This window comes from Helianthus annuus, chromosome 14, assembly GCF_002127325.2.
Source record: "Helianthus annuus cultivar XRQ/B chromosome 14, HanXRQr2.0-SUNRISE, whole genome shotgun sequence".
Taxonomy (NCBI): Eukaryota; Viridiplantae; Streptophyta; class Magnoliopsida; order Asterales; family Asteraceae; genus Helianthus; species Helianthus annuus.
This window is the reverse complement of record NC_035446.2, coordinates 111,102,933-111,175,021: the sequence shown is the minus strand read 5'-3', so window position 1 is coordinate 111,175,021 and position 72,089 is coordinate 111,102,933. Positions and strand designations below refer to the sequence as shown.

The 72,089-nt window shown below is 38.5% G+C and overlaps 3 protein-coding genes across 3 annotated transcripts; 2 read left to right on the top strand and 1 right to left on the bottom strand.

Annotated features, from left to right (window-relative positions):
* Window positions 1-14,153: 14,153 nt before the first annotated feature.
* On the top strand, window positions 14,154-17,940 carry LOC110908994. Its single transcript, XM_022153998.1, has 7 exons — window positions 14,154-14,538; window positions 15,455-15,846; window positions 15,934-15,964; window positions 16,790-16,863; window positions 16,952-17,142; window positions 17,256-17,336; window positions 17,659-17,940. Exons 1-7 carry the CDS (start codon window positions 14,367-14,369, stop codon window positions 17,693-17,695), a joined length of 978 nt encoding a protein of 325 aa, XP_022009690.1. The 5' UTR covers window positions 14,154-14,366; the 3' UTR covers window positions 17,696-17,940.
* Window positions 17,941-25,220: 7,280 nt separating this feature from the next.
* LOC110905747 (protein WUSCHEL) lies at window positions 25,221-27,100 on the bottom strand. Its single transcript, XM_022151273.2, has 3 exons — window positions 26,570-27,100; window positions 26,284-26,360; window positions 25,221-25,721 (listed from the first exon to the last, which is right to left on the bottom strand). Exons 1-3 carry the CDS (start codon window positions 27,009-27,011, stop codon window positions 25,359-25,361), a joined length of 882 nt encoding a protein of 293 aa, XP_022006965.1. The 5' UTR covers window positions 27,012-27,100; the 3' UTR covers window positions 25,221-25,358.
* Window positions 27,101-29,713: 2,613 nt separating this feature from the next.
* On the top strand, window positions 29,714-31,021 carry LOC110907146. The gene has a single exon (XM_022152169.1). The coding sequence runs from the start codon at window positions 29,714-29,716 to the stop codon at window positions 31,019-31,021; it is 1,308 nt and encodes a 435-aa protein (XP_022007861.1).
* The last annotated feature ends 41,068 nt before the right edge of the window (window positions 31,022-72,089 follow it).

Below are 72,089 nucleotides of genomic sequence, written 5' to 3'. Positions count from 1 at the left end.
AACAACACTTACTTAACTGAACCAAAATATTTGAGCAATATTTACAAAGGCTTGATAACACATAACTAATGTGTTTAGTTATAAAAGACATAGTTTCTTTGCGGAAGCTTCTTGTGTGAGTGTGTTCAGTTTTTTCGAAAGCTTGATCGTCATCCGTGGTTTCATAATAGTTACCTATAGTCAAAACACCAAAATTTCATTAGTTATGGTAGTTAAGACTTTCTTATATGTATTAACAAGACTAAACAGATCAACAGCAATAAAAATCGCAGTTAAATGAGTAGTCGCGCGCCGCGACAAGGAGAGCCAACGCTCTCGCGGGCCGCGAGGTTGGTCGCGTGACGCGGCAGGTACCACTGCCCGCCGTCGCGTGCCGCGACAGTACATCTTTGACAGCAAGATTGGTATTTAGGTCTGCATTTTTCCCAACAACACTTATTTTTACAAAAACGGGCATAACTTGTCCGTTATTGATCCGTTTCTTCCTACGTGACCGTAATTCTATCTTCTATAATATGAATTCAAAACACAACATCTGAATTCACGACATTCTTAAATTTATGCTCTCGGCTTTACAATTATTTCCAAATTATTTGACCCGTTCAGAATTATGAACAATAACTTGGTTTTTAACTCCCAACTTTCTATGAGATTAACACCTATAAACATATCAAATCGACGGGGTGTTATACATACAATTTGTGCGCTCATATTTGTATGTGTATGTTTATTCGACCCGTTCAACCTTAGTCACTTACATGAATTTAACATGAATCCTTTAATTTGAATTCGCCATCTTTTAGTCATACTCAAACCTGAGTTTATGACTTATATTCATCGTTAACTGTCTCTCGACTAACGACTATAATGTTTATTAATTAAAAATCCGGCATCATTTTTTACATCTTTAATCGTGCAACCTTTTCCGGTTTACATCAAGACATCCTATTGACCCGTTTAGTTCTCTTAGCGAAATTCATCGCTTCATTTCACCAAAGTTTCATTACTTTGGTTGTTTTAACCTACTTGGTTTACTTAACGACATCCGTCGCTTTTGTGACAACCCGAACTTTCAAGGTTCGCATTACTTGATTTCTTGACTCTAGCTTGTGTAGCTACGTTTCATATCATATAATAAAACTGAGTCTATGCTAGTCACACTTGGGATAATGTCAATAATGTCACAAATGGGGTGGTGTTTAGTGGCGGAATGTGAGGTAATTCATTTTAGAGGAAGTTTATGTAAAACCCGATCGCACACTGTTTCCTTAACCGCACATGTGGTGCACTTTCTCGGCCCAGTCCTTTTGGCATCCAAACGAAGCAAAGCCCAAGTGGGGTTCGGCCCACTTGGTTCAAAAAATACAATAAGGGATACATGGTCCGCTTATGTCTTGGAAAACACATAGAAACCATAGTAAACCCTACATGCTCTCGATGATCAAAGACAGGAACACCCTCTCAGATTCGAAGCTTATCTCTTGCTTAGCTAATCCACTATTCGGTCAGTGTGATCTCCCTTGTGTTAATCATGGATTGATTGTCTCTGGTTATATGTACATTTATTTGATTTACGGCGATAATAAGGTATATTGATGTTAGCGATCATGTGTTCAATGGTGGATTAGATCTCATGTTGATAGGACACCGAAATATGTATGATATACAATCTGTGATCTTGTTTGAGTGCCGATAATTAATGATTGAATTGGCGATTATATGATTAGATTAGGGTTCATATAATAGTGTTGTGATTTGAATAGGAATCATGGTTGTGAAACTGTTAGATAATAAAGACTAGGGTTCATGAATCCCAATCTTTGCAACTGTTGATTGATCTTGATAGATGTTGGTTGTTAAGATGGTTAGCAATGAAAGAGGTAGGTTGTTGGTTGTGTAACATGGATTAATAAAGTTGCATGAATGGAATTATATGCAATGATATGGTAACTTTTAAATTGCTTGTAAATCTAACTGTTTATTTGATAAATTGTTATTGTTTGAAAAGGAAAACCATGATGAAGGATACAATTAAGGTAGTAAAGAAAGAAACAGTTATGGGATTGGAGTGGGGCCCTAAAATCACAAACAATTACATGTTGACCAGGAAATTCCTTGGTCAACCGCACACTTATGTCACCTAAATCCCAAGTGCACACCATTCACGCAATTTAGTCAAACAAACCCACAATTGGTCGCACATTAGGGCATGAGCCATGCAAAGAATTTGGGCCACTCATGCATACAGTAAAGCCCAATTGCAGGTTCAGTTGGGCCACACAGTAAAGCCCAATTGCACACTCCTGACCGAGTCGCACACTCGGACACGGACCGTACACACGCTCACGTCACACATCCATACTCTGATCGCACACATGTTGAAAGTCGCACAAGTCATTGGGCCTTGGGTTTAGTGGGCCGATGGTGTTGGGTCGCACACATGATACTAGCCCACGAACACGAAACGGATCGCACACTTTGACCTTAGTTGCACATTACATGATTGGGCCAGCCATGTTTGTGTCAAGTTACACACTTAATGAACAATAGTTGAACTGTTACATGTTGTTGTGTTGTGGACCTGAATATGTATCACTGGATGAGAATTGTATGAGAAATATGGAACATGAAATATGACTACGTGTGTACAGATTGTTAGCATAGGTGTGATAATGTGCGAACTACTTGAATATAAAACTGATTTCTATTGGTAACCGTATTTGTTGGTGCACTTCATCTGTCGACTTCGTCTTGGATCGAGTCATATGATGTATTGTATAGATTAGGGCACAATATACGAGAAAATAGGCGAGTGTATGTTGGTAATGAGATAGTTTCGCTTATTTGGTCATTTGTAAAGGTTTCGCTTATACGGTCCATGATAGTTCCGCTTATACGTGCACAAGAGGTTCCGCTCTTGTGGACATGTACGTATAAGCGGAACCTTCAACCCTATATAAACCCTATAAGCGAACTCAGTTGGAACGTCGTCGAATACCATACCGAGGTGCTGCCGGTGTGACGTTTGAGCTGTAATCATTGTCAAATCAATAAAACAGTAGATTAAGTGAAGAACAAGCTATTTCTACCTACGTTTCTTGTTATTCCGCACCTGAAACATAGAAGAACGCCTCTGAACGACTCGTTCGGGTCAATTCTCGATCCTACAAGTGGTATCAGAGCTTGGGAGGAGGTTTTCTACAGAAATTAGCTGGATTTCATCATTGTTTCTTTCTTCTACACCTTCTATTTTCGATTCAGAAAGTTGTAACGGTCAGAATTGGATCAAAATTTCTCAGACTGCGTGCAATAGAACAAAGATAAACCCTGGACAGTTTCATGCCAAAATATGGACTAAAAATGGTTGAAATTATCTTCGAACTTGGTTCCGCTTATTTGGACATCTGATAGTTCCGCTTTTCTGTACATCATAGTTCCGCTTATTTGGTAAACAATCAGTAGTTCTGCTCCAAATTACTTGATAGTTCCGCTTCTGTGTCATCTTAAGAAAGGTTCCGCTTCAAAATCATCAGGGTTCCGCTTGAAAGGTTCCGCTTCAAGGGACATATTTGGAGTTTCGCTTATTAGTTCCGCTTATTGATACATTCAACAGTTTCGTTTATAAATACATCAGAAGGTTTCGCTTTTCTGAACATCTTGGTTTCGCTTCAAAGGTTGATTAAGGAATAGTTTCGCTTTTCTGGTCATCTGAGTTTCGCTTTTAGTGCACAGAACACTTAGTTTCGCTTATTTGTCACTGATATTGAAAAACGTGTCAAGTCATTATGGATACTGAGTTTTACAACGCGTTTGCAACATCGTCTACTCCAGCTGCGATTGCTCAGGCTATGAACTTAGAGAACGAGACGGGAAACACCCAAAAGCCCCCAAAATTAATGAGTATCGAAGAATACTACGGGTGGAAAGACAGATTCGAGAACTGGGTTCAGGCAAACCATCTTAGATCGTGGGAATGTATCTTGAAGAAATATGTGTTGCCTCGAACAGAATTGCAGACTACCAAAAATCTGTCGGAATTCACGGAGCAGGAACGGGCTATGTACAAAGCTGAGAAAATGATGATAAGTCTGCTTCAGCAAGCGATCAAAGAAGACATCTTTATCTTGCTACAGCACGACAAAACAGCAAAGTCAATCTAGGATGCTCTTAAAGTCAAATTTGAAGGAAGCGAGAACATGATAAAGAGCAAGAAAGCGTTGCTTAAGAAAGAGTTTGATATGTTCAGTAGTCTACCAGGTGAAGAAAGAAGCTGATTGAGAGATACTGCCACCTTGTACGATCAATGTCGATGTTAAGTATTGAAAAAGATCGTAAAGAGTGGGTAGACAAACTTGCTGATGCACTACCGCAGAAAGAGTGGGGAACATATTTGATGATATTAAAGAATACGGGCGTGTATGATAATCTAACGATTTCTCAGTTCATAGAAAAGATTGAAAGTCAGGATCTGGAACAGCAGAAGATTGCTAGGATGAACAGTCCGAGTGGTCAACATGATGTAAAGATGTATTACAAAGGTAATATTCCGGTTCCTGAATCTGAGAGAAGTCCGAAAATCCAAACTGCTTTTAGTGCTGGTGATTCAACGGAAAAAGCTGATCAGAGTTCAACCAAAAGCAGCAGCGGATTTTCATCATATCCAAGTGTCAATCCTAAAGAATCAAACACAAGCTTTCAGTCTCAAAGCACGAAAATTGGAAATGGCTACGTGATTCAGTGTAACATAGCTCTAAATCTTCCAGAAGGTCAAAGTTTCTCAGAAGACACTGCTAAAGACCACATGGCTCTTTTTGGTTCAGTGTTATTATCTTATGAGGGTCTAGTCGCTGGTCGGATTGGAAATCCCATGCTCACCAAAGAAGATTATGACCAAATAGACGCCGAAGAGATGGAATTAATGGATATCAAATGGTGTCTTGCAAGTGTTCTTCGACATGCTGAAAAGTTCAAAACAATCACCGGGAGAAATGACTTTCTTGATGCTCATGTATCTACTTTAGGTTTTGATAAATTTAAAGTTACTTGTTTTCGTTGCAGGGAGAAAGGCCATTTCAAACGGGAGTGCAAGGGTAGAGAAGCTAGTGGAGCTCAGAATCCGTTCGAAAAAGATGATTACTACCGAAAAGCCATTTATCAGCAGGTTGGTCAATCACAAGATTCACAGACGGCTCATGGAAGAAAGATTGAAGATTCTAAGAGAGCGTGTTTAGTGGACTTCAGCTGGGACAAATACATATCTCCTGACAGCAAAGCCTGTATAGTTAATCAAGATGATGAGAGACTACCTGAAGGTTTCAGCTGGGATATGTTCGTTGATGAAAAAGGAGAAATCAAAGCCTTCATTGCCAAGATTGTCAGAGAGCCAGACATGTTTGCAACATGGATGAAATCTATCGGAGTGAATGTGACGAGTGAGGATGAAAAATCTGTTACGTCTGATGAAAATTCAGAAAGTGTTGATGAACTTTCAGAAAATGTTGAGGAAAGTTTAGAGAGTTCAGATGAGAGTGTTGAAAATGTTGCTAGTTCTGAAAAAGAAGTTGTATTTGATCAAACACCATCTGATTCTAGTTTGTCGGATGCTGATTCTAAAAAGTCTGTACAGTTTGATCAGTCACCGGTTGATAGTAGCAGTGATGATGAGGAAGAGAAACATATAAATGTAGCAAAATCTCATCTTTCTCCTGAAAGTTTTCATTTTTATTTTGCAGATCGCTTGGAGAAACTGAAGGAGAAAAGAGCTGCTAAAGATCAACAAAAGAAATCTGAAGACGATGTTCAGAATGTTGAAAGTGTTGCTGAGAAGATTGCTAAAGATGAGAAAGTAATTGAAGCTGAGAAAGTGAAAGAAGAAGAAAAAGTGATTGAAGTAGTGAAAACAATCGAAATTGAGAAGATTGTTGAAGTTGTCAAGCCTTGCGAGAAGTGTTTGGAAGTTTGCAAGGGATGTGCAACAAAAGATGAGATAATTGCTGAGTATGAGAAGAAGAAGGAGCAGTTACTGTTCAACCTCAACTATGTGAAAGAATCTTATGATGTCTTGAACAAAACAGTAATGGTCTCCAAAAGACAAACTCAGAGAGAGAACAAGCATTAACGATGATGAATGCTGTGATGATGACAAAGCAGAAAGCCATCAACTTTTACATCGAAGAAAGTGCTAAGTGGAAGCAAGAGTTGGAGACAGAAAAGATTAAGAATGAGAGAATTAGACGTTTACTTCAAAGTTATTCTAGTTCTGATTATCTCATTGATCGTATTTACCTAACTGTTGCAGGAATGGAAGCTTTTCAAGACGAGAAGCAAAAGAAGAAGAAAGTTTGTGGTAAGAAACTGACTGTTAGCTATAACAAGTGTCCGCCTCCAATTTGGGAATGGTATTCTCCTAGAATACCAAACGAGGAGCAACTTGAGAAAGCAGTCAATATAAAGCTAAAAACCGATACAACTGACGTTTTACCAGATAACATTGATGTAACGTTTACCTCGTCTGATACTGATCATGAGTCTGAGTTAATAAAAAAGGTGGTCGATCAGGTGTTGGATACTGATGAGGAGTCCGAGTCAAAATCTAGGTCTGGTGGGTCAAATTCGTCAGTCAACAGTCAAAATTCGTTGGTTAAATGGTCTTACAGTAAAGAATTTTTGTTATCAAAAGCAAATTTGAATGATGAAACATTCGAAGTAGTTTATACTTTGAATGGTCCTGACAAATTATATTACAATAAAGAGTTTCCAATAATGAGTATTAAAACAGAATTGATTAACAAAACTTTCAAACTAATTGAAATTAATATTCCTGAATTGAAAGTTTTGAAAAATCTAAAAAATATACTTCAAGAGTTCAACAACGGTTAAACAAGAAAAAAGGTTACAATTCTGGTTCCGGTTTTCAAAAGAAACCTAACCAAAATCGTAGCTACAAAAAGAAAGGTCTTGGTTTTATTCCACCAGAAAATTATAAAAATGATAAAAATTCTAAAACAAAAACAGAATTTGTGTTAGGTGGAAGCTTAGATGAGGAACAGAAGAAACCATTTTGGAGACAGTCAAACCAAGAGTTTCTTGCTGAAAGGAAGAAGAATGGAACTGAAGTGTTTTATCAAAGAGAGACTCGTATCTGTTACAAGTGCAATGAAGCTGGTCACATTGCATGTAGTTGTTCAAAGAATGCAAAAACAAAACAGGGAGTTTCTCAGAAATTAAAAGAAAAAGTTGTTGATGTTGAATCACCAACCAATAGACTTAAAATTTTTGAAAACTCTACGTATGAGGTTGGTGAATGTTCGAAGAAAAATATGTATGAAAAGAAAGGAAAAGACAACCAAATGTGGGTTGTTAAGAAAGTTGTTGTGAATGTCGGCGATGAATCTGGTTCCACAAAGCCAAAAGAGCCACAAGGTGAGGTGAAAATTTCAGTGACTGATGATGAGTTTCCATCACTGCAATTTGAAGAAGTTAAAAAGAAAATTGGAAAAGTTGATATCTCGAAACAGTTTTATACTGAGAAAAATGAATTTGATGTCGAAAAAACATTTAATGGAAGTGTTAAGAAAATTTTTGGGAAAATGTTGAACGGGAAAGCAAAGGGGGTTAAAGATTTTTATGCGACCAAAAAGGCAACATACAACCCCACTGCGCAAGAGTTGAAAGCCATCAAGTCTGAGAAGACTTGGATGGAAGTCTGTTTCCCTTAAAAGTCTAAGGACTACGCCGGAGATCCCAAGTTTATATCGTGGATCATGAATCGGCATCATTCATGTTTTGATGATTGTGTATGAAAATTTTTGATAAGTGTTTGAATGTTTACAGGTTGAATGACTATGCCGGAGCTTCCAGGTTGGTAAGTGCGAAGCAGGAATAGGCACTTTGATGGGTAAAATGTAGATGATTCATTCCTACAATTGGAATTGATTGGTTATATCTACAAGTGGTTATTTTTACAAGTGGTACAGGTTGCTTAATTGCAAAACAGTGAATCAAGGACATTAAGTTGTATTTGATTAACTACATTGGATAAAACTGACAAGATGATGAACCATATCCCCATGCTTCACAAGTGGTAAACTTAAAAGTGGTAAAAACAAACTCATTTTCCGAAAAAATCATTTCGATTAAAACAAACTTAAGTGTTTTGAGATCTAAATGAGAAAATGGTTTGTTGAAAGGGGGAGTTCGGATTGTTTATGCCTAGTGAATGGCGAATTGAGGCGATTTGATATCAGTTGTCATGTTTCTGTACAGTTTGTTTTGAATTTTTTTTCTTCAAGTGGGTCAAGAGCTTAGATAGTTTTCAAATTTCTTTAATGTGTTTGCATTTTAGGGGGAGTAGATAATTTCAGAAAATCCAAAAACATTAGAAAATTTGAAAAAGCCAAAAACATGATAAAATTCAAAAATGAGTTTCGTTGTGAAAAAGAGGAAATGATAGTACATCAGTAGACTGTCACAACATGCTAAAGAAATGTAAAGATAAAATGTGATAAACAATCTCACTGAGGATGTGCCAGTAGGTTTTTACACACCTAGTAAATTGTGACGAGATATAAACTAAATTTCAAACTTGCTTGTTCTGTGGGTTAACACAAACTTGGATATATAGGTAACCCCTGAAATCTTGTTTGAAAGGTCCCTTATTCTGAGATACTAGGTCTTTATGCTCAGTGATATCTGGGGTATTATCCCGGGACTTCTGCTGTATGGAAGTACTGACCTAGTCCCCGGATAATGCTTTCCGCAAAAGCTTGAAACATAGCTTCGCCCTCAGCAAGCTGATGAAACAATAAAATTGATAGTCGCTGCTGTTGAAATAAAAAAGATCCTCTAAAGGGGACACACCGAAAAGTCGAAGCCGTCATCTCTCTGCGTATACGGAAGTATCGACCTGAGCTCTCACGGCCCTCGCATTTAACCCCTTTACAGATATCATTTGTGGTATACTCACCTGTAAGACTGAATATTGGGATCTGGATACGGGAATATATTCAAGTAGTGGGATACACGGATAAGTTTAAGTTCTTAAAACATTAATATCGTATCTCGGAACAGTTGAACTTTGTGTGAAAATTTCAGTGGACCGATATATTGACAATCTAAGTGAATTGTTTAGAACTTAAAATGTAACAAGCTTAACGGTGCTAGTGACATGTCTCATAAACTGATATGATTCTCTTACACGAACTCACAAAAATATTGCCTGTATATATTTCATTTCTGTTTCATTCTGTCTTTTCAAGTGGTGTCATTTACTTTCTTTTAGAAAATTCAAAAAGATTTTCAGTGTGTTTTAGCATAAAGTTTAGAAAATCCAAAAAGATTTTTGACAACTGATATTGGAAAGCTGAGTTTCAAAATTCCGAGTGCTAGACATGATGATCTTGTTGTGAGGGGGAGTGTGTATTGAACAATCAAATGTACTATGAAAATCAACAAGTGGTTCATTATGTGTGAATATTTTGAGGGAAAGTGTTGTTGATGCATGTGTTATGAGAGGAAGTTATCTGATTATATCAGACCGTTGGTGAATTAAATTTGTTAAATCTAGAAAATTTATTTCTGGGTTAAGTCTTTGCAGGTTAAGTTGTGTCAGAACGATCCAGAGACTCAAGCTAGAAGATAGCCAAGTTTTGATCTTGAAATTGAACAAAAGTCAGGTTGCGATACATGAGGATTTTGATTGATGAAAAGTCAGACAATGATCCTAATTCAGATTTTGCTGAAGAACAAAGGAATGCCAGCAAATCGAGAGGGGGAGTCTGAAGATAGAGAGAAAGAAAAGCCCAGAGACTGATCAAGACTGAAGATGTGAAGACACAGTATTGTCGTGACTCGATGGACGACTCCGTCAACATCTGAGGGGGAGTCTGTTGGTGCACTTCATCTGTCGACTTCGTCTTGGATCGAGTCATATGATGTATTGTATAGATTAGGGCACAATATACGAGAAAATAGGCGAGTGTATGTTGGTAGTGAGATAGTTTCGCTTATTTGGTCATTTGTAAAGGTTTCGCTTATACGGTCCATGATAGTTCCGCTTATACGTGCACAAGAGGTTCCGCTCTTGTGGATATGTACGTATAAGCGGAACCTTCAACCGTATATAAACCCTATAAGCGAACTCAGTTGGAACGTCGTCGAATTCCATACCGAGGTGCTGCCGGTGTGACGTTTGAGCTGTAATCATTGTCAAATCAATAAAACAGTAGATTAAGTGAAGAACAAGCTATTTCTACCTACGTTTTTTGTTATTCCGCACCTGAAACATAGAAGAACGCCTCTGAACGACTCGTTCGGGTCAATTCTCGATCCTACAGTATTAGGATTTGGTTGACCCACTGTAATCAAGTAACTAGTCTTACCGAGCAAGTATGAGGTGAGTTCACTTCTCTTGAGCTTGTGTCCCGGTGGGTGGGACAATCAAATGGGGTATTCCTGAGAGGAATAGGTCTTTTCTGGGTAAAAACTGAGATGTTGGATAATACACTCATTTCCTATCACCTTAAGTCCCATCTTCTACCGAATAGTTACCTGATAGGTAACGGGGTATTAGTTGATAGCGCTATTAGGCTTGGCAACCTCACACCGTACCTGAGAGGATGGGCGTAAACTAATGACCTTAATCATGACCAATGCTTAGATAGGGGGCATTGGGGACGGGCAAAACAATCTGGAGCCATCTTGTACGGTACTCGAGTTATTTTCAACATTATTTTCGGAATTGTTATTAAACTGGACTAATCACTTGGTAACTAAGCGTTTGGTAAAAACTATGAACTCACCAGCGTTGTCTGATACACTTGTTTGCATGCTCACAGGTTATAGATATGTGGAACGTGGAACTTGCTGTCTGGGAAGCTAGAGTGGTCATGGGTCGAGATACATGGAAACACGAGAGAAGTCTAATAAATGTCATACTCTAGGTTTACGAAATACGTAACTGATGATTTATGCTTCCGTTGAAAACGTTGAGTTATACTTTATGTAATGTAACACTTTGTTTTAATGAATGAAAGTTTTATTTAAAATCTTGTATGAGTTCAATGTGATTGGTGGCTAGATCCTGGTACGTCACATGCCTCGCAGGGGTTTCCGCTTGCGGTATTTTGGGGGTATGACAGCTTTATATTACCAAACAATCACCCTTTGGGTCCAATTGACCCGTTTAACTTTCCTAGCGACATTTGTCGCCTTATTTCACCAAAGTTTATTACTTTGGTTGTTTTGACCCATTTGGTTTCGTCGGCGACTTCTATCGCTTTCACACCACCAAACATGTATGATTCGGATCACTTTGACCCGTTTAAATCTTAAAGTGGAATCCACCACTTTCATGTTTTTATTTAGCACTATACACTAGTTATTCCAACCGATTAATACATACGGAATCCTCCGTTTCAGTAATACCCAAGCTTCATAACGATTTAATCATTATTCAAATAACTAAACATAAGATAATAATGATAATCTACGAAGCGCATAACCACGTACCTTTCAAAGCTTTCCTTTTAAGCGGTTATCCGTTCCGCCTTGCCCACTCGACGATTCACCCAAATTACCTATATAATTTAATTCGAATATATCGCTTAGAACTCATGGTTCAATATTCGACATACCATACTTTTATTTATTCTATTGGGTGATTATTTCATATTTTTCCAAATATTCCGATTCACTTAGACATTTTTTCGAACACCTTAAAGGCGAGATTATAATACTAGTATGATTATGTTTATGATGAACAATTTACCCATATGAAATCATCATTTTCATAAGCATATGTCAAGAACACTATAACTAACACGAGAACTTGCATCATAACAATTAAATAACATCAATTATCACAACGATTCAAATAGTTTCACAAATTCATATAACCCACATATGATACATATTGAAATCACTAGGTTATAACATGAATTCATCAATTTCTTATCTAAGACTTGTGTCCTAGACCTTTAATCATCCTACTTTTACCATAGCATCAATGAATTTTTCAGTAACTTCAGTTATGAGAGTTTAAGAAGAATCAAACATTACCAAAGATCGAAATTAAACATACATTGTGATCCTTCAACTATAGTGATCACGAATTTAGCTTAGAATCGAGTTCAATTGGGTTTTCTCTCTTCGATTTTGATGTGAAATTGAGGGAGTTTAGGGTTTGGACGAGGAACTCTGTTCCCTGTGGTTTTGGTCGATCTGTATAAACATACACACAAGGTGTGTTTGAACTTATCCTGGTTTACTAAAACAACTATCCAAAATGGCTAGTTAGTCCCTCAAATTTGTAATTTATATAAAAGGGTTAAAATCTTTTGATTACCCATCTTTTATGACAAGATTTTTAACTAGCTTAGTTATTCCTAGTATTAAATCTCACTATTTATTTTCAATAGTAATAATTATACCAGTATACACGCATATATAATTTAATATTTTTAGGGGTGTTACAACATAGTATTCAAAAATACATATAATCTATAATATTAATACCAATTATTATCGAATATTCAAATAAAGTGATATGATACATTCCATAAATTCAAATAAACATTCAACCAAAACCACAAAATGATATGAAAACTCATAAGTACTAAAATTCTTCAGTAAAAAACATCAAATATTAAAAACTAGGTTAGAACCCCGTGTATTACACGGGTTGAATAAATGTAATTTTATATATTAAATAATAAAAAGTTATATTTTTATGAACCCCGTATATTGTACGGGTTAAATAAATGTAATTTTATATATCAGGTAATAAAAAATGTTATATCTTTAAAAAACATGTGTATTACACAGATTAAATAAATGTAATTTTGTATACTAAATACTAAAAACGTCGTATCTTTAAAAAACCCGTGTATAATCAGGTTGAATAAATCTACCAAATAATAAAAAAATTACATACTTAAAAACCCCGTATATTACACGTGTTGAATAGATCTAAAAAAGAGTTATATATTTAAAAAACATGTGTATTACACAAATTAAATAAATGTAATTTTGTATATTAAATACTAAAAACGTCGTATCTTTAAAAAACCCATGTATAGTCGGGTTAAAAAATCTATCAAATAATAAAAAAAAATTATATTCTTAAAAACCCCGTGTATTACACGTGTTGAATAAATCTAATTTTACATAGCAAATGATAAAAAGTTATATCTTTCAAAACTTCGTGTATTACACGGGTTATATAATTGTAACTTTGAATAGTAAATAATAAAAAAAAATTATTGTTAAAAACCACACGTTTTACACGAGTTGAATAAATATAATTTTGTATACCAAATAATAAAAAAAATTAATATTTTATCAAAGTATGATAAGATTTAATATTAATTTATAATTTATTTAGTTAATATAAGATAAGTATAGATTTGAGGATATCTTCAATTATTGACACGTGTGTAAAAGTTGATTTCTTTTATTATAGTCGATAGATATGGTGAAAAGTCTTAAATCCTACAAAGATTTATTACATGTCGGTTCGGTTCGGTTATGGTGGGTATAGAAAAAATGATAACAATAACCGAACCGCTACTTTCTGTTTTCAAAAATACCATTAACCGACCCACCAGTTTGTTATTTGGTTTGGTTTTTCGGTTCGGTTTTGTCGGTTAATTCGGTTATGGTTCGGTTAATTTGGTTTTTTGCACACCCCTAAATTGTCATGTATTCCTTGATCTCTTTAATATTTACCTACTAACAATCAGTGTTCTAAAAATCGCTAGGCGCTAAGCGCTAGTCGGTCGGTGAGGGACCGGCTAGCGATTAATCATGATTAACAGGAATTAACCAGAATTAATTGGATTGAGATTTCTATATGTAATATGTAATTTTTAGTTATATATATACACACACATTTTTATATGTAGTTTTTTTTTAAAGTAGACATGTTCTAACCCCTCATTGACCCCTTTTTAAGTAATTGGCGAGAATTTATAAGGTTTGATCGAAATTTGAATTGGTCAGACATTTGCCGCTGAACGGTTAAGCATTATGCTGTCTGTTAATGGTTTAGATCTCTGACTGATTCAGCAATTAATGATTCAACAATTAATGGTTCAGAACTCTTACTAGTTCAGCACTTAACCATTCAAAAGTTGTCCTACATCTAACAACTAGATAATTCAAAGTACCAAAACAGCCAACTTCCAAAACTACCGGGTCAAACAAACCCTTTCCAAAACCCACCATCACCCCTCAAAACCCCACTCTTTTACGCCGACGACAATGCGGCAAACCTGAAACCTTCTCCGGCGAGAACTCCCCCTCCGGCACCGGAACTTTACATCGCCACCGGCAACATACACAGACAATTACATATTCAGGCAACCGGAATGGGAGGAGGTGAAGGAAAAGAAGGCGATTGGGAGTGCAGTGGTTGCGGAAACCGAAACTACGCGTTTAGATCGTTCTGTAACAGGTGCAAGCAGCCTCGATTGCTCGTTGATTCCAAAACTCCTGCCGATTCCAAATGGCTACCGAGAATTGGCGATTGGATCTGTACCGGTACATTACTTTCACGATTTTGTAGAATATGTTGTGTGTGGATGTCTGATTGTGATTGTAGGTTATTATAGGTGTAGTAGTTTGAATAGTGAGTTTGTTTGTGCTAGAGGATTTGGAGATTTGAATTTGCAAGTGATTAGCTATTAGGTTTAGCCGTTTAGGCTTGAACTTGTTCTGTTAAGTTAGGGCTTAAAAGGATGTGTATAGATGTATAGTTCATGAGAATTATACTAGAAGTATGTAGACATATAGTACATCTACCTGTGTTGTTTCATGTGGTTAAGCTGGTTGTATGATCATGTTTTCTAACATCTGTAAATTGCTCTTAATGCACTTTATATTAAGTTAAGTGATTTAGCTAACTTTATGTTTCTTCAGCCAGATGACTTCCTTAACCTTACGGCTTATACATCGTTTATTTTCTACTCCGTTATGCTTTAGTTGTGATAATTTAAGCGAATTAAGCTCCTCATTGGATAATCAGTTATTTCATGGTGATAAGTAATCTGTAATCGGTGTCATCAAAATCGACTTGAACTTATGTTTTCAAATCTTTAATTAGACGACTAGACGTTATGAACATGAATTAAAATGGGCTTGTTCCAGTCCTTCAGATGTTAGAACAACCAAATGTCAATTCTGTTAACATTACCAAGGCTATTGAGCTAGGAATTTATTCATTGGTGAAGTGGCAAGCAATAAACTTCTGTTTGTTAATGTAGCTTGCTTTTCAAAAAGTATTTTCTTGTCTAAATTTCAATTCCAGATTAAAACAAAGGCAATGATTCAGGTTGAGTGGTTTGTGTTTTTGTGTGTGTTTGGTATGTGATTGGCTGGTTGGCGTGTGTAACGTTGGTTCCTATTCATCTATCTGGCTGCGTTATGGGTTGGTGTGTGTGGCGGTGGATCAAAATAGGCTGCACTAACAACAATTATGCCTCACGAGAAAAGTGCAAAAAGTGTGGACGACCAAAGGAGATAGCGGCTATGCCAGCACTGGCAATCCCCGGGGCTTCTCTGCAAACTCATCCGCATTATTTTGCCAGGGTACAAGGTGTACAACATCAAAGGTTGAATCTTGGATCACTTGGAAACGGAGCTCTTCAGCATCCCCTGCCTTTGAGCCCTAATTGGCTTTTAGGAGGCCCGGATAAATTTGGAGGTCAACCTGCTTCTACCTGGCCTCTGGGTCCCACGAATACAGTCCCGTATGCGAACCAAGTCAACCAGGCTATTGTCCCAAAAGGATGGCGCAATGGTGACTGGATCTGTACCTGTGGTTTCCACAATTATTCTTCTCGAGCAGAGGTACAAAAGTGGAGATCATTTTTTGTTAAATGAATACATGTTGCTGTTATTATTATTCTTCTAACTTATGTTTTGTTGAACTTGCAGTGCAAAAAATGCAATGCTTCTATGCCTCCAGGTGATTACAACACATCTTCTTTGACTCCTTTCTTATACAGTTATACCTAGAAATTTTCTTTTGAACGGCAAAGAATCTCACGTGTAAACCCGCCCTGCTCGGGGCTATGTCCAAGGTCGACTCCTCGACCGCCATGAGACCGTGCCCCCCCCCCCCCCCCCCCCCCCCCCCCCCCGCGGATGCGCGGGAACCGGATGGAATCCGTAAACCCTCGCCCCCCGTCAGGTTCGAACCCGGGATTAAAGCCCCGATTCGTTCCTTCACCCAGATGTCCCTTGAAAATGGCACAAGCGAGAATCGAGCCTGCGTCTCCTCTAGGGAGGGCAAACCAATGTACCTAGACTTAACTGTATGTTTATTTCAGTGATGCTGTTTGTTTCTAAAATCTTACAAGGTCAAAGTATAATCCAAATATCCAATAGGAATGATCAAATGTGTTATTGTTTAATTTATATATGAGAAGTTTATAATTATAATAATGCATTTTGTGAATACATAAGCAGTATTATTAGAATAATAATCTGAATCTTGTGATAAAATGATTTACACAACTATATGTAATCAGCGATTTGAACAGTTCCCTTTTTAACAATTTTTTGTAATTCATTTGACCCATTTGAGATAATACACTACTCGAATCGACTCAACTCGATTCATTAGTAGATGTGTCGAAATTGCCAACTCTAATGCTTATGTGTTGGTTATTTACGGATTAGCTGTTGGTACAACTACCATAGATATGATTAGGCATTTAGCTTGACCAATGAAACTTGTTTCTAGAGTATATCACTTACCACTTATCATATTTATCCATTTATCCTAAAGCGTTGGGAACGAAACGATTAGCATCTGAAGATCCCGTTCAAGATTGGGATAACAAGCGACTGAATGCCGGTCAGGTAGCATTCAACTTTACGAGATATGATTCTAAATTTCTTTCTTCTGTATGTGAGATAATTTTATTTACGGTCGTTGGGCTTGCAACAGGCTTATCCACCACCTGGGCAGATATCAAGTTCATCATATATAACACCTTTTTCGATGGCGAGTTCTGCTGCGAATCAAACAGCTGGTCTCTTTCAGCTTTATCCTGATGGAACCTCACCGTCAGTGCAACATTCACAACTCAACCTGCAATTGCCTCAGATCATGACTATGCCAACACTTCCTGGAAAAGGGTATCTTTTTAAAAATTTAAATTTTACTTTAAATATGCATGTATCTTAAATCGACCTCTAACTTTATGCTTTGAAGAGTCTTGTAATACTTGCATCATGCTGTAATTTGTCAGGGCAAAGCAATGGCGTGATGGAGACTGGATGTGCACTAATTGTGACAATCACAATTATGCATCTCGATCTCACTGCAATAAGTATACATTCAGAATTTCGTCTATTAATTATCTTGCCAATATGCTAGCAGGGGTGTTCACGGTCCGGTTCATGATTATTATACATATCCATAATTACTTATGTTCAAAATGTGTGTACTGTGTATAATAAAATTAAACCGTGAAAACCAAGTTTCAAAGAGGACTAGTTAAACCGTGAAAACCAAGCCGTGAATCGAACCGTTTAAATCTCAACTAGTCAAACGAGTTGACTTGCTTCAGTTTGGTTGGTTTTAAATGGATTTTGAACAACCTTATATGCAAGTAAAGACATACCACGTGATGATGTTCTTATAATATGCAGGTGTAATACACAAAGGGAAGCTGTAAGTGTTGCGTAATTGCAGCAAAGGAGGAGGGGTATATGTGGAATTAAAGGTAGGTGTTAAAGTGTGGTCTGTATCGGTTGGACTTATATTCTGTCAACATGATTACTTATTGTTGTATATCCACCAGTACTAGTCGTTTTCTAGTTCATACTTGATGCTTAAAATGACTATTACTAATAAGCTTAATCATCCAGTTATGCGCAGTTTTTTTTGTAATATACAAGGTTACATTATTGGTATCTTTCTCATTTCTTTTAGATATACATGTTATTACTGTTTCAGTCAATTACATTAATGCTTTGCATGGTTTGCTTAAAATTATAGATGTTTTTTGTTCAAACATTTTGTGGGTTCCAATGCTACTTTCGTTATATGCTTTAGGGATGCATATGGGTCGGGTATGACTTTATAACTGACCGGTTATTGGTTACAAAAGGTTTGTTTTTTTATTGAAGCTAATAACGTTTTGTATTTTGTTTATATATGAATAACTCAAAACTTGGTTATCAGAACAATAACTAAACCATCGGTCTCTTAATTGATCAAGTCATTTCATTCGGTTATTTCAGTTATAATCTGAAATTAATTTTAACATCATAGTCTATCAGTCAAGTAACATGTTTTTTTTTTTTTGAACGGCAAATTTGGATCACTGACGGACCACTGGAGTATCATCGTGCCACCAGCAGAACCACTCGATCATATCCATCTCCACTAGGCAATAATGCCTATACACCAATTCAGGAGGAAATCCAATAAATCTGGGAAAAACCCCCTTTGTGGGAATCGAATCCATGACCTAATGGTCATAAGCCTTATCCCACCACCAAGATACCACTAGGCTATAATGCCATGGGTGTCAAGTAACATGTTAATAGACTTAAAGCTAACCCAATTCACCAACTTGCATCCACCGGTCTTACCCTACCTTGCTTCACCAAAATCGAGATCACACACAAAAGCTCTAAATCTGAGAATATGGTGGTTGCGTAAAGTGTAGATAGTGGAGGGGAAATGTACGGGAAAAGATGAGGGTATACGGTTATGGTCCCAGCCTCCTAGGTTGTAACTTTTTTTTTAAACGGATAGTGGTGCAGTTCATAAAAACGGGCGCACCAACCTTGACGGGTGGGTGGGCGAAAGTATCCCTTAAAAAAAAAATTAGTGTAATTTTTTAGACAATAAAATATGGTTGAACTCTTCATCCACACCCTCATGAAAAAAATTCATGAGTCCAACACCACATAAAAACCGGGCTACCAAGAAGTTAAGGCCCAAATAGAAACAAAATACATCAAAAAGAACCACCATAAATGACGATAAAACCCTATGCTCCTAGGTTGTAAATGGGTTAAAACTTAAGAGTTCTAATGCATCTGAATTCGAGCTTAATGGTTCAGCTTGACACCTTTATTACCATTATTATTTGTATTGTCCGTGATCCCAGCTACGTTGGTGGGTTGGCTGGTTGTCTCCATTGGAGGCGTCGCTTCGATCCCCGGTGGCTGCAGGGTGAGACACTCGTGCGCTATGACGGTGAAAAATCCATCGAGGAGGGTTTGATCCTGAGCGTAACCCAAGTTTTCACCCGGCTGTTACTCCAGCGAGGCAACTCGTGTGGAGGCAGTACGGTTTCCGGGGGAGCGCCAACTCACGCCCGGACAATACCAGCGTGGACCCGGTTCAGACAACATAGTCTGGTGCGGGCCTTGTGAGTTGGGCTTGCCTTAGCATAGAATACAGATGTGACAATGGCTCACTCACAAGAAAGTCACCGTTCAAAAAAAATCTAGTTATTTATATTTATATACGTTTGTAATTTTTTATAATTATAATTATATATGTATAACAAAATATATTGTTTGAAATTTGTATTATAATCTTATATATAATATAATTATTTTGTTATTATATGTATATTTTTACATTTATACGGATAAAGTGTAAACACGGTATACGAAGCTCAATACTTGAGCTTCTTTATTCCCAATGCAGTCGGCGTTTGTTTAAATTTGGCGGAAAATTGGTATTTAATAAACCAACCTTTAACCAGTTGATAAATAATAATCCAATCTACAGAATTGGTATATAATAATCCTACCTATCAATATGTTGGTACTCAATGAACTTCTGTTAATTTTTTTTAACTGAAGTTAGTTTTTAAGTTTTATTTATTACACAAACAGTCCCTGTAGTTATAAGTTACTAGTTTTAAGTTTTCTTTATTACACAAACAGTCCCTGTAGTTATAAAAAAATCATAAAAATCCTAAAAAATAAAAAAAAATTCTAAAAAATCAAAAAAATTCTAAAAAATCAAAAAAATCTTAAAAAATCAAAAAAATTCTAAAAAATCCTAAAAAATCAAAAAAAATTCTAAAAAATCATAAAAATTCTAAAAAAATAAAAAAAAATCTTAAAAATTATAAAAAAAATCAAAAAAATCTTAAAAATCAAAAAAATTATAGAAAAACCTAAAATACATACAAGCACAGGCTTCTCTTCTCAAACTGATACACACAAGCATGCCCCTCTTCCCTCTCATCTCACTCTCGATTACATAATAAACAAACACAGAGGCTTCATTCCTCTACTTGTGACAAAAACCCAAACCAAACACTCACTCGGTCCACCCCCTCCCTCGCCGGCCGGTGAAACCGGTGGTTCTTTCCGTCGGTGGAACCCCCCCTCTCTCACACGTGCATATCTGAAGCAAAAGGAGAGCCACCGCACACGGCGGCGGCACGGTATCTCGGCGGTGACGGGTGGCGAACGGCGGCGAAAAGCTCGGAGAGACGGGGAGAGAGAGAAATTCGGAGAAAGAGGAGAGAGACGACAAGATCGGAGAGGATGGTGTAACAGCGGTAGCACCGCCGCTCACGGCGACGGCGGCGGTGGAGGCTCAGACGGTGGTGGGGCATTCTTTATTTTTTTTCTGTTCGACGTCCTCTCGACTAACCCTGGTAAACACCCCTCTCAATTTCTTTTTATTTCCTGCAAAAATTGAAGGGGATGATGATCATTTTGTTGATGGTGATGATTCTTTGGTACATGATGAAAGATGATGCGGTTGATGTTCGGTTCGTTCAGCTTCAATTCAGGTGCACATCAGCAGGTTCGGGTCACGGCCAGGGGCGGAACCAGAGGGGGGTCAAGAGGATCCGTTGACCCTCCGGTCACCAAAACTTTTTGAATTTTTATTTATAAATTTTGAGTTTTTGAAGAACAAACTTAGAGATGGACCCCCTAATTTGAACCAGTATAGAATATAAGCTTATGATGACCCTTTAACTAAAACGTTCTGGTTCCGCCACTGGTCACGGCTCAGTCACCGGACGATTCGGGTTTTATTTCGGGTCAGTTTGGTCACGTAGTCGTCTCGGTTCAGTTTGGTCACGTAGTCGTCTCGGTTCCGGTAAGAGTTGGAACATTATTAGTTTAAAACTTCAGTTTTCAAAAATCAGAATCTGATTTGGGTTTGTTTGTTTAAGTTTCATTTTAGTTTTGTATAAATCGTATATAAATCATATAAATATTTAATGCTTCATTGATTGTTGCGTTTTGAATATTATATCGATAACTAGTGTTGTTGTGTATAAATCGTATAAATATTTAATGCTTCATTTATGATTTTTTAGATTTTTTTTTATTTTTTAGAATTTTTTTGATTTTTTAGAATTTTTTTGATTTTTTAAGATTTTTTTTTATTTTTTTAGAATTTTTATGATTTTTTAGAATTTTTTTGATTTTTTAGGATTTTTATGATTTTTTTATAACTATAGGGACTGTTTATGTAATAAATAAAACTTAAAACTAGTAACTTATAACTAAAGGGACTGTTTGTGTAATAAATAAAACTTAAAAACTAACTTCAGTTAAAAAAAAATTAACAGAAGTTCATTGAGTACCAACATATTGATAGGTAGGATTATTATTTACCAATTCTGTAGGTTAGATTATTATTTACCAACTGGTTAAAGGTTAGTTTATTAAATACCAATTTTCCAAATTTGGCTCAGTTCGAGCTTTTTATGACCTGATCTCGAGTATCTTGCGAATGTCTTGGTTAGTTTACATCCTGCTATGGGGTGAGACGGTGAAAAGGTGGTTGATAGTGGTCGGTAGCGACAAAATGAGAGAACTAAGTTAGGGAGATACAATGGGTTGTCGAGGTTGGTGTAAAGGAGAGGTGACCGAAGACCGAAGATGTAATTTTTATGTATATATTACTTATTATGTTATTTCTACAAATCATCAACACGTGCAACTTTTGCTCCTTCCAAGTTGCAACAAAAGGTTATGATAGATTATATTAAACAATTGTTCATCATGATTTAATCCTGTTTTAGTGAAGACATTGACATCGGTCAAAGAAAGATATATAGAATTCTGAAACGTTTGACTTTTGTTGTCAAAAAAATTAAGCAATCCCATATATGTGGGTTGTGGTCCAATTAAAGCTTCTTAAAAGAGATACGGTTCATTTGAGTGGCAGTTGTATCCTGCAACTGCTGTGGTCCAGACCAGACCAAACCAAACCAAACTGGCCAGATGCTTGATTCCATAAGATATTGTGATCTTATATAAACATAAACATTAATCATAATATGTAAGTCATATTTACATATATAGTTTTATATACCAACAGAAGAAATAAACTCACTAATGAATGAAGACAGATGACGTAGTTGATCATGCCATAAATGGAGAGAGAGAGAGAGAGAGAGAGAGAGAGGATACCACTTAATTATGTGGAGATGAGAAAGTGAAACATTTTTAAACCGAGATGTGATTGAAAAACTCTTGTAAAAACCTCATTTCACATGATACATAACTTAAGAAATTGTTTGAAAGTTTACATTTTCATATCACATGAGATGCATGTTGTGAAGTATTCACTTGTGTTTTACCGATTTTTGAGTCAAATTGTGAGCCATTTAGTAACGGTTTTTAATCTATGTAAACCAAAATCAAGCGGATGAAAGTTAAGACCGAAGCAAATTGTTATGTACCACTTGGTTTGATAGATAAATAACCCGTTGAGTGGGTCAAACTCAAAAGAAAATAGCAAGAAACATGAGTAGAAATCAGATATAGAAGCTTTGCTATAATTTTCTCATATCCTTCATAGTGCAAAAGAGTACAATATAAATAAGAAAACATGTACGTGGGCAACCTTAAAAGTAGCACTAGACTAGGTAGTGGGAATCCCCACATCCTTTAATTAAGGAACACATAAAAGACTTGGTAAACTAAACAAAAGAGACGTTGGAGGAATGAACTGCAATTTCCACGTGCATTTACATGACTCCGTTCAAGCTAGGCACGTAACAATCTACCCCGCTCGAATTCACCTTGTCCTCAAGGTGAAACTGGAAAAACTTGGTGTTGCTCCATGGCGGTCGCCACTCCGTTCGTCCCGTATCATTTGGAGCAGTCATAACTAAGCGCCATGGGGGGCGCCACTCGCGTTTCCCGGTGACAACTTCATCAGCTTCTTCATCGCTTACGAAACCATAGCAAATGAATAGGGTCGAGAGACTTTTGCTTGTGTGTTCCACACGCATTGGCATGGGACCTTGACTTTGGCACCACATCTTAATTGACTTCAAGTCAGAAATGGATTTGAAAAGGGCACCACACCTTGAGTTGGGCATCACATCTCGGGTATCAAGTGAAACATGTGTAGAGTGGACCATTAAGGGCGACGGTTTTGATGATGGTGCTTGTTTTTGCGTGGGCGTTTCTATGGTTGTTGATATGGGTTTTCGTGAAAAGGTTGGTGCAAGTTTTGGTGCTAATGGGATGGTTGAACAAGCCTGTTTCGGTGGTGGTGGGACAAGAGATTGAACACGTGGTGCGGTGACAAAAATGGTTGGTGGAGATGGTAGTGTGGGTGTAACGGTTGGTGGTGGTGAGTCGGTAGCGGGTGACTGTAGCGGTGTAGAAAAAATGGGTGAAGTTGCCCATCTCCGGGACTCCTTTTTGAGAAGATCGACCATCTCAGCAATCGTTGATATGATTCGATCCAATGACTCGTTCCATTCGTGAGCGTCCATGAGGGGATCAAGACCGCTCTGATACCACTTGTTATGTACCACTTGGTTTGATAGATAAATAACCCGTTGAGTGGGTCAAACTCAAAAGAAAATAGCAAGAAACATGAGTAGAAATCAGATATAGAAGCTTTGCTATAATTTTCTCATATCCTTCATAGTGCAAAAGAGTACAATATAAATAAGAAAACATGTACGTGGGCAACCTTAAAAGTAGCACTAGACTAGGTAGTGGGAATCCCCACATCCTTTAATTAAGGAACACATAAAAGACTTGGTAAACTAAACAAAAGAGACGTTGGAGGAATGAACTGCAACTTCCACGTGCATTTACATGACTCCGTTCAAGCTAGGCACGTAACACAAATCGTTACTAACAGAATAGTTTTGATTATTGGGTCCTTAACGATATTGAATGCGTGTAAAAAAGGAATATGATCTCATGCAGCAAACAAGATAGGTGTGGGAGGAGGGGACAATTGTTAATTAAAGCTAACTATAAAAGTGATATTCGTGGGCGGAAATGGTTGATGGGTCTTTCGAAATTCAATCAGATAATTCAAAAATATCAAGAACAGGTATGTATGTTAACGTTGGAAAACAATAGCCGAAATAAACCAAAGATTTTGTAATATGTTTAGAACCATTAGAACGTTTAGTTGATACAACATCATACACTTAGTTAATTAGTGTCAGTATTAACTTAGTTACAACTGACAATGTACTTATGCCAATAGTTCTAATAGTTGGTTTTCGTTAGTAGTATTTTAGCTACTTTAATGAACCAAAGACCGTTGATCTGATGGACCAGTTTCTCTATTTCTCTTAATGAGGCAGATTTGAAGCAATTTCCAATAGCTCTAATTAAACTATGGTAATAAACCAACATGATATATGTTATCTATTTTCTAAGTGCACCTCCGCAAGGCACACACTCATTATCAAGGCTTTGTGCTTCCGACTGCTTGAGGCGATAGGTGTTACATGAGACACTTATCAAAATGGCATGAGGTGCGAACGCTTCCCATGGACAGATTTTATGGATTAAGAAGTTGTACACATAACTATTTAGTTGTGCATAGAGTTAATTAGATACTAACTTTTGATACGTGATGTACTAACTTTTGATACGTGATGATAGAAATCAGAGAAAAATATATCAAAAATTATATAAATATTTTGTGTCTTAGGCACCCTATCGCTTCTGTATGTCTCAGGTTTTTTAGAACCAATCAAGTATGTTATACATGTACATTAATACATAAACCAAACAATTTGGTTTCGAGTATACAAATCAAAAAACCAAACCATAAACCTATTTGAACGATTTTGTGAGTTTAAATCAGACCGTAAACAACCTTAATTCAACTTGTAGCATGAAAGCGTGACCAAATATATGCATACAAAATATATCTATTCATCTAATCAAACATGAAGCATTTGCTAAGATAAATAATAAAACCATATATGTACACACGATAAACGTGATTAAATAGCCCATATTCATATAATAAGATTAGCATAGCAGAGCTAATCAGACATCACCCATAGTTAGATCATCATAACTACCAAGTACTTAATTAATTACATAATTATTAATATAAATACATAAAATGATCATTAGTTATAATAACCATATGAGTTGAGACTGAGCTCAAGAGAAGCCCTCTCATCAGACCGGTACCAGCTTCCTCCAGTGTAGTAACCTCCAGTGCCTTGCTCCAATGGCAGATTTGCCGTCCTCATGCCGAAGAAATCATGATGGTTGCCGTCGTGAATCGGGAATAATGGAAGTGTTTCGATCTCAGTTGAAGGCTCTCCTTGTTCTTCATCTTGATCACGATTCTCAAACATCTCATATGTCTTTGGCTTAATTGTGTCGAAGAAGGAACACGAATCGACACTTATCCGTGATCTTGAACCGATATTCCGGCCAATTCCTCCTGTGGCCTTACTCTCTCCCGGTGGTGATATTGAACACTTCTGTATATACCCAAAGGGAGTTTTGTTATTATTTGTGACAATCATATGATATATGCTAATTTATATATTCATTTCTACAAATATATTAAATTAATCATTTAGAGAATGATCAAATATTAAAATATATTATCTTCTAATTAACAAGAATAATCAGTTTGCTAGCACAATCTCAAACATCCTATGATCAAACCCTAATTCTATAATGATCGTCCATATTTATCCCCATGATAGCTGATGCCTATGAATAAGCATAATAATAATTTAATTAAGGAGTATCTTATATATTAAATAATAAAATCAGTTTGCTAGCCCAATCTCAAACATCCAATAATTGAACCCTAATACCTTTAAAATAGCATAATAATAATTTAATTATCTTATATAGTAAATAATCAGTTTGCTAGCACAATCTCAAACATCCAATAATTAATCCCTAATTCCTTTAAAATAATGTACATTCTCATGATATTCTGATATGTAGAATAATTAATTATTTAGTTAAGGAGTATCTTGAATATTAAATGAAGTGTGTACGTGCGTGTTACAACAATAATATATGTACCCTGAAACTCTTCTCCATAGCAACAGATCCATAGCCACACCCTACACCCATCACTCCTTGTGAAGAAGAACCAACCCCTAACAAAATTTCAAGAACTCAAAATTAGCCAAATATATACAACTAAAAATACAAAATGGGTATGCTTAAAGAAACAAAAAAATGTACGAAAATATAAAATTTAGTTATGGGTATATGTTCAAAGAAACAAAAAGAAAATATAAACTTTAGTGATGGGTATGCATAACAACATAACCTAATTGAGAGAACAAACTAATATTATGAGTACCAATGTGATGAGTGGTGTAGAGTTTGTGAGGGTGAGCATAGACATGTGGTGGTTCTTGATGGTGGTAGTGGTGGTGGTGAGATGGAATCTGCATGGGGGCAGCGTTGGGAAGATGGTGGTTAATATGATCGGAGAAGTGAGACGGTGGTGGAGGAGCAGTAGGAGTGAACCGTTTCTTCTGGCGTTCACGAGCTTTATGGTTCTGAAACCAATAAAACACGTTCTTGCCTTCAATCTTGCCGTACTGTCTGAGTTGAGCAGCGATTCTCTGAATCTGATCAGCAGTTGGTGATCTGATTCCATTGTTGTAGTAGAGCTCTTTCAGTATTCTGATCTGATCACTTGTGGGTGTCCACCTAGTACTGCTTTGCCTGCATGCATAGGTGTTACTGTTTTTGTTCCCAAAATCTTGAATATCTGCTTGTTGTTGTTGAGTTTCCATGGTGTTCTTCACCAAACAAACAACAGTAACAGGTTGAAACAAAACCCTAATTACAAAACAGCTGGGGGGGGGGGGGGGGTGTCTTTAGTTGTAGTGTGTATGAGGGAGATGGTGGTACTGCAGCTGCTTATATAAAAAGAAAGGTAGGAGTTTGCACATGGAAGGTGCAGACACACAATGACACAAGAGAGAGAGAGAGAGAGAGAGAGAGAGAGAGATGATATCTGGAAGAGAAGGATTGAAGTTGACAGAGTGATGTTAAGAAAAAGGTAAGGGACAAAAGATGGACTAGAAAGGTTGCTATACACTAGGGTTTTTCTTGAGCAGTCACTTATTTCATAACTTTAAAGATATCCCTTGAGCTCAATACATCTTCAAGTCATGATGATCTCAATGTACAACTTGTGATGCATAGTCACCTAGCTACATAAAAGAAATCTAGTTGGAGAATTAAGAAACAACCATTGTAACAGTAGCATGTTGTCTACATGTTTTTCACTTTTGTAATGTAACCAATTATATATACACCATACATTAAAAGTTATATACTACAAGAACAGGGCACCTTTAGCGGCGACACCTTTAGCGGCGACATGTTAAATGTCGCCGCTATTGGTCGATCCGCGTGACAGGATCTCAAACCAAACCCTATCCGTTGATCAAAAGCATGATCTGACGCTTGGGGATTAATAACTCATTACCGGCGACGAGGATAGGGTAATAGCGGCGACAGCTAGTCTCCGCTAAAAGTAAATGTCAGAACTTTAATCCCTAGCCACACAAATCTTATCCCTGGTCAACCTCTGGTCAACCTCATTAAAGTCTTTACCGGCGACAACTGGCAATACCGGCGACAATCTGTCGCCGCTAATGGTTGAACGAACCAAACCCCTATACAGCGCCAACTTCTCCCTCCTCTTTCACTTTTCCCCCCAAAAAACCTCCGAACACCGCTGCTAACTCGCGAAAATCGTCCAAATCGGTTAGTTTCATTTTGTTTTTGTTAGATTTCTTCTCTACATTTGTTATATACATGTTATAGGGTTTAATTTTTGCTCTTTTTTGTGTATTTTTGTGTTTGTGGAAGAAATATCGGATCACCACCATCTCGAATCCGGTCACCACCATCTCGAATCCGGCACCACTTCGTCTCCTCGGTCTTCATCTCCTTGAAACTTGAAAAATACGGTTAGTTTTTTTTTTTTTTTTTTTTTTTTTTTTAAGTTTAGAAATTCTATAATTTTTGGTTTAGGTATGTAAATGTATAATTTTTGGTTTAGGTGTATGTAAGCATCTCGAATACGGTTAGTTTTTTTTTTTTTTAAGTTTAGAAATTGTATAATTTTTGGTTTAGGTGTATGTAAGCATGTATGTGTGTATGTAAGTCTATGAAGTAATGTATGTATGTAGGTGTATGTTAGTATGCCAAATGTATAATGTAGGTGTATTTGATAAAAATGTGTATATGAAAATCTATTGATTTGTGTATTTTGGTGTATGTAAGCATGTATGTGTGTATGTAAAGTCTATGAAGTAATGTATGTATGTAGGTATATGTTAGTATGCCAAATGTATAATGTAGGTGTATTTGATAAAAATGTATATATGAAAATCTATTGATTTGTGTATTTTGGTGTATGTAAGCATGTATGTGTGTATGTAAGTTTATGAATGTATGTATGTAGGTGTATGTTAGTATGTAGGTGTTTATAAATGATGAACAATTGTGCATGTAAATGTTTGTAATTGGTGAAAATGTGTATGTTATTATGTATGTTTGTATAAAATATGCAAATGTGTATGTAAGTAAGTATAAATTTTGTGTTTTTGGTCAAAATGTGTGTTTGTAGGTATGTATGTGTACGTATGTAAATGTGTCTTTATAAGTATGTATGTGTGTTGGTAGTATGTTTATGTGTAGGTTTGAAAAAAAAAGTTTAAGTTTGATAATTAGTATGTTTGTGTTTAGGTTTGAAAACATTTATAAAAAAAAAGGAGCTAACAAAATGAAGAACATTACATATTTAAAAAACCGTGCATGATATTGAATTCATCATTTCAAACATAACGAGCTAAGAAAACACCCAATCGAAATTGAAATCATGATTTAAAACATAACGTTCCGCCCAAAATTTAAAACAATCATTAAGAACATAACAAGCTTAAAAATTGTGCCCGTGTTTGAATTAATCATTTTAAGCATAACGAGCTTAGAAATACCCGCCCGAAATTGATTTAGAAATTAATTTCGGGTTGTCCCCATTTATCTTGGGACTGCTTTTTGAATACTTTATCTCATTTAGGATGTGAATGTGTATTACATGATTGTTTGTTTAAGAAGGATTCGGTTATCATTTTCTCTTTGCTCCTCGGTATATATATCATTACATATATACTTGGGAGCTAAGAGGAAATGCTGCCGAATTTTTCTTAAACAAACAATCATGTAATACACATTCACATATGAGATAAAGTGTTCAAAAAGTGGGTTTAGCAGCCTACCCTTGTCTTGTTAATCCTAAATTAGATTTTCTTTCAGTTGCATAATGCCTATCGATAAAAGTTGGATTGATTCCCCACGTCATTCACCTCACTACAAGCAAGGACTCGAGTCATTTATCGAGATGTGTGAAAGAGTGATAAAAAACCACGATGAAGTTAGATGTCCGTGTACCAAATGTAAAAATTCCGGCTTAAAAACTATGGCAGAAATGAAATACCATTTGCGTATTAACAATTTTTGGAAGGAATACACGAAGTGGACCTATCACAGGGACACGACTCCAATTGCAGAAGTAAACGATGTTGCGCCACAAGACGGTATGGTAAACGTTATTGAAGACATTAGGGGGGAGCGTATGGAAGAAGATACATACCTTAACCAAGAGAACTCGAATGGAGATAGTAGCGGTGTTGTTGATGATTTTGAAGACCTGGTAAAGGAAGTTGAAACAGAATTATATCCTGGTTGTACCAAGTTTTCTTCTATCGACTTTTTAGCAAAGCTTTTGAATATAAAGGATACGTACCATTTTCAAAATGAAGCAGTAGATCGACTCCTCTCGTTGTTGCGAGAGTCAATGCCAGAAGGCAACAAGATTCCCCCTTCGTATTATGTAGCTAAGAAGACATTTAAGAAGATTGGTTTGGCATATGAGATGATAGATGTGTGCACAAATGATTGTGCTCTCTTTTGGAAAGAAAACGAGTCCTTGCAAAATTGTCCCGTTTGTAATGAGAGTCGATGGGTCAATAAAGACACAAAAGGCACCAAGGTGGCTCGTAAGGTGTTACGATACTTTCCTTTGACGCCTAGACTACGACGTTTGTATTGTTCAAGGCACACAGCGAAAGATATGATATGGCATAGTACCGGACGATCGGAAGATGGGACTATGCGTCATCCAGTTGATGGATCTGCATGGCAAGACTTTGATAAAAAGTACCCAAACTTCGCGATGGAGCCACGAAATGTTCGCTTAGGGCTTGCAGCTGACGGTTTTAATCCCTTTAACAACGGTAGTGGATCCTCGACTCATAGCACGTGGCCGGTTATACTCACCACATATAATCTGCCTCCCTGGCTATGCATGCGAGAGTCCACATTCATGTTGACCTTGTTGATTCCTGGCCCTAAATCACCGGGGAAAGACATGGACGTTTTCCTTAGACCGTTAGTGGATGAGCTTAAGCAATTGTGGCAGACAGGTGTACGTACTAAAGACGCAGCAACAAACACATACTTCACAATGAAGGCGGTGTTGTTATGGACCATAAATGACTTTCCAGCCCGTAGTAGCCTATCAGGTTGGAGCGGACAAGGCTACATGGCATGCCCAACTTGTAACCAAGACACTCCTTCAATTCGTGTAACTGGTAAATGTGCTTATGTTGGTCATCGCCGGTTCTTAGATGCCAACCATCCTTGGAGAACAAGTCTCGACTTTAACGGGAGACCCGAGACACGAGACCATCCGAGACAGTTTAGCCCAGCTGACATAGAAGCTTAACTAGGTCGTTTAATTAATCGTCTACCAGGCAAGTATCCAGATTTTGGAGGTGGGAGGATAACCCGGTCAGATTTCGAGTTGAACTGCTCCAAAAGAAGCATATTTTTTGACCTTGAGTATTGGTCTTCCCTGCAGCTGAAACATAACTTAGATTTAATGCATATAGAGAAAAATGTGTGCAACAGCTTGCTCGGTACTCTTCTAATGAACGATAAGAGCAAAGACACGCCAAATGCGCGGTCCGACTTGGAAAAACTAAACATTCGGCCGTCACAATGGCTGAAACAATCGGGTGGCAAGTTCTTAAGTCCCCACCCAAAGTACTCATTCAAGTCCGATGATCGAAAACTTTTTTGTCAGTTTATAAAAAATGTTAAATTACCAGATGGGTTTGGATCTAATATCAGTAAGAGGGTGACAGATAACAATGCTAACATTACCGGGTTGAAATCTCATGACTGTCATATCCTCATGCAACGTTTGATACCGATTGGGGTTAGAGGGCTTTTGACTAAAGATACATCTACACCAATAGTAGACCTTTGTATGTTCTTTAAGCAACTTTGCTCTAGAACACTATCGGTGGATGATATGAAGAAAGCAAAGGATGACATTGTTACCATCTTATGCAAGTTAGAGATGATCTATCCACCTGCGTTTTTTGACATTATGGTTCATTTACTTGTGCATTTACCTGATGAAGCGATTGCGGGAGGTCCAGTAGCTTTTAGATGGATGTATCCATTTGAAAGGTACATGAAAAAACTAAAGAACTATGTCAAAAACCTGGCAAGGCCTGAAGGTTGTATAGCTGAAGGTTATGTGTTTGAAGAAGCTCTAACATTTTGTTCAATGTACCTTAAAAATGTTCAGACTAAGTTCAATCGCCCAGATAGAAACGATGATGTCGTTGTTGAAAAAAGAAAGTTATGGGTGTTTGAGTCCAAATGTCGTTATGTTGGCGCAAGAAAGGACAAATATCTATCATTCATCGAAAAAAGCAAGATGGAATGGTTTGTCCTCGAAAACTGCGCAGAAGTTAGGGAGTACATGAAGTGAGTGCTTCTGTCTTTAACATTTCATAATCTGTTAATTGGTATTTCTCATTCCTTTCTTATATTTGTCATCAATGTAGTGAATTCAAACATACACATCCCCATGATGATCTTAAAACCAAATTTCCGGGATGGTTTCTCCATAAGGTATAATACATATATAACACTCATTACTCTATACTTGCTAGGTAATACATATATAACAAACACTATTACTCTATATTTGTTAGGTCCATTCGATGAAAACAAAAAATTCTCCAGAATTCCACCCGGAGTTGTATGCTCTTTCAATTTGTGCGAAAATGACTGCTTACACTGCTTGCATAGTCAACGGTGTTAGGTTTAAGACACTTGAACGTGATGCAAAATGCGCAACGCAAAACTCTGGGGTGGAAGTGGTTGGAGAGAACGGTGTGAAATTTTATGGCCAATTAGAAGAAATTATTGAGTTGCGTTATACAAATGATTATTCCACTGTCCTATTTCGGTGCAAGTGGTTTGATACTCAAAGGGGTGTAAACCATGACAATAATATCACCAGTATAAGCACTGAACATGAATGGGACAAAGACGATCAACTCATATTTGCTTCGCAAGCCAAACAAGTGTTCTTCATCCAAGAAAGGTCTCGAAACCAAAAAAATAAACATAGGTGGGTAGTCGAAAATGTTAATCATCGAAGAATTTGGGATCGGCCATTAAGTGATGACCGCGTCAATAAGGTTCAAAATGTTGACAAACACTTAGAAGATAGGGACATTGTCGACAACAACTCTTCATCTGACTGTCCACTTGTCATTGACTTGACCCAATACTTTCAAATTGGATCTTCTCATATTACTGCGGGTGAGCCTTCAATTGAAGTTGATCCCCCAACAGCCACCGTCGATGAAGTGTTTGAAGTCGAGACTGATTGTGATGAGGTCGAGGCTGATTATGATGAGGATGATCCCGATTATGTGGAGTCTGACTAAAAGAAAAGTTATTGTAATTTATATTGATTTGTAATTGATAAACACTTGTTTGAAATATTTATTTGAATTTGAGTTACACTTGTTGTACTTTCCCTTAATTTCTATTAGATACACATGCTGTAACATTTGTAACTTTATAGGGATTATGTTTTCTGTATTGTTGATATTCGCTTATCTGATGGCTGATGTGGCCCCCTGGGGACATGGGGGTGACGGCGCTGGTGATCCACCGCTTCCTCCTGGTGGATTTCGTGGCACACACGAGACAGACGGTAAGTCTTTTACTAAATTATTTTGTAGTCCTTATATTTTTTTATTATAAATGTTGTTACTAATTATTTTTGTTTTAATTGCAGCGGTTCCCCCGAAGAGGGTTAGGGGGAAAGCAAAAAACGAGAAACTTAGGCGTCTGGTAAAAGCGGGGGGCCTGTATCGCTTACGTTTGACAGGCAGGTGACGTATACCCCTGTTGGTAAAACAAGAGATATGTTTTCACGGGAGGCCGGCCTGTATATGTGGCGGTCCATCCCGTTCGATAAAATTGGATGGGATAACGTTGAACAACATTACAAGGATGCCCTCATGAACCACTTATGGGTAAATAACTTATATGCATAAAATTTTATCAAATATTTAAGCACATGCAAATCTAATTTATATATGATATTGTAACTTTTTTATTTAATTTGTAGGAAAATTTCAATTTTGATGAAGTGGAACGTGATATAGAGGCCAAAAACTTGACGGGTGGCATTAGGGCTGTGCTTATGAAGCGGTACTCTGACCGCAAGTACGATGCTAAAAAATTATTTAAGAGCAAGGGGGGTTATGATGATCTTGAGAGTGCAAGGGCATTCCATCCCCCGGATATGCCCTATGATAACTGGTTGAGAACCATCGAAGGTTTCCGGGAAGAAAAATATATTAAAAGAAGCAAGGCCAACACACTAGTACGCGAGAAACAACAATTCCCATACCGTGGGGGGACATCGTCGTACGGTAGCACCGCCTATAAAAATGTAATGTTTTATGTATGTGTGCGTGTGTGTAAGCTTTTGTTTATTTAATGTCTAATCTAAGTTTAATGTTAAACAGGATATAGATTGGGTACCTACGTATGCTAAAACCCACACGGACAATCAAGGGAATTGGGTTGATCTGGTTGCTGAACAAAATTACGTAAGTATTTCTTTTAAGTATTATTTTCTATAACAAATATATTGTAGGTCCCTTTCCGGAGGATGACGAACCTAAACCTTGTTATACAAACCTACTAGCGAGTGCGGAATCCAAGCTAGTAAGCAAACCGAGATGAAGCAAGTAGAGAAACAAACACACAAGAGTTCACCGATTAACACCACTGTATTAATACGTATGAAGGTTCCAGTTACAAGCACAATGTTTACAAATCTAACTTGCAAACTCTCAAGTATGTGTGTGTGTTCTTGACAGAATGCTCTCAAGCTCTCGAGTATATCTTTCTGTCTGTGTGTAAGTCTCTACTAAAATGAACACACTGCATGGGTATTTATACCCATACACAGCAGGTCTGACCGAAGGATCCGATAGATGGTCCGAAGGATCATCTTTCGAATACGATGCTTTCGAAGGATCAGCAAGGACCTCGAAGGATGGTCTTTCGAGGTCTATAAATCGAAGCATATCTTTCGAGGTGATCGAAGGATCTACATTATCCTTCGATCACTCATCCTTCGAGTCAGACAACTTACATCAAATTTACTAACTGTTGCCAAGTCAAACCAGGAGGACGGTTGACTTGGTCAACTTACAGAACTGACAAGGACATCGTTTACATCGTGACCGATTACAGACAAAGTACAGACACAAGTGCACCAACAAACTCCCCCTTGGCTGTAGCTTTGTCTTTATCTTCTATAGTTGTAGACTCGTCTCGAACTTCGATGGTCTTTGGTCTTCGAGTTCTCAAAACTCTGATGTCCTTTCAAGTCTTCAATGTCGGAGGATCTTCAAAGTCTTCACGTCTTGAAAGCAGAGAGTGTATCAACAAACTACCTGTATCATGTAGGAAGTGTGTTGACAAACTCCCCCTTAACATAAGCTCCCCCTTGAGTTATGCTCGTGAATGACTTGATCTTTATGAAGTGAGATCCTTGTGGTGTTGATGATGGCCAGCGGCAACTCGATCATCTTCATCTTTTGAGCGCCTTCACGTCGTGTCTTCATTCCGAAGCTTGTCATCGACTATGTTCTCCTTGCCTTTAGAATCTGCACATGCAAGAAATCTAAACGCGTAATGAGAACAACTGCTTGGAATAGTTAGTATAACCAAATGACACACGAATGACCATGTCATAATCAAACACCGTCCGACAGTTTGAAAGTTTAATAAATTAGTCAATTTTAGTTTTAACTTTCAAAACTTGCAAATTTCGACCGTTTATGAAGATTTAGTCAATTCGGTTTTCGTTCAGATTTTAGGTAACGAAGACTCGAGCTCCAATATCGTACGATCGAAAAGAAAGTAGAAATAAAATCTTTTTGGCTTTTATAAAGTTTATATTAAAACACGCCTAAAATCTTTTTGGTATTTTTGAAACTAAAAGACAACAATTTAAAATCCTTTGAGTGTTATCAAACGACATCACCGCTAATGTCGTGCTGATATGCACCAAACGACGAAACTGTTTAAAAGAAAACAATAACAGTTAAGCAGTAAATAAATAAATATATACAAACATACTTTTTGCGAGTTTCGAGGGTAAGAGAATCATATCAGTGTACGGTCATGTCAAAACACTCTTGTTGTTCAATTAGTTAACATTAAAATAAGCATCCTATAACAATTATCGGTATTGTTGTCCACTTAAGCTCAACTTATCAGATGTAATCATGGCGAGGGGATACGTTAAGGTATGATTTATACTTACCGACCGGTGTTCATCCACATCACGACACATTCCCGTATCAAGGTATGCACGAGAGTTCATCTTACCGGTGAGTATACCGATTATCATCTGTTTGACCGTATAAGCTGTGAGATACTCACTTATTTTGATTTGAAAACAAGCCCTATGTGATATAATCACTTATTGATGAGGAACTTGATTTTCATATGCATGAGGGCACAGGAGCAAGTCCGTGAACAGGTCAGTACTTCCGTACAGCAGAGAGACGAACTTGACACCCGGATAAATGTGATATTTTATCACTTATTTGATTGGACATGTGATTGTTTATCACTTATTGAGGTCGAATGCAGTATGTAATATGTACACGTATGTATAGTATCATGGAAGATCTAGACTTGCGTCCCCGTTATTTTTCGGTAAAAGATACAACCATGATACCCAGATGATAAGCAGCATAAAGACCGAATATCTCAGAACCTCGGCAATCTATCAAACGAAATTTCGGTACTAAGACCATATGCCAATGAATGGTTCCCACCTGGTTTTCAGTCGATTTAAGATTTATATCACCCTGCACACTTTAAAATGCTTGTGAGCCTACCGATACATCTTATATAGAGCTGCTTATCGTTTTACATTTAAGGTTTAAAGAGGTTTGGATAGACCACTGATGTACTATCATTTTCTCTTTTGCTCGCCAAGAAACTCATTTTTGTTTTTCTATTGTTTTTCTGTTTTTGAAATTTTTCAATGTTTTTGGATTTTCAGATTTTCGGATTTACTCCCCCTAAAATCAATAAACTAAGACAAATTTGAAACACACAAAGATATTTACAAAAATGATTTTCCGATGTTGGTTTACTCTTGCTTGACCTTAATGCCGTTTACCAATAATAAGAAGTCAAATCTAGATTTGTCAAAAGCTTTGGTAAATAAGTCGGCACGTTGGTCATCGGTGTGGACCTTAACAACATCGATTAGCCTTTTCTCAAAGCAATCACGTATGAAGTGATATTTGATTTCGATGTGTTTGGTCTTTGAATGCTGCACAGGATTTTTAGTGATATCTAAAGCAGCAGAATTATCAACGTAAATAGGAGTAGTTAGGAATTCAAAACCGTAGTCCCGCAATTGTTGTTGAATCCAAAGAACTTGGGAGCAACAACTTGAGGCAGCAATGTATTCAGCTTCGCATGTTGATGTAGCGACGCATGTCTGCTTCTTGCACTGCCATGTGACTAGGCGATTTCCTAAAAACTGACATCCAGCCGTTGTGGATTTGCCGTCGATTTTGCATCCGCCAAAATCAGAATCACTGAATGCGACCAAGTCAAAGTTATTATCCCTAGGATACCACAGACCGGTGTCGGGGTAAGCCTTCAAATAACGAAAAATCCTTTTTACAGCTGCAAGATGAGAGGCCTTCGGGTTGACTTGATATCTGGCGAGTAGGCACGTTGGGTACATTATGTCTGGCCTTGATGCTGTGAGGTACATAAGGGATCCGATCATTGCGCGGTAGTATGAAGGACTAACAGGTTCACCCTTCAAGTCTGGAGTAATTCCGTGATTAGTTGGCAGTGGGGTACCAATGGGCGTTGCATCGGACATCTGGAACCGGCTCAAGATGTCACCAACATATTTAGTCTGATGGATGAATATCCCAGACTCTGTTTGTTGTACTTGTAGGCCCAAGAAGAAATTCATTTCCCCCATAGCACTCATCTCGAATTTATCCTGCATAATGCGCTCGAAATTCCTACACAAAGCATCATTAGTAGAACCAAAAATAATATCATCAACGTATACCTGAACCAGAAGAAGATCTCCATCTTGTTCTTTGATGAAGAGAGTACAATCGATAAGACCTCTTCGAAAACCGTTCTCCAGCAGATATGTAGATAAGGTTGCATACCAAGCTCGTGGCGCTTGATGAAGACCATAGAGAGCTTTGTTGAGCAACCAAACCCGATCAGGATGAACAGGATCTTCAAAACCTGGAGGCTGTTCGACATACACCTCTTCTTCAACCACACCATGTAGAAATGCACTTTTGACGTCCATCTGATAAACCTTGAATCCTTTGAAAGACGCATAGGCTAGAAAGATTCGAATTGCTTCGAGACGTGCAACAGGTGCATACACTTCGTTGTAGTCGATCCCTTCTATCTGACGAAAACCTTGAACGACTAAACGAGCTTTGTTCCGAATAACCACTCCACGGTCGTCTTTCTTGCATTTGAAGACCCATCGAGTGCCAATCTTCTTGTAGTTCTCAGGTTTTTCAACAAGCTTCCAAACACCAAGCTTGTGAAATTGCTGTAATTCTTCTTGCATGGCTTCAACCCAAGCACTATCTTTCAATGCTTCTTTCCACGATTTTGGTTCTTCTTGTGACACGTAACACACGAAGGACCAGTCATTTTGTTGGCCAGATTCTCTTATAGCTGAATACAAACCAGCATTCCGGTTGTTTCTCAGCTGATTACGCGTCTGCACACCGCGATGGACATCTCCTATAATATTCTGCTGGGGGTGGGTATCGTGAATCCTCATTTCAGGATTATCTGGCACACGAGCATTGATACCCAAATTATTCAGATTAAGATCAACAACCAGCTCCACACCAGGAATGTGGGTAGAGGTGGATGCATTCCCTTCAGCAGTGTCTACATTCTGCATATGAGGTGTATCACCAGAGGCACCTTGAACAGGAGCAGCTGGAGCTGAAGATCCTTCAGCTGCATCATGATATTCATCATCTTCAGAAGAGTCATTATAATCAGCAGCATCTTCATAAACCTCATTTTGAACCATATTGTTGACAGACGAAGAAACTTGAGGGTCAACAACAATAGGTCTAACCAAAGGCGAGACAGCAGCGTTGTCACTTTCCAACAACATCCTAGCCACTGCTGATTCTTCGTCAAAGGTTGGCAGATTGAAGGAGTCAAATAGCCCATCATAATCGAACATCCACGGATCACCCGGAGCCCTAACAGGACTCGTGTACCTTTGAACCCTAACTTCGCTCCATAGCTCAATCTTTTTGGTAGCTAGATTCCAAACACGAAAATTCGGAGTAGCATATCCAAGGAAGAAACCCTCGATAGCTTTTGCACCAAACTTTCCATCCGGCTCAATCATAGTACATGGAGCACCAAATGGTTCAAGGTAAGAAAGATCCGGTTTCCTTTTCTGAAGGAGTTCGAAGCAAGTCTTGCCATGTCTCTTTACTGTAAGAACTCTGTTCAGCGTGTAGCATGCAGCCGATACAGCCTCCCCCCAGAATTGAATAGGGAGTTCCGACTCTACTAACATTGTTCTTGCAGTTTCTATAATCGTCCGATTCTTCCTCTCAGCGACACCATTTTGTTGTGGAGTATAACGAGAACTGTACTCATGAAGAATGCCTTTAGAAGTACAAAACTCATCCATAACTTGATTCTTGAATTCGGTACCATTGTCGCTTCGGATCCTCTTTACTTTCAACGAATAGAGATTCTCCAACATTGTAAGAAGATCCTTGAGGATGCCAGGAGTTGCACTTTTGTGTGCCATGAAGGATACCCAAGAAAATCTAGAATAATCATCAACTAGACAATAGGCATCACCGAACGTTGTCTTGTGCTTCATGGGTCCAAAAAGGTCCATATGAAGACGTTCGAGAGGCATGCTGACAGTGTTGATTTTCTTCAAAGGGTGAGACTTCTTTGTTTGCTTCCCCTTTTGGCACGAGACACAGATATCTTGCAAATGAAAACTTCTAACAGGCACACCATTCACAAGATTATTTTTCACCAAATGGTTCATCTTCCTCAAGTGAATGTGTCCCATTCTTCTGTGCCAAGATATCGACTCCTTTTCCGTGGCTTTTGAGACAAAGCAAGTGACTTGTGCAGATGTTGTAATCGCCTGGCTCATGTCGAGAATATAAAGATCATTAATTCTCGGAGCCGATAAGAGAATCCATTCTTGTGGAATTTTGAATCCAGGTTTCAGCACATAGCAGCCGGCATCATCAAAATGCACGGAGAATTTCTTATCGCAGATTTGCGACACACTGAGAAGATTGTGATCAATTTGCTTCACATAATTGATCTTATCAAAGCACACGATGCCATTGGAGATACTTCCCTCTCCAGTGATAAAACCGCCTTTGTCACCCGCAAAAGCAACATACCCTCCTCTAATGTTTCTCACGTCGTATAGGAGCCGTAAGTTGCCAGTCATGTGCCTGGATGCTCCACTATCAACAATCCAGTGACTATTAATAGTTCCTCCTAGAACATCCTGCACATGTCATGTAAAAACATCAGTTGAGAATGGGGACCCAAGCCTTAGTGGTCTTGGGTCGTCCCTGAGCATCACGAAACGTGATATCAATCTCTTGATGGTTTTTAAGAACAATTGCTCCCCCTGAATTGTCACCCGACTTAGGTAACCAAGTTCGTTTTTGTCTACCAGTTTTTGATGATTCTGGTTTTACAGGTTGTGACACACTTGGTTCCTTTTGAACTGTTTTAACTTCAGATTTTAAAGCTTTTTCAACAGTTTTCATGTTCTTACGTCGTTGTTTAGTTTCTTGTTCTTTTACAGTTCGTTTATCATGTTTAAGTGAAACTGACCGACGTTGAGGGTGAACTGTTTCAGGTGGAGCTTTCTCAACAAATTTCTTCTTTGGAGCATTTGGGCAGTTTCTGATGATGTGCCCAATTTCTCCACATTTGAAACAAGTTCTCCTTTCAACAGACTTAGGAGAACTTGATCGACTAGCAGATGTTGAACCTGTAGAACCTGAGGTACTTGCTCTTTCATCACACCCGTTTGTGTGTTGGGTGTAGTTGTTATCACTGTTACGTTTCAAAATCTTGACTTGTTGTACAAAATCAGTGTTTGATTTGTTTTCAAAAGTCTCAATTTTATCTGTACCTTTTGATGCTACAAATTTAACATCTTTTGCTTTCTTCTTGTAACGAGCTCCTTTTGATTCATCCTTAGCCTTTGGCTTTGGAGCTCGTTGTTGTTGTTTACCCTTAGAAGCAGTAGGTTGTTGTTGAGATTTTTGATTACCAAACTGTTTTCTAATCTCAGCCTTAGGAATTGGATCACATTGTGTTACAACAATTCCCGGAAGTGTTTTTCCCAAAAACTTGTTTGTGTTGTCTTCAAAGACTTTATCAATCAAAGATTGATTTACATTCTTAATTGGAAAAACTTGATCTGAGTAGATTTTATTATCTCCAACCAGTGTATACAACACATTACTGCTTTTAACAGTAGACACACATGTCTCATCAACTTTGACAGAATCAATCACTTGCTTCTTAACAGATGGAACATCAGGAGTATCAGGGTCACAAAGGATGTGATTCTCTCGTGGAATAACTACTCCTTTCATCTTACTAAGTGATTTATCCTGATCACTTACAGCCACTTCTGATTCATCATCTGATGTCTCATAGTCCTCGATAATTGGAGGACTTTGCTTCATGGATGATGAAGTTTCTTGTTCCTTAGAGGCTGTGTTTGAAGAATTGTCCGGTTTGAACCCAAGGCCAGTAGCAAACTCCTCAACATCAAGAGGCACACTGGGTTCATACCGAGGCATTTCCTCCTCATCAGGCATCTTGGTATAGTTGTTCATCAAAGGGGGCGGACATTTCTTATACCCTATGCCTTTCTGATTTCCCTTTGGTTGTTGAACATCGATGATGTGATCAAGCATAAATTGGGAGTTAGAATAACTATCCAATTTCTGTTTGATCGCATCATGCTCGCATTGGGCAATGGCTAATTGCTTTTTAGTTTCTTCCACAATGTTAATGTATTCGTTTATACTTACTTGCTTGTGGTAAACTACTTTGTTAACCTCGGACACGTTTTTCTTTAATGTTTCTATTACAGATTTAAATTCTTTTTCATTCCGAGTTAAAGCCATGTTTGCCTCTTTGCATTTCGACAGTTCAATAACCAAATTCTGATTATGACTATGAAGCTTTTCTGATTCAAGCTTCATATCAGCACATGTTTCACAAACAATAGGAGCAGGAGGTTCAGAATTTACCTGACTAGAAGAGGCTGAACCATTTGCCATAAAGGCAGTTTGAAAAGAAAAAGCTCCATCTTCAGAAAATAGCTTCTCCATTTCCTTTGATGCAGTAGCAGCCTTCCTAATCAGAATTGATTTCTGACATTTAAGCTCATCAGCTTCATTCAATAGATCCTGAATATCATCATCTCCTTCCTCCTTCTCATCAGGCTCTGAGTGATTATCCCCAGATACAGAGCCTTCTTCATCTGAGCTTCCAGAATAACCAGAACTATCATCACTTCCAGAAGACTCTTCTTTATGAACATGCTCAATGATCTTTGCATAAAGAGCTGTTCCACTTCCCTGATCACCTTCACCAAACTGCACTGACCAGTCACAGCCCTCATCAGCTTGAACAGCCAAAGCCCGATTGGGATTTGTAGTTCCAGGCTGTCCCTGATTGTTATTCACTGCCACCATCCTCCTCTCACGGTTTTCATTCACATTCGTCGTACTCGTCTGGTTTCTGAAGGGGTTGTGATTGCCGTGTTTTGTTGGTAAAGTGCACTCACGTTTGAAGTGCCCTTTATTACCACAGTTGAAGCATGTAACGGCATTGATATCAAACCCATACTTCGTATCTTTCTTTCCTTCTAACGAAGTTCTACCAGTACGAGCCATGAAGTCTTTGGCCCTTCTAACCGCACTTGCAAAGGCCCACTTAATATCCATCAACTCCATTTCTTCCTTGTCGATCTGTTGGTAGTCTTCATTGGTCATATTGATGTTTCCAAGCTGACCTGCTACCAAACCACAGTAAGCACTGACCATGGTATTGATAATTTCCATATGCTCCTTAGCAACTTCAATGCTAAGGTGTGAAAGATTTGAGTTGTCGACTCGGATTGTGTTAGGATTTTGGGGTTGAGGTTTAGGATTGCTTGCATAATGAGCTTGCTGTTGTTGTTGTTGTTGAGGTTGTGGTTGTGGCTGTGTTGGGACAGGAATGTAAGACCTCGGATCAAATTGAGGTTGTGGTGGAGCAGCTGTTGACTGAGGAAATGGAAAGGAACTTGTGTTGGAGACAAATGCAGTCTGCAGTTTAGGTTGCTGGGCTGCAGCTGCTCTTGCTAGAGCATCGAAACCTGGAAGATACATTTCTGTATTTTGAGGGGCGGGAGCTCTCTTGGCTTTCCTGATTTCTTCATCATTTTTGTGTTCCAGTTTCTGAATGAACTCATAGATGTTGACTTGATCTAGAGTTCCAGTATGCTTCAACAGCTCAATGAAAGAGCTCCACTTTGGAGGTAAGGCGTCAGCAAACCTACTCACCATGTCTTGTTGAGTAGAGACAACTCCATAAGCACACATTTCACTAATCAAATGATAGAAACGTGTGGTCATATCATTCAGAGTCTCGTTTTCCAAAAACTGAAAAGATTCAAACTCTTTCTTCAACAAATCATGCCGAGACTTTCGAGCAGCTGCATTGCCTTCTCCTCTAGCAACTAAGGCATCCCACAATGTTTTCGTGGTCTTGCAATATGAGAACTGATGGTAGATGTCTTTGTTGAGTGCTTGGGTAAGTGTGGCAAAGGCCTTTTTCTCCAATTCATAAGCCTTCTTGTAATTTTCAAGCATATTGGCATAACCCTCAGAAGTGGACGCAGCAGTCTCCAGATTTTCATTGAATGCATTGATGAAACACGTCCAAAGATCGGTGCTTTGCCCTTGGACATACGTGTGAAAGCGGTTTTTCCATGATGGAAATTCATTCATATGATTTAGCTTTGGTGGACGATTGTTACTGCCCGTTTCGCTTTCACTGATCAAAAGGTTTTGAATGCTTTGACTTTGATTGGATACCAAAGCCCATTGACTTGGACTGATTGATGGAGGAGGAAACATACTCTTTGCCCAAGCTGCAGCAGACGTTAGTTCTTGACTATTAGATTGTGAGTCCAAACTCCAATCCCAAGGACTTGTACAGCTCATTTTGATCAAATATTAAGAGAAAAACCTACACAACCACAAACTGTTAAGTGCAAAACAGATAAGAACCGAAAGATACAACCTGTTCGAAAGATCAATACTTGTTCGAATGATCAACAGTGTTCGAAAGATCACTGTTGAGTTTCGAGCAAAGACTTCGAAAGATTGACTTCGAAGGATTGACCACACGAAGGATCCTTATCCTTCGAAAGATGATTTCGAAAGATTCTCCTTATATTTCGAACACAGATCTCGAAAGATTCACCAATACGAAGGATCCTTATCTTTCGTAGAGTAACAGTACCTCGAAAGATGTATCCTACGACAAGATTCCTTGGCTCGAAAGATAGAACACAGGCTTCGAAGGATATTCGAAGGATGGGTATCTGTCGAGCCTCCTTGATCGAAAGATTATCTTTCGATGTCGAAGGATGTCTTTCGAATGCTCTGACACACTGACAAAAAGTTGACAGGTAGGTGGGAAAGGTGATGGGTTGGTGCACAACTTTCGGCAGAAGGGATGTGCAGGCACCAACTTTTCACCAAACTTGTTGACTTTTCAAAAAAATATGCCCAAAAAGGAAAGATCTTATCCAGATCCAGTACCGGAAAATATGACCGGAGATATGGCCGGAAATTCAAAGTCACTTAAAAACAAGTTTTCAAGTTACCCAACCCAACCTTGAACACTCCCGAAAGTTTAGAACTCGTTTTTCAGTTTTAAGATCCAAGAAAAACCACCAAAACGGGTGCTAAACCTAGTGTCCAAACACACCAAGAACTCGAACAAACCCGGTTTTAAACAAGGTAAAGAGCCACGGCTCTGATACCACTTGTAGGTCCCTTTCCGGAGGATGACGAACCTAAACCTTGTTATACAAACCTACTAGCGAGTGCGGAATCCAAGCTAGTAAGCAAACCGAGATGAAGCAAGTAGAGAAACAAACACACAAGAGTTCACCGATTAACACCACTGTATTAATACGTATGAAGGTTCCAGTTACAAGCACAATGTTTACAAATCTAACTTGCAAACTCTCAAGTATGTGTGTGTGTTCTTGACAGAATGCTCTCAAGCTCTCGAGTATATCTTTCTGTCTGTGTGTAAGTCTCTACTAAAATGAACACACTGCATGGGTATTTATACCCATACACAGCAGGTCTGACCGAAGGATCCGATAGATGGTCCGAAGGATCATCTTTCGAATACGATGCTTTCGAAGGATCAGCAAGGACCTCGAAGGATGGTCTTTCGAGGTCTATAAATCGAAGCATATCTTTCGAGGTGATCGAAGGATCTACATTATCCTTCGATCACTCATCCTTCGAGTCAGACAACTTACATCAAATTTACTAACTGTTGCCAAGTCAAACCAGGAGGACGGTTGACTTGGTCAACTTACAGAACTGACAAGGACATCGTTTACATCGTGACCGATTACAGACAAAGTACAGACACAAGTGCACCAACATATATATATATATATACACACATATATATATTTAATCATCTTCGTAAAATACAGCGGAACATACAACACGCCACAAGTGAATGGAGCGGTGAGGGTCCGCCAATTGCCCCGTATCAGGAAGCGTTGGGTGAGCGGCGAGGATGGTACCGCGGTATGGGGCCTAAACCTTCTTCCAACACGTCCTCGCACTCGTCATCTAACATGTCGTCTTCGCAAGCTCGGACGCAAGAACCCTTTTCCGAGGTAAACTACGCAATTTATAAAATGACAAACGAACGCATGTTTCCTTGTTAAATATATGTTGGTAGCGTTAATTAATATGCTAATATACGTTTTGCTATCTATTATTGTAGGATTTTGTTAACAGCTTGTTCCAAACCCCGTCATTTTTGAATCAACTTAACAACTATCTTGCTTCACAAGGAAAAGGAAAAGGAAAGTCAAAAAACTACGATTCTGACAACTTATTCGATAATGAATCCGATGATGAACCCAACGATAACGATGAGTGACTTGTTTTTAATGTATGATTTAGATTTAATTAAACGTTGTAGGATATAATGTACGACTTAAACGTAGTTTTTAATTATATTACCTTTAGTATGTGTTGATTATGTTCATGGCGTATGCTTGCGTTGTTTGAAAATAGGCGGGTTTTGTTTTTTCGGCCGTAAAACTGGCTGGGCAGCTGTATATACAGCTGCTGTATAAAAAAAACAGACTTTTAGCGGCGACACGTGTCGCCGCTATTGCCTTTCAGCCTTTACCGACGAAGGTTAATACCGCGACACTTTTACTGGCGACACCCGTCGCCGCTAAAGGTGTAGGATTAATACCGGCGACAGTAGTCTTTACCGGCGACAGCCGGTCAATAGCGTCCGAGCAATACCGGCGACAGGTCGCCGCTAAAAGTCAATAGCGGCGATAAAAGTGGTCAATACCGGCGACACCCGTCGCCGCTAAAGGTGCCCTGTTCTTGTAGTATTAATTCTGGATCTGATCCATCTATGATATATCAACAATTAACAATAGCCTAGGTTGCATGAGATTACAATTAAATATGTTTCGCCTGCGAGTAGTTTATATCTTAATAAACCGAGAGACTCGATCATTCCAACTTCTAACAAAAGCGTACGTTAAATATGATTACTGCAAATGTGTTGTCTTCACAACAGGATCATTATGCCGTACTAACTGTTTATCAACTAATTGATGATATATAAAATGGTCCAAAGTCGAGTGTAATCTAATTTATAAAGCACCTAGTGTCTGCTCTAGTCTTGTCACAGTATTTATGTATAATTGGTTTTGAGGTTGTTTTTAACAAAGATTTTTGCTTACTTTTTGTGCAAAACTGTTTCTGCTTTCTATTGGCTAGCTCCGGCTTAATCTGATTATTTGATGGTTTTTTGAGGACAATTCTTTCGAGTTTCTAATAGGATTCAAGTTCCCAATGTTTGAGGTTTGAAATTATATTGTAGCACTGAAGAGAGATCTTGATTGAGTGGAATGAATGCTACAAAATCACATGTGACAATGATGTGTTTTTAAATGTTATTCCATATGAGGAGAGTGAGAGAGAGAGAATCACTACATATACAAATTGCTTAATTAATGTGTTATCTACTATATATTATGTTTATATATAAAAAATAGAAGTTTTGTATATCAATCTTTATCTTAATGGATGATATTGAGTCTTAACAAGTTATAACAAGTTAAATATGTCGCTAACCATATTGATTTGTAATATGTCTTATTGGGTCTTGATAAGAAATAATGGAATATACTGGGTTGTAATAAGTCATACAAGTTATAATGAGTGATATTAGTACGTCATGACTTGCATTGTATTGTATTGTTAAATATGTCTTATTGGGTCTTGATAAGAAATAATGGATTATATTGGGTTGTAATAAGTCATACAAGTTATAATGAGTAATGAGTGATATTAGTACGTCATGACTTGCATTGTATTGTATTGTATTGTTTGCATTTAATATGTGTTTGTATTCACAGGCCCAAAGGTTAATTAAAAGCACAGATAAAGGGGGGGGGGGTGCAGAGTCACAAACAAATGAGTGTAAGGGTAAGAGGGGTGGGTGCGGCAAGGGTTTGCGGGGACTGTTTTTGCCGCAAGGGATGTGCCGCCAACATGTTTTGTCGCGTGGTGAAGGGTGAATGCGGGGAGTTTTTTTCTAGGTCCCTAAAGGAGGATCTTAAAGAACCTATTCCTTGTTTAACACACAAATAAGTGCGGAATCCAAGTTTGTATGCAAATCGAAGCAAAGAACACAAACCAACACAAGATAAATATCACTTTTTAAGCTCAATGTTGATTTCAGCAAAGTAACATTACAAGGGTTTACAATATGCCCTCACTCTCACTGAAACTATGCTCTCTACCTTGAAACAGAGACACAAGAATCAACTCGAAACACAACGAAATACATGGCTGGACAATATTCTACATCGAAATAGACATGCTAATTATATTTCAAAGAGTTATTAGATTTTATAAGCCCCAACTATTGGCTATTGGCCGCTGTCACCATGAACTATCACGTTGATGCCCGTCACCCCAATTTAACACTTAGTGTGTTCTGTCACCACGTCGTTAACTAATCACTTAACTAAAAGTTTTAACCAGGTTACGGTCAAAGGACCTAAGGTGTAACGAGTTTGGCAAACAAAGGACTGTGACTATAATTATTAAAGTTAAAGGTCATCCATTGCAACCCATTACAAACATAAAGGACGAAAAGTGTAACTTACCCTTTAATTAATGTAGATTTTTTTGTGGATAGTATAAGTTTTTCCAGTTTATATAAGCTTCTTCATATTCATTAACTACTTGAAAAATACTCGACATTTTAATATTTTATATATAAGGTTGAGTTATTGTATAAATGTGTCTTAGCATATAAGATATCATAAGAAGTGAATGAGAGATTTTTTTTCTATCTTATTAAGCACGTATTTTAGTCTCAGAAATAAAAAAATATCAGGATTTTATACTAGTAGAGTAATTATGTAATTTTGTAGAGTAATTATAATTACTCTACAAAATTGTAGCGTAATTATAATTATCCTATAATAATTACTCTACCAGTGTATAATCGTGATTTTTTTTACATTTTTCAATTAAACATCATTTATAAGTAGTAGAAAAAAAAATAAAAGATAAAATCCTTCTTTACTTTTTAGGGGGGGGGGGGATATTCCACGGTCCTCCCAACCGCCGAAGTGTGACACTCCGCAGGTTAGCTTAGTCCCATAGCCACCTGGGGGTTAATACCCTATACCGAGTCGATCCGTTTCCCCATGGAAGAGGTGGGTGGCTGGTGACCATCCCTGGAGTCGAACCCGGGTCTCTAGGGAGAGAAAGGGTGGGACTGGCCAACTGGGCTACCCCAGTTGGTTCCTTCTTTACTTTTTATGTTAAGGGTATTTTATATATTAAGATTTTGTATCAGATGTTTACACTTCATATATATAAGATATCTGTAATAAGATTCTCTATTTATTTACTGCTAAATTTTCCAACCAATCCATTTGGATGTGTAAATACCTTTATTTTGTTTAACCATTTTCAATATATCAAGCTACTAATGTTAGTTGTTACGGCTAAAGGGTGCGGGGTTATGATTGGAATATGATTCGTCACGTAGGAATATGAATGGAAGGCTACACACATCCCCTTGCCTGATTCACTATGGTTTGTGTGGATTAAACCATGGCAACCATGGTTCTTCTTTTCATTCTTCAAGAAATCATTTTCTTTTTCTTTAGACAAAGATAAAGTAAAATAAATAAGGAGATAGTGGTTTGGGTCATGACCACACCCTTAAGGTAATGGTTTTGGATGGTGGATTAGAGGTGAGTGACATAGCACTGACGTGGAGGGTCATGGTTGTCATGGGGGTTATGGTCACACCGTATATAGCCGTATATCTTTTAGAGATTTATCTTGTATCTTTTAGAGATTATCTTGCATAACTGATATCAGTTTAACAATTTAAAATAGATTCCGGTTTCTTTTATTTGAAATCGTATTTAGCGTTTGATGGTTAATTGTGAACGTAATGTAATGTTTATTTAAGAATTAATGGGCTAATCATATGATTCGTGAATCCATATGGACTTAAATATTAAGCAAGTTATTAGCCGTTTTGTTTTTTAATTATTTGTGAATCCATATGTACTTAAATATTAGGCAAGTTCCTAGCCGTTTTGTTTTTTTTTTTTTTTATAATTATTTCAAAGACAAATAATTGTTTTTGAGGTTTGATTTTGCATTTGTAAAACCCTAAGGGTACTTGCACAAAATTGTCGGGAGTTGGGAATTACATTTTCTATGCTAAAAGTCTAAAAGGAGAATCAGAAAGCAGTGATCCGATGGCCCACATGGATATAAACTGGTCACAAACCTTTTTAGTTTTTACTCCTTCTATCATCTATCTTATCTTGTAAATAAATAATATTTTCAATCAAACAATCGATTTGTTAATGTTAAAACAAAGAAACAACAAAAAGAGAGAGATTAAATAACAAAATATTAAATCAACTACTATAAATTTATGTATAATCACTCTATATTTATGTAGTGTCCATCGGTGGCAAAATACATAAGAAAGTACAAAGTAAATATAAATACCATTTTTTGGACAACAAAATCAACTGGCCAAGCGAGCATCAAAAACCCCTAAAGCTCGTGTTCAATCATGGCTTATACCATTTATGTGTGTGATTATTTTTTATTTTGTTAGCTCTTTGTACGGTTTTTGTTATATACACATGTTAGTATTATTTGTTTACCATTAGTATTATTTGTTTACCATGGAAATGAGTCATTTTTTGTGATATGTAGTGTGTGTTTTTTTTATTATCGTGTAAATTTAACTAAGGTGCTGTTTGTTTTTGCAGACAAAAATTGTCTGTAGTCTGATTTCAGCTGATTTTATGTCTGCAACTGAAGATGTGGTCTGAAGGTCTGCAAGCTGAAAATATAATACTGTTTGTTTTATAAACTGGATATCGTCTGTATAAGCTGAAAATTATTTATCATACTTATCACAGTTGATAAAAGTCATTTAACATTCAAGTTACATAAAAAAAACCATAATAGCACCAAGGTAATGTATTATCCATCTACTATATGGTTGTTTAATGCGCGATTTCGACGAAAATCTCCAAAGTGATGTATTATCCATCTACTATATGGTTGATAAAAGTCCTAGCATTTATTTCTTTCACTTATGTATGATTTTTCTAAAACTAAAACTAGCACTGTAGTGGTGTGTGTTCAGGTACATACCATCAACCAATCAAAAACCGTATCACAATCTGAAAAGAGATGGGGACAATCACTTCAAATCCGATACAAATTGCCAACGTGATTTAGAGTAACCTGTGAAACACTTCAATAAACAAACAAACAAAGTATATTTCAAGATTATAAAGTAATGTACTCCTAAGTTTTCAAAGAAAAACACCAAAATAAACTACCTGAAACAAAGGGTTTGAATTCAAGGGTTCCATCAATTGATGATTATCTATGGAAGATACCCATTTCAAATGATTGATGAGAGAGATAAAGTGGATAATATATGTATCGGCATCTTTTGCAAATAGAAAAAAACACACCAATTTCTTGTTTCCCAAAAGCTAGGGTTTACCTCGAGTAAGCAGTGCAGCGGAGAAGAGATGTGTGGCGGCCGGCCAGAGAACAGCAGCGGCGGCCGGAGCAGATCTGTGGCGGTGGCCGGAGCAGATCTATGGCGGCGGGAGAAGGGAGTGAGTCGTCTGATTTTGGGGAGCGTGGATGTTTGAAGATCTGTTGGGTTGTGAAGATGTTAGATGTGAGCTTTTTTTAAGCTAATAAAAGCCCTTTTCAGATCTTCTTTTTTTTTTAAAAACAAACAGTCTTCAAGGCCTTATGTCTGCCCGCCTACAGACATAAGCTTCTTGCAGACATTTTAAGCAAAAACAAACAACCTCTAAGTCGTTGTTTGGCAACTTCTGAATAGATAAGTGCTGAACCAGTAAAAAGTCTGAACCATTAAGTGCTGGACCAGTAAGAGGTCTGAACCATTTGTTGGTGCAGTTTGTGTGTCCGATGCTGTTCGAATAGATTAGTTATTATTTTATGTTGATAATGTAATAGTTAGTGAAACGGTTAAACGAATGTGTATTGACCCGCTCGTTTGAAGTGGTCAAACGAGAGGGTTATGCGTTTGACCGTGTGTGTGTAAGTGAAATGGGTGTGGCTATAAATACCACCCCTTTGGTTCATTTGCACTTGAGAGAGAGAGTGAGCTCATTGAGGGAGTTCACAGAGAGTTTTAGTGTTTGGGGGAGAGATCACCATTTGGTCTCTCCCCGGATGTATACTCCTTTGGTATTGTTCGGTTATCTTATAATTGGGCCGATTTGTAACGTTATACTACCGGATTAATACAAAGAAGTTGTTCGTTTGTCTCTAATCTCTCCCGTCTTGAACATAATCACTCACTAATCACGGTTTCGGACCGGAATCTTGAACCTACAATTGGTATCAGAGCCATGGTACCCGATTTAGTAAATCTAACCGTTTGCTAAATCACATGTGCTCTAGATCTGTGATTCTTGTGATTTTTGTTCAAGATGTAAAATGGTGAAAATAAGAAAAACCCAGATCTAGACCTTAATATGCGGGTCTAGATGAAACAGACCATACACAGGAGTTAGGTTTTATGTTTTATGACGGGTAGTCCGTAGGACAACCCTTAAGTGGTATAAACGATATTAAAATCCCACAATTAATCGGGTAATTGTCTAGAATTAGATAACTACGGTTGCTTGTGTTTCAGGTCCATTTGGGGCTTAAAAGTGTGGAAATGAAGCTTCGAATAGGTTCAACTGGATTTGAGATTGAAAGATGGAGAATAAATGAAAAAAAATCAATTATTGGTATGGAAGAATTAAGAGGATAGCATTATAGAGGACGAAATTACGAAAACGTAGGCGAAAACGGTGAAGAAAACGGAGTTGAAACGAAAAAGTTATGCTAAAAACGAAATTGCATGCTGAAGCCTACCGTAATTTACGGTAGCTACCGTAAATTACGGTAGCCCCCAGCATTTTTCTTCCACTGTAAGGCAGTAGAGACCCACCGTAAGCCATTCCAAGCCACCGTAAGCTACGGTGGCCACCGTAGCTTACGGTGGAGGCCAACGAGAAATGTGTAACTGCCCTATTTTATGATGTTTTATTGTGTCTTTTCAATTCCAATCATTGTGGACGGTTTTGGAGCAGTTTAGGGGCGATTTTTGGCTATCCTCTTGTATTCTTGAGTGGTCTAAACATGAAGACTTTGTTTTTGATTCCATTGGACAAAGGTTTGATTGTTATGACGATTCACGACACTATGAGCGGCTAGGTTTGCTTGGTGATCGTCTTGAGTGTAAGGTTTTATTTGTGACAATTATGTTTGTTCTTTAATTTCTGGAATATTAAATTGTGCATGTGTTGTTAGTTTATTATGGTGTTTGATTGGGTGTTTGTAAATTGTTGATGTATGTTTGATCGTAGTTCTAAACCATACGTTCTTGGTGCCGTTGGCAATCGAGATATCATGGGAGGGATTAGGGTTGGAAATATGTTGATTGGTCATCGGGTAACAACCTCGCGTTCTAGGAATCCGAGTACTTAGTTCCCTTTCATCACAAACAAATGATCTGTTGGGATTGAACCCTATCAGAGGAACATATAATCAAAGCCAAAACTGGATCAGAGCAGTGGATCCAGAATAAGCAGATGTTTACATACAAATCTCTCCCCTTGAAAGTGATTTCAACATCTGCTGACCTCCTATCTGCTGATCTTGCTAAATGCTGACCTACAACTGCTGCTCAAGTAAAGACCTGATGAAAGACTAAAGCCCTGCTGATTCAATCTACTGCTTTGAGTCAAGCTCTGCTGATCCAGACAACTGTTGCTGGGTTCACAACAGTGGAAGGTTGCAGCAGCTGATCAATAGTCTGTTTTGTAATGTAATGTAATAGCAGTAGTTAACATAGCAGTGTTTGTATAGATCAGAGGTTAGAGTTTGTTAGGAGGTTAGATGTCACTTTCATGGTGACGTCAGCTAAGATGCTCAGTTGTTTGCAAGTGCCTATAAATAGATCAGTACTTTGTATTGTTCTATTAGCTCTTTTGCATCATCGTCTTCTTTGCACGAACAAACAACTGAGCTCTGGCTGAGGGGGAGTTTGCATTCATTCACCAATCATTGTAATCGTTATTGAAATAAATTCAATCTTCCGATTCATTGTGTAAAGATGTTTGATCAAAGTATTACTCTCGTTTGATTGTATGCAAAGTTTGTTTTCATCTTAATTCCGCTGCACACTCATCCATTTTCACTTTAATTACAAACACAAAATACAATCAGAATCAAACTCAGATCCAACAATTGGTATCAGAGCTTGGACAGTCAAATTTGAGTTAACAATCATTTTGACGTAAATAGTTCAGCTCATAACAGTTGATACTGATCGTTTGTTCGTTTGTTGAAAAACAGAGCAAGGATTAATCACCATTAAAGTTGATTTCTCAGTGTCTGTAAAACAACAAGAATGACGTCACAATCTCAGGATGATAAAAACAACATCGGCTCGCTTTTTAAACCACCTATGCTAAAAAGAAATGAGTACAACATCTGGCAGAGGAGGACGGGTCACATCCTCGCTCAACAAAGCACAGGTTGTTGGAGGTCTGTCGTCTTTGGTCCCCATGTTCCCACAGTGCCAAGCGCTGAAGATGCTAAAAAGTTCGTTCCAAAACCAGTTGAAAACTATACCGAAACCGACTTTCAAAAGATCGAACTAGATGCTAAAGCGTTTAGCATCATAGCATCAGCGCTGCCCAATGAAATATATGCCGGACTGTTGTAGGTCCCTTTTCTCGGAGGATCGAGAACAAACCTAAACCTTGTTATACTAACCCACTAGCGAGTGCGGAATCCAAGCTAGTAGGCAAACCGAGATGAAGCAAGTATAGAAACAAACACACAAGATTTCACCGATTAACACCACTGTATTAATACGTATGAAGGTTCCGGTTACAAGCACAATGTTTACAATCAGTTTGCAAACTCTCAAAGTGTGTGTGTGTGAGTTTCGGACAGAAGCTCTCAACTCTCTAACTTTCTGTCTCTCTAAGTGTGCATCTATCCCTCACACTACACTACATGGGTATATATATACCCAGCACAGGTTGTCTATCCCGAAGGATCCGATAGATGGTCCGAAGGATCATCTATCGTGGACAAGTCATTCGAAGGATGAGCAGGGACCTCGAAGGATGATCCTTCGAGGTCTAACAGTCGAACCATATCTATCGACCATCTCGAAGGATCAACAGTATCCTTCGAGTCTATCCTTCGAGCCTATCCTTCGAGACAGACTAACATATTAAACATATGTTAACTGTTGGCCAAGTCAAACTAGGAGGATAGTTGACTTGGTCAACTTACAGACTAACTTTGGACATCGTTTATATACAGACCGAATACAGACAAAGTACAGACACAAGTGCACCAACAAACTCCCCCTTGGCTGTAGCTTTGTCTTTATCTTCTATAGTTGTAGACTCGTCTCGAACTTCGACGGTCTTTGGTCTTCGAGTTACCAAAACTCTGATGTCCTTTCAAGTCTTCATTGTCGGAGGATCTTCAAAGTCTTCACGTCTTGAAAGTGGAGAGTGTATCAACAAACTACCCGTATTATGTAGGAAGTGTGTTGACAAACTCCCCCTTAACATAAGCTCCCCCTTGGGTCATGCTCGTGAAATACTTTAACTTTATGAAGTGAGATCCTGGTGGTGTTGATGATGGCCAGCGGCAACTCGATCATCTTCATCAGTTGAGCGTCTTCTCGTTGTGTCTTCATTCCAAAGCTTGTCATCGACCATGTTCTCCTAGCCTTTAGAATCTGCACATGCAAGAAATCTAAACGCGTAATGAGAACAACTGCTTGGAACATGGTATAAGCAAATGACACACGAATGACCATGTTACAATCAAACACCGTCCGACAGTTTGAAAGTTTAATAAATTTTTCAATTTTAGCCTTTAACTTTCAAAACATGCAAATTTCGACCGTTTATGAAGATTTAGTCAATTCGGTTTTCGTTCAGGTTTCAGGCAACGAAGACTCGAGCTCCAACATCGTACGATCGAAAATAAAGTAGAAAGAAAATCTTTTTGGCTTTTATAAAGTTTATATTAAAACAAGCCTAAAATCTTTTTGGTATTTTTGAAATTAAAAGACAACAATTTAAAATCCTTTGAGTGTTATCAAACGACATCACCGCTAATGTCGTGCTGATATGCACCAAACGACGAAACTGTTTAAAAGAAAAACAACAAAAGATAAGCAGTAAATAACTATATACAGACATTCTTTTTGCGAGTTTCGAGGGTAAGAGAATCATATCAGTGTACGGTCATGCCAAAACACTCTTGTTGTTCAGTTAGTTAATATTAAGATAAGCATCCTATAACAATTATCGGTATTGTTGTCCACTTAAGCTCAACTTATCAGATGTAATCATGTTTAGAGGATACGTTAAGGTATGATTTATACTTACCGACCGGTGTTCATCCACATCACGACACATTCCCGTATCAAGGTATGCACGAGAGTTCATCTTACCGGTGAGTATACCGATTATCATCTGTTTGACCGTATAAAATGTGAGATACTCACTTATTTTGCTTTGAAAACAAGCCCTATGTGATATAATCACTTATTGATGAGGAACTTGATTTTCGTATGCATGAGGGCACAGGTGCAAGTTCGTGAACAGGTCAGTACTTTCGTACAGCAGAGAGACGAACTTGACACCCGGATAAATGTGATATATTATCACTTATTTGATTTGGACATGTGATTGTTTATCACTTATTGAGGTCGAATGCAGTATGTAATATGTACACGTATGTATAGTATCATGGAAGATCTAGACTTGCGTCCCCGTTATTTTTCGGTAAAAGATACAACCATGATACCCAGATGATAAGCAGCATAAAGACCGAATATCTCAGAACCTCGGCAATCTATCAAACGAAATTTCGGTACTAAGACCATATGCCAATGAATGGTTCCCACCTGGTCTTCAGTCGATTAAGATTTATATCACCCTGCACACTTTAAAATGATTGTGAGCCTACCGATACATCTTATATAGAGCTGCTTATCGTTTTGCATTTTAAGGTTTAAAGAGGTTTGGATAGACCACTGATGTACTATCATTTTCTCTTTTGCTCGCCAGGAAACTCATTTTTGTTTTTCTATTGTTTTTGTGTTTTAGAAATTTTTCGATGTTTTTGTATTTTCCGATTTTTGGAATTACTCCCCCTAAAATCAACAAACTAAGATAAATTTAAAAACACACAAAGATATTTACAAAAATGATTTTCCGATGTTGGTTTTACTCTTGCTTGACCTTAATGCCATTTACCAATAATAAGAAGTCAAATCTAGATTTGTCAAAAGCTTTGGTAAATAAGTCGGCACGTTGGTCATCGGTGTGGACCTTAACAACATCGATTAGCCTTTTCTCAAAGCAATCACGTATGAAGTGATATTTGATTTCGATGTGTTTGGTCTTTGAATGCTGCACAGGATTTTTAGTGATATCTAAAGCAGCAGAATTATCAACGTAAATAGGAGTAGTTAGGAATTCAAAACCGTAGTCCCGCAATTGTTGTTGGATCCAAAGAACTTGTGAACAACAACTTGAGGCAGCAATGTATTCAGCTTCGCATGTTGACGTAGCGACACACGTCTGCTTCTTGCACTGCCATGTGACTAGGCGATTTCCTAAAAACTGACATCCAGCCGTTGTGGATTTGCCGTCGATTTTACATCCGCCAAAATCAGAATCACTGAATGCAACCAAGTCAAAGTTATTATCCCTAGGATACCACAGACCGGTGTCGGGGTAAGCCTTCAAATAACGAAAAATCCTTTTGACAGCTGCAAGATGTGAGGCCTTCGGATTAACTTGATATCTGGCAAGTAGGCACGTTGGGTACATTATATCTGGCCTTGATGCTGTGAGGTACATAAGGGATCCGATCATCGCGCGATAGTATGAAGGACTAACAGGTTCACCCTTCAAGTCAGGAGTTATTCCGTGATTAGTGGGCAATGGGGTACCAATGGGCGTTGCATCGGACATCTGGAACCGGCTCAAGATGTCTCCAACATATTTAGTCTGATGGATGAATATCCCAGACTCCGTTTGTTGCACTTGTAGGCCCAAAAAGAAATTCATTTCCCCCATAGCACTCATCTCGAATTTATCCTGCATGATTCGCTCGAAATTCCTACACAAAACATCATTAGTAGAACCAAAAATAATATCATCAACATATACCTGTACCAGAAGAAGATCTCCATCTTGTTCTTTGATGAAGAGAGTACAATCGATAAGACCTCTTCGAAAACCATTCTCCAGCAGATATGTAGATAAGGTTGCATACCAAGCTCGTGGCGTTTGATGAAGACCATAGAGAGCTTTGTTGAGCAACCAAACCCGATCGGGATGAACAGGATCTTCAAAACCTGGAGGCTGTTCGACATATACCTCTTCCTCAACTACACCATGTAGAAATGCACTTTTGACGTCCATCTGGTAAACTTTGAATCCTTTGAATGAGGCATAAGCCAGAAAGATCCGAATAGCTTCCAGACGTGCAACTGGTGCATAGACTTCGTTGTAGTCGATCCCCTCTATCTGACGAAAACCTTGAACGACTAAACGAGCTTTGTTTCGAATAACCACTCCACGGTCGTCTTTCTTGCATTTGAAGACCCATCGAGTGCCAATCTTCTTGTAGTTCTCAGGCTTTTCAACAAGCTTCCAAACACCAAGCTTGTGAAATTGCTGTAATTCTTCCTGCATGGCTTCAACCCAAGCACTATCTTTCAATGCTTCTTTCCACGACTTTGGTTCTTCTTGTGACACGTAACACGCGAAGGACCAGTCATTTTGTTGACCAGATTCTCTTATAGCTGAATACAAACCAGCATTCCGGTTGTTTCTCAGCTGATTACGCGTCTGCACACCGCGATGGACATCTCCTATGATATTCTGCTGGGGATGGGTATCGTGAATCCTCATTTCAGGATTATCTGGCACACGAGCATTGATACCCAAATTATTCAGATTAAGATCAACAACCAGTTCCACACCAGGAATGTGGGTAGAGGTGGATGCATTCCCTTCAGCAGTATCTACATTCTGCGTATGAGGTGTATCACCAGAGGCACCTTGAACAGGAGCAGCTGGAGCTGAAGATCCTTCGGCTGCATCATGATATTCATCATCTTCAGAAGAGTCATTATAATCAGCAGCATCTTCATAAACCTCATTTTGAACCATATTGTTGACAGACGTAGAAGCTTGAGGGTCAACAACAATAGGTCTAACCAATGGCGAGACAGCAGCGTTGTCACTTTCCAACAACATCCGAGCCGCTGCTGATTCTTCGTCAAAGGTTGGCAGATTGAAGGAGTCAAATAGCCCATCATAATCGAACATCCACGGATCACCCGGAGCCCTAACAGGACTCGTGTACCTTTGAACCCTAACTTCACTCCATAGCTCTATCTTTTTGGTAGCTAGATTCCAAACGCGAAAATTCGGAGTAGCATATCCAAGGAAGAAACCCTCGATAGCTCTTGCACCAAACTTTCCATCCGGCTCAATCATAGTACAAGGAGCACCAAACGGTTCAAGGTAAGAAAGATCCGGTTTCCTTTTCTGAAGGAGTTCGAAGCAAGTCTTGCCATGTCTCTTAACTGTAAGAACTCTGTTCAACGTGTAGCAAGCAGCCGATACAGCCTCTCCCCAGAATTGAATAGGGAGTTCCGACTCTACTAACATTGTTCTTGCAGTTTCGATAATCGTCCGATTCTTCCTCTCAGCGACACCATTTTGTTGTGGAGTATAACGAGAACTGTACTCATGAAGAATGCCTTTAGAAGTACAAAACTCATCCATAACTTGATTCTTGAATTCAGTTCCATTGTCGCTTCGGATCCTTTTCACTTTCAACGTATAGAGATTCTCCAACATTGTAAGAAGATCCTTGAGGATGCCAGGAGTTTCACTCTTATGTGCCATAAAGGATACCCAAGAAAATCTAGAGTAGTCATCAGTAACTACTAAACAATAGGCATCACCAAACGTTGTCTTGTGCTTCATAGGTCCAAAAAGGTCCATGTGAAGACGTTCAAGAGGCATGCTGACAGTGTTGATTTTCTTCAAAGGGTGAGACTTCTTTGTTTGCTTCCCCTTTTGGCACGAGACACAGATATCTTGCAAATGAAAACTTCTTACAGGCACACCATTCACAAGATTATTTTTCACCAAATGGTTCATCTTTCTCAAGTGAATGTGTCCCATTCTTCTGTGCCAAGATATAGACTCCTTTTCTGTGGCTTTTGAGACAAAACAAGTAACTTGTGCAGATGTTGTAATCGCCTGGCTCATGTCGAGAATATAAAGATCATTAACTCTCGGAGCCGATAAGAGAATCCATTCTTGTGGAATTTTGAATCCAGGTTTCAGCACATAGCAGCCAGCGTCATCAAAAATCACTGAGAACTTTTTATCGCAGATTTGCGACACACTCAGAAGATTGTGATCAATTTGCTTCACATAATTGATCTTATCAAAGCACACGATACCATTGGAGATACTTCCTTCTCCAGTGATGTACCCTCCTTTATCACCCGCAAAAGCAACATACCCTCCTCTAATATTTCTCACGTCATACAGGAGCCGTAAGTCGCCAGTCATGTGCCTGGATGCTCCACTATCAACAATCCAATGACTATTAATAGTTCCTCCTAGAACATCCTGCACATGTCAATTAAACACATCAGTTGAGAATGGGGACCCAAGCCTTAGTGGTCTTGGGTCGTCCCTTGGCATCACGATACGTAAGCTCTATCTCTTGATGGTTTTCAAGAACAACTGCTCCCCCTGAATTGTCACCCGACTTAGGTAACCAAGTTTGTCTGTGCCTACCAGTTTTTGAAGATTCTGGTTGTACAGGTTGTGACACTCTTGGTTCCTTCTGAACTGTTTTAACTTCAGATTTTAAAACTTTTTCAACAGTTTTTATGTTCTTACGTCGTTGTTTAGTTTCTTGTTCTTTTACAGTTCGTTTATCTTGTTTAGGTGAAACTGACCGACGTTGAGGGTGAACTGTTTCAGGTGGAGTTTTCTCAACAAATTTCTTCTTTGGAGCATTTGGGCAGTTTCTGATAATGTGCCCAATTTCTCCACATTTGAAACAAGTTCTCCTTTCAACAGACTTAGGAGAACTTGATCGACTACCAGATGTTGAGCCTGTAGAACCTGAGGTACTTGCTCTTTCATCACACCCGTTTGTGTGTTGGGTGTAATTGTTATCACTGTTACGTTTCAAAATTTTGACTTGTTGTACAAAATCAGTGTTTGATTTGTTTTCAAAAGTCTCAATTTTATCTGTACCTTTTGATGCTACAAATTTAACATCTTTTCCTTTCTTCATGTAACGAGCTCCTTTTGATTCAACCTTAGCTTTTGGCTTTGGAGCTCGTTGTTGTTGTTTACCCTTAGAAGCAGTCGGTTGTTGAGTGGTTGGAGATTTTTGATTACCAAACTGTTTCCTAATCTCAGCCTTAGGAATTGGATCACATTGTGTTACCACAATTCCCGGAAGTGTTTTTCCCAAAAATTTGTTTGTATTGTCTTCAAAGACTTTGTCAATCAAAGATTTATTTACATTTTTAATTGGAAAAACATGATCTGAGTAGATTTTATTATCTCCAACCAAAGTGTACAACACATTACTGCTTTTAACAGTAGACACATCTGCCTTATCAACCTTGACAGGATCAATCACTTGCTTCTTAACAGATGGAATCTCAGGAGTATCAGGATCACAAAGGATGTGATTCTCTCGTGGAATATCTACTCCTTTCATCTTGCTAAGTGATTTATCCTGATCACTTACAGCCACATCTGATTCATCATCCGATGTCTCATAGTCCTCGATAATTGGAGGACTTTGCTTCATGGATGGTGAAGCTTCTTGTTCCTTAGGGGCTGTGTTTGAAGAATTGTCCGGTTTGAACCCAAGGCCAGTAGCAAACTCCTCAACATCAAGAGGCACACTGGGTTCATACCGAGGCATTTCTTCCTCATCAGGCATCTTGGTATAGTTGTTCATCAAGGGGGGCGGACATTTGTTATACCCTATGCCTTTCTGATTTCCCTTTAGTTGTTGAACGTCGATGATGTGATCAAGCACAAATTTGGAGTTAGAATAACTATCCAATTTCTGTTTGATCGCATCATGTTCGCATTGGGCAATGGCTAATTGCTTTTTAGTTTCTTCCACAATGTTAATATATTCATTTATACTCACTTGCTTGTGGTAAACTACTTTGTTAACCTCGGACACATTTTTCTTTAAAGTTTCTATTACAGATTTAAATTCTTTTTCATTCCGAGTTAAAGCCATGTTTGCCTCTTTGCATTTCGACAGTTCAATAACCAAATTCTGGTTATGACTATGAAGCTTTTCTGATTCAAGCTTCATCTCTGCACATGATTTACAAATACTAGGAGCAGGGGGTTCAGAAGTTACCTGACTAGTAGAGGCTGAGCCGTTTGCCATAAAGGCAGTTTGAAAAGAAAAAGCTCCATCTTCAGAGAATAGCTTTTCCATTTCCTTTGATGCAGTAGCAGCCTTCCTAATCAGAATTGATTTCTGACATTTAAGCTCATCAGCTTCATTCAGTAGCTCCTGAATATCATCATCTCCTTCTTCATTCACATCAGGCTCTGAGTGATTATCCCCAGAAACAGAGCCTTCTTCATCAGAACTTCCAGAATAACCAGAACTGTCATCACTCCCAGAAGATTCTTCTTTATGAACCTGTTCGATGACCTTAGCATACAAAGCAGTTCCACTTCCCTGATCACCTTCACCAAACTGAACTGACCAGTCACAGCCTTCATCTGCTTGAACAGCCAAAGCCCGATTGTGATTGGTAGTTCCAGGCTGTCCCTGATTGTTATTCACTGCCACCATCCTCCTCTCACGGTTTTCTTGTTGGGCATTCACACTCGTCTGGTTTCTAAAAGGGTTGTGATTGCCGTGTTTTGTTGGTCGAGTGCACTCACGTTTAAAGTGCCCTTTCTCGCCACAATTAAAGCACGTGACGGCATTAATATCAAACCCATACTTCGTGTTTTTCTTTCCTTCCAACGAAGTTCTTCCAGTTCGTGCCATGAAATCTTTCGCCCTTCTAACCGCACTAGCAAAAGCCCATTTAATATCCATCAACTCCATTTCTTCCTTGTCGATCTGATCATAATCTTCATTGGTCATGTTGATGTTTCCAAGCTGACCTGCTACCAAACCACAGTATGCACTGACCATGGTGTTGATAATCTCCATATGTTCCTTAGCAACTTCAATGCTAAGGTGTGAAAGATTTGAGTTGTCGACTCGGATTGTGTGATGACTTTGGGGTTGAGGTTGAGGATTGCTTGTATAGTGAGCTTGCTGTTGTTGTTGTTGAGGTTGTGGTTGTGGCTGTGTTGGAACAGGAATGTAAGACCTCGGATCGAATTGAGGTTGTGGTGGAGCAGCTGTTGACTGAGGAAACGGAAAGGAACTTGAACTTGTATTGGACACAAATGCAGTCTGCAGCTTAGGTTGCTGTTGTTGAGCTGCAGCGGATCTTGCCAAAACATCGAATCCTGGAAGATACATTTCGGTATTCTGAGGAGCTGGAGCACGCCTTGCTTTCCTAATTTCTTCATCATTTTTATGTTCCAGCTTTTGAATGAACTCATAGATGTTGACTTGATCTAGAGTTCCAGTATGTTTCAACAGTTCAATGAAAGAACTCCACTTTGGAGGTAAGGCGTCAGCAAATCTACTCACCATGTTGTAGGTCCCTTTTCTCGGAGGATCGAGAACAAACCTAAACCTTGTTATACTAACCCACTAGCGAGTGCGGAATCCAAGCTAGTAGGCAAACCGAGATGAAGCAAGTATAGAAACAAACACACAAGATTTCACCGATTAACACCACTGTATTAATACGTATGAAGGTTCCGGTTACAAGCACAATGTTTACAATCAGTTTGCAAACTCTCAAAGTGTGTGTGTGTGAGTTTCGGACAGAAGCTCTCAACTCTCTAACTTTCTGTCTCTCTAAGTGTGCATCTATCCCTCACACTACACTACATGGGTATATATATACCCAGCACAGGTTGTCTATCCCGAAGGATCCGATAGATGGTCCGAAGGATCATCTATCGTGGACAAGTCATTCGAAGGATGAGCAGGGACCTCGAAGGATGATCCTTCGAGGTCTAACAGTCGAACCATATCTATCGACCATCTCGAAGGATCAACAGTATCCTTCGAGTCTATCCTTCGAGCCTATCCTTCGAGACAGACTAACATATTAAACATATGTTAACTGTTGGCCAAGTCAAACTAGGAGGATAGTTGACTTGGTCAACTTACAGACTAACTTTGGACATCGTTTATATACAGACCGAATACAGACAAAGTACAGACACAAGTGCACCAACAACTGTTACACTGTAACAGTGCCAAAGAGTTATGGGACGCGCTTAAGGAACAGTTTGGGGGAACCGAAGAAGTCATAGAAAACAATAGGGAAATCCTGAACCAACAGTATGAAACATTTTGTCATGTTAAAGGTGAATCACTGACGCAACAATTTGAGCGTTTCAGTTGTCTCATCAGTGAACTGAGGCTTGTTAATACCACTTTTACAAACTCAACTCAAAATAGCAGGTTCCTCAGGTCCTTGCCAGAAAAATGGGACACCATAGCTTTTGTCACCCGAAATTCATCTGAGTTCAAGGATCTGACCTTGACCCAACTCCACGGTCGGCTCCTGACCTATGAAAGGGAGTTGAACCAGAAAAGGAAGTTACAAGAGTCAGGAAAAACCGTTGATGATTATACATTCGGTAACACTGCTCTTCTGGGTCAAGAAGAATCTGGGAGTAGCGCTAAGGATCAGGGTTATGATCACTTCATTGACATAACTGCTGGTGCAAATTTTAACAACCCTGATCCTCACACTGCAAGTTTTGCATTCACTGCAAACGAAAACCAGATGTCAGACAATCTAAGCTTTGAACTAAATGATCTACAGCATTTTGATCCCACTGACCTAGAGGAAATGGACATTCTGCACCAACTGGCCTTGCTAAGTGTTAGAACTAGCAAATTTTACAAAAGAACAGGGCGAAAATTTCCAGGTTTGCATGGGAATCTAAGGGTTGGGTTGGATAAATCTAAAATCAAGTGCTACAAGTGTAATAGGTTGGGACACTTCGCTAGGGAGTGTAGGAGTCAAACTACTGGTCCCATAATCACTCATCCTAGCTCAAATCCTAGACCTCAAAATCAAGGCACTATGCACTATACCCAATATGCCCCAGCAGCTCAAGTGAACACTGCTCACTATGCTGCTGCCCCTGTGCCAGTGCAATATGTCCAAACTACTGTTCCACAGATCCAATATGTTCAAACCCCTGTCCCTCAGGCACAAGTGCAGCCTGCACCTCAAACCACTACTCCAGCAGCAGTACAACCAGATCAACAAAGTTTTTTCACTCAAGGGTTTGTTGACTGGAGCAGTATGCCTGAAGACCTTAGTGATGAAAATTTTGCACTCTATGCTTCCAATGTTTCTTCTCATAATGAATTTTGTTTGATGGAATTAGAGTCAATACAGGAGGGGGTTGAAACTGAAGAGGAACAACTGAGTATTGAAACAGTGGATGAGGTGACTGAAGTAGTGGTTACTGCTGTGGCTGGTGAACTACTGTTGGGAGAAAGTTCAGGTACCCTGATTGAACCACTGACAGACCCATGGTCCGAAGAGAACAAGGAAGAAAAGAAAGAAGAAAAAGCAGGTGAGAGAGAAGAAAGAGCTGAAGATGAAGAAAATCCTCAATGTGATTGTGCAATGATGGCTGCTGCCAAGGTATCACCTCAAGTTCTTAAAAAACTGTGTTCTGACAATTGCATTATTGCTTTTGCTAACATCAAAGAGGTGAATGAAAACCTTCGGGATAAAATCTTATCTGATGAAGTCAAATTTGAAAGATCTCTAAAAGAACTTAAAAACAAATTGGCTGAAAAAGACAAAGAGATTAGCAGCATGAAAGAAGAGCAGAGCATAACCAAAACCCAACTCCAAACTTTGGTAGAAAAATACCAAGTTTGCAAAAAGGAGTTAGAGTCCACCCAGATCACATGTGAGAGATGGGTGGAATCATGCAAAGGGTATGAGGTTATGCTTGCAAAACAGATAAAAAGCAATGTGAAATTTGGGGTTGGTTATAGAAAACATGATGATGAAAACACTGCTTTTGGAAAATCTGTTCCAACCACTGATGTACTCACTGAGTTCATCCCCACAAACAAGAATGGCCAAGAAGTGAAAATCACTGACAAACTTGGTAACAAAATCACACTTGACAGACCAATGGGATCCTCTACTTTTGAGGAGCTTGAAGATCATCAGTTTAAACCAAAATGGTCTGATGAGTGTGATATTCTTAAAAATTTCAAGCCAATGGACTTTACATCAACTGATGGTGTTAAAGCTCGAAAAGCTAAAGTCATACCTCTCAAGGACATCCCAGCATTGGTTAAAACCTCTGTTGCAAAGGAGTCTGAAAAGAGAAAGAAGAGAGAAAAAATTGATAACTTGTTTTGTGAATTCTGTGAGAAAAGGAATCATCTAACAAAAGACTGTTTCCACTTAAAAGCTTATGATATAAACAGAACAAGTGTCATTGTTTCAGCTGAAAGTTGCATTGTTTGTGGTAAAACAAACCACAAAACTCAAGCATGTGTGTATCTCAAAAACTTTGATGTGAAAAAGAATGAGTACATTGCTAAAACATCCTTGAGTCCATCATCATCATCATCATCTGTCAAATTCACCAAGAAACAACCACTGTTTGTACCAGTCCAAATAGCTGTCACCAAATAGCTGAACCAAACATCTGTCAAAAGAGATGTTCAGGTTACTGATGCACCCCCTGCCAATCAGTTCAGAAAAGGCAAGGAAAAACAGTCTTACCAAAGGATTCCACACGTTTATGAGGCCTACAAAAGGCCCTCTAAACCTAAAGTGAATAGGCATCCTTTTGGTTATCAGCAGGTGACTGGTCAAGACCCTCAACAGTGGTTAGCAAGAAACAGTACTAAAACTGTCCAAACCCCTGACCTAACCACTGTCCATCACTCTGCATCCATACCAGACACTGTTGAAACCCCATCCAAAGCCCCGTTGGCTTTGGAGCCCTTAATGAACTAATCCTTTTACTTCATGTGCAGGGAGCTTCTGCATGCTTTGATAGTCTTTGGTATGTAGATAGTGGAGGCTCCAGGCACATGACAGGATGTAAAGCCCTCCTCAAAGACTTTAAAATCCATGGAGGGGGTGATATGTCCTTTGGGAATAATAGTAAAGGGAAAGTTCTGGGGTCTGGTACAGTGCAATCTGGAAATGTAAAATTTGAAAATGTTAATCTAATAGACAATCTAAAATTCAACCTTCTGAGTGTATCACAAATGAGTGACAAAGGGTTTGGGTCATTCTTCACAAAAGATTGTTGTAGGATTGTTGGACCAGAAATGGTCAAAAAGATTGAAGCAATAATCAAAACTGGTCAAACTAAACTTGTTGCTCAAAGAAGTGGCAATGTTTATGTTGTTGATATGTCAAAAGAATGTCCCAGAGCTGATGCCTGTCTGTTCTCAGCTGCCTCTAACAAAGAGACAGAACTTTGGCACAGAAGGCTGGGACACACAAATCTTAAGACAATCACTGAAATTTCAAAAAATGGTTTGGTGAGAGGCCTACCACAAAAATTGTTTTCATGTCCTGAACATTGCATTTCCTGTTTAAAAGGAAAACAGCATAAAAGTTCTTACAAGTCCATTGAAGAGTCCAAAACAACCCAGTGTTTGCAAATGCTACATGGATATGTTTGGCCCAGTTCAAGTCATGAGCCTCAAAAAGAAAAGATATTGTTTGGTTATTGTTGATGACTTTTCTAGGTTTACATGGACTTTCTTTTCACACTCAAAAGATGAGACTGCAGGCATTTTGCAAGACTTTGTGACACAGGTTGAAAAGCAATTTGACCTTCCAGTGAAAAGCTTCAGGAGTGACAATGGCACATAATTTAAAAATAAGGAGTTGGATGCCTTCTGTGTGAAGAAAGGGATTGTAAGGCAGTACAGCATCCCTAGAACACCAGAGCAAAACGGGGTGGTTGAAAGAAAGAACAGAACTTTGATTGAGGCTGCCAGAACTATGCTTGCAGATTCAGGTTTGCCATTAACTTTCTGGGCAGAGGCAGTAAACACTGCTTGCTATGTCCAGAACAGAGTTTTAATAAACCCCAGGCACAAAAAGACTACTTATGAAATTCTATATAAAATCAAACCACTGATCTCATATTTCAAGGTGTTTGGCTGCCCATGCTTTATTTTGAACTTAAAAGATTCCATTTCAAAATTTGCAGCCAAAATTGATTGTGGTTATCATCTGGGATACTCAACCACTGCCAAGGCATACAAAGTGTTCAATACACGGACCAAGGCAGTGGAGGAGACTTTGAATGTAAAGTTCAATGAACTTTCATCAATGAAAATCCCAGCGAATCCTGCAGATCTGTTTGATCTTGAAAAATTTACTTTTAAAAATACTGCTGTCAAGACTAAAAGTGCAGGTCCATCAGAGGATACAACACCAGACTATGGGTATGAAATCATCATCCCTCAAAGGTCTGCCACAAAGGGAAAAGCACCAGCTGTTCAAAACAGTTGTCAAAGCTCAACCACTGCTACCTCAACTGTTGTTGACCAAAATAGCCCATCCACCACTGCTTCCACATCCTCAAACACTGCTGACAAAAGTCCTCAAACAGTGGATAAAAGTCAGCAGTTGTCCACTTCATTACCTCCTATTCCACCACCTTTTGAAGCCACTGCTGGGTCATCAAAGTCACCAGCAGTGGTTAGCTCAGATGATACACATTTGCAGCCTTCACCAACAAATGCCATCATACCATACCAAGGAGATTTAATCTTCTTGAGATCTCATCCACCTGATCAAATCATTGGCAACATCAATGAAGGGGTGCTCACAAGAAGCCAAACCCAGAACATTTGTCTTTTTGCTAGTTTTCTATCACTCCATCAGCCAGTCAAGTACCAAGAGGCACTGAAAGACAACAGCTGGGTAGAAGCCATGCAAGAGGAGCTCCAACAGTTTAAAAGACAACAAGTATGGGAGCTTGTACCACTGCCAGAAGAGGTCAGTCCCATTGGCACAAAGTGGGTCTTCAAGAACAAAACTGATGAAAGGGGCATTGTTGTCAAGAATAAAGCCAGGCTTGTGGTTCAAGGTTACAGACAGGAAGAGGGGATTGATTATGATGAAACATTCGCCCCTGTTGCAAGATTGGAAGCCATTAGACTGTTCCTGGCCTTTGCTGTCAACCACAACATGAAGGTGTTTCAAATGGATATCAAAAGTGCTTTCCTCTATGGTACAATTCAAGAAGAGGTGTATGTATGTCAACCTCCAGGTTTTGAGGATCCATTTTATCCTGATCATGTCTACAGGCTAAACAAAGCTTTGTATGGCCTGAAACAAGCACCAAGGGCCTGGTATGAAACTCTTTCCAACTTCCTACTCTCAAATGGTTTCAAAAGAGGTACCATTGATAAAACACTGTTTCTTAAATGGAGAGGGAAGGATTTAATGATTATCCAAATTTATGTGGATGACATTATTTTTGGAAGCACATGTAACAAAATGTGTGAAGAGTTTAGAGAACTCATGACAACTGAGTTTGAAATGAGTGCAATGGGTGAGCTGCAATGCTTTCTTGGTCTCCAAGTACAGCAAATGCAAAATGGAACTTTCATTCATCAAAGCAAATATGCTAAAGAACTTTTGACCAAATTTGATATGAATGATTGTAAACCATGCAGCACACCCATGGCAACAAATAAGCTGGTCATGTCTGATGAAAAGGATGAGCTGATTGACCAAACACTCTATAGAAGCATGATTGGGTCTTTATTGTACCTAACTGCATCTAGACCAGACATCATGTTTGCAACATGTGTCTGTGCAAGAAGTCAACCAGCTCCCAGAAAATCAAATCTCATTGCGGTAAAAAGGATCTTCAGATACATAAAAGGTGCTCCCACACTTGGTATCTGGTATCCAGCAAATGGGAATATCAAGCTTTCAGGTTTTTCAGACAGTGACTTTGCTGGATGTCACACCACAATGAAGTCCACTTCAGGAGGGTGCCAGTTTCTAGGTGATTGCTTAGTTTCTTGGCAAAGCAAAAAGCAAGCAGCAGTTTCAACATCCACTGCTGAGGCTGAATACATTGCTGCTGCAAGCTGTACAGCCCAACTCCTGTGGCTTCAAAATCAGTTACTGGATTTTGGTATCACTGCCTTAAAAACACCACTCATGTTGGACAGCCAGGCAGCAGAAAATATCATCAAAAATCCAGTTTCCCACTCTACCACCAAACACATCGACATCAGACATCACTTTGTGAGGGACTGCTATGAAAAAGGTTTGATTTCTCTGCATCATGTCTCAACTAAAGACCAGCTGGCAGATGTGCTCACAAAAGCACTTGATACAACCACTTTTGAAAGCTTGGTCTCTAGGATTGGGATGCTGAACATGGAATAACAAGCAACATCTTGTTTTTCTTTGAATAAAAGCAACAAAATGTTTTCAGAAAATCAAAAATCCATCCTTAAAAATAGCTAAAAATGAAATTTTCATTAAAATCCTTAAAAGTCTGCCATAACCACTGATTGTTTAAAAGTCTGCTCCACTTCAAAAGTCTGTCCACTGCTGAAAGTCAACCCCTGTTCTCTCATTCCTTTGATAATCTCTGTTGTTCAAAAGCAGTGTCTTATCCACTGATAGTGAAAATCATCCACTGCTTCCTTACCACTGCCTTCATCTCTCACTTTCATCAAAGTACTGTCCTTCACTTTCACCAGGGATTGTCACGTGGGCAGTACATAGTGGTCAGACCTTTTGTAGCGGCTGCCACGTCAGCATTCACTTTCTTCCCTATAAAATTCCCCCACTCACCACCAAAACAGGGTTTTACCGTCGAATTGAATTCTTCAAAAATTCTCTTCTCAAAGCAGTTTTTTATCTCATCTTTCACAAATTTCTTCGATCATTCTCTTCAAAAATGACAAAATAGAAGCCATCTGCAAAACCCGCATCCAATCATCATCGAAAACAGCCTCTCAAAAGGCAATCTCCACTGAAATCCCATATAAATCATCTCACAATCTCCTGGGTCTTCTCACAAAACCAGGAACCACCGATGTTTTCGATTCCATCATTAACATCATGGCAAAATCAAAGTACAAAACTTTGTTCACCGCCAATGCATCAATCTATTTGGAGACCCAAAGGGAGTTCTGGAAGAATGCAACCCTTGAAAAACAAGGAGACACTGCAACTACCATACACTCTTCTATAAAGGGAAAAGCTATCCAAATCACGCCACAATCCATTTCAGAGGTCTTTCAACTCGATGATCAGAAAGGTAAAACTTCTTTCACTAAAAACGAGTTACAAACTGACTTCATTGAAAGATGGTATGAAGCCACAATGATGAAGAAACTTACCTTACAAAAAGGTTATTTTCCTTCTGCAACCAGATTTTTATTTCATACCCTCCTACTATGTGTTTCCAACAAGACCACTTCTTTCAATGAAATTCCTTTAAAGATTCAAAATCTGGGATATGCAATTCTTCAAGAAGAAAATTTTAACTACTCTCGGGAAATCTTTAAAGATTTGGTTAATAATGTTGAAACAAAGTCATTCTTACTGTTTCCAAGGTTTTTAAGTTACTATTTTGAAAAGAAATTCAGTAAGAATGATTTAGCTGCAATAAATCAAGGTGAGTCTACTCAAATAAACAGTTTAACAACTGAAACTTTTTCAAGAATGTTAGCACCTTGCAAAACACAAGCAGAGGTGCCTGAGCAGAATTTAGCAGCTACCACTGCTCCTCAGGTATCTACTGCTGAGCCCACTGCTCTAGGTGATCAAAGCAGCAGACCAACTGTTTTGAAACCCACACCTACAAATCCCAAAAAGCCAAACAAAAAGAAAAATCAAAAACCCCCCAATCCAATCAAAACGACAACTCTGGAGGATGAGATACCAGAGCTACTGCCTGTGACAACACAAATGTCACAAGAAACCACTGCTGCTACTTCCTCACAGCAGTTGGTACAAATATCTCAACCCATAACCAAAACACCTCCTGCTTCTTCACAAAAAGAACAGGTTGTACACATAGGGCCACCACATTATGATGCTCTGGAAACACTCGTTTCCATCATCCACAGCCCAATGCCCGGGGCAACTTCTCCTTCTACACCCCAGCTCACATCTACAATTCCACCAAAAACACAACTTTTGTTGGATGCAATAGATTTGAA

What these genes read in the sequence shown, in the direction of transcription:
- LOC110905747 (XM_022151273.2), bottom strand. Translation starts at nt 27,011, where the DNA reads ATGGAAACTCAACAACAACAAGCAGATATTCAAGATTTTGGGAACAAA. An exon ending in CTACACCACTCATCACATTG is followed by an intron (nt 26,361 to 26,569) that starts GTACTCATAATA and finishes AAATTTTGTTAG; the next exon opens with GGGTTGGTTCTTCTTCACAA. An exon ending in CTATGGAGAAGAGTTTCAGG is followed by an intron (nt 25,722 to 26,283) that starts GTACATATATTA and finishes GGGTATATACAG; the next exon opens with AAGTGTTCAATATCACCACC.
- LOC110908994 (XM_022153998.1), top strand. Translation starts at nt 14,367, where the DNA reads ATGGGAGGAGGTGAAGGAAAAGAAGGCGATTGGGAGTGCAGTGGTTGC. An exon ending in AGCGACTGAATGCCGGTCAG is followed by an intron (nt 16,864 to 16,951) that starts GTAGCATTCAAC and finishes GGCTTGCAACAG; the next exon opens with GCTTATCCACCACCTGGGCA. An exon ending in CCAACACTTCCTGGAAAAGG is followed by an intron (nt 17,143 to 17,255) that starts GTATCTTTTTAA and finishes GTAATTTGTCAG; the next exon opens with GGCAAAGCAATGGCGTGATG.
- LOC110907146 (XM_022152169.1), top strand. Translation starts at nt 29,714, where the DNA reads ATGGCAGAAATGAAATACCATTTGCGTATTAACAATTTTTGGAAGGAA.